The sequence below is a fragment of the Polypterus senegalus genome, chromosome 3 (genome assembly GCF_016835505.1).
Source record: "Polypterus senegalus isolate Bchr_013 chromosome 3, ASM1683550v1, whole genome shotgun sequence".
NCBI lineage: Eukaryota > Metazoa > Chordata > Cladistia > Polypteriformes > Polypteridae > Polypterus > Polypterus senegalus.
The window spans coordinates 281,810,400-281,882,488 of NC_053156.1; the positions used below are offsets into that span (position 1 = coordinate 281,810,400).

The window sequence follows — 72,089 nt, forward strand, 5'->3', positions numbered from 1 at the left end:
TGTGTGTGTTCACCCTGCCTTGGGCCTGGTGTTTGCTAAGAAAGGCTCCAGCTTCCCTACAGGATAAAGAGGGACAAGAAAATGGATGCTTGGATGGTTATCTCCATCTGAGGCAGTCATGGTTTCCTGTTTGTTATCCAAACATAGTGTTGGAGTTCTCCAGATCTTTGTATGGTGTTTAACTTCTGGATTCCCAAAGATGTGCACGTTCGGTTTAACTGGTGTTTCCTGCAGTCCGGACTGGAGCTACATTACGTCAAGATGGACCATAAATTCCTTTGATGGCACTGTAGAACTCACAGGTCTTGTTTTCATCCGTATCGTGTTGGATTTTAGTGGCCTTGTTAACCCACCAGTTGTTCTGGATCTCACGGAGCCTGCGCTTTTTGAAGTTTTATTAATTTTATTACAATCCATACAAAGCAATTAAGTTTTTACAAAAAGAAAAATTGAGTTAAGAACAGATCCATCCCCACCCCTGAGAGAGAGCAAGCCAAACGGCGTGAAATTTAAGGCTTGTAAACATACCTAAATTAATAAATTCTCTGTGCTTTATGAGCTTATTTTAAAATATTACTGATTAGATCCTGCCATGTTTTGAAAAAGGTCTGTACGGATCCTCTAACTGAGTATTTGATTTTTTCCAATTTCAAATAATATAACACGTCGGTTTCCCACTGACTTAAAAGAGGAGAGTTTGGGTTCTTCCAGTTTATCAGAATCAGTCTGCGTGCCAACAGTGTAGTGGATGCAATCACAATTTGTTTGTCCTTCTCCACCTTAAACCCTTCTGGAAGAACCCCAAACACTCTGGATCTCTTTTTTTAACCACTTCTGCAGGAGGGATGCTGATGATGGATTTGCAAGATAAGCTTGCAGTGTTAACGTCCTTGGCTTCCAGGAGGGGGAGAATCTTGTCTATGGCCACCTCAAACCAGTCTGGAGAATCCAAGGGCTGCAGGCTTGTGAGCAGCGAGGTCCACATCAGGATTGGTAGCCATGATGTCACCACCCGTGTTTGGGATGTGAATGTGTTCAAGCTGGGTGTGAAGATGGCTTGTCAATGCGTTTTTGGTGTCAATGGCTGTAAGGGATGCAACGCTGAGATGTGGCTTGGGGGACAGTCTTCTAGTAGGTAGCCTAAGTACAGTGCAGAGGATGGAGTGGACAAGTCCATGGTCTGTCCAAGCATTCTGGTCCTCGCATCGCTTGTGTGATCAAGACATCCTTGAGATCTCGCCGACAGACAATCATATAGTCTAGGAGGTGCCAGTTCTTTGATTGAGGATGCACCCATGTTGTCTTGTGTCTGTTGTGTTGGTAATAGATAGTTGGTGCTCCACACATAACGGTAAGAGTCGCAGCCTGTTGGAGTTCATGTTTCCAGTTCCACATTTTCCATTCACATTATTCCAAATGTTAGAGCTCCTTCCAACTTGTGGGTTGAAATCTCCAAGTAAGGTGGTCTTGTCTGAAGCAGGAACATTTGAGACTGTTTTATCAAGGGAAACATAAAAGTTGTCCTTTTCTTCCTCGGTTGAATCCAGACTAGGAGCATATGCACTAATTGTCATATGGGAACCTTTCACCGGTGGAACGCGCAGGGACATTAAGCGTGAGCTAGTGCCAACAGGGGACTCTGGGATTTTCGGGAGGAGTTCATTCTTGATAGCGAGGCTATCCACATCTCCGACTTTGGTCAGCTTTTCCAGAAGAAAGTATATCCGACTGTGGCTTCAGTGATGGATCCTTGAACAGCAAGATGAGTCTCACTGAGGGCACAGTTGTCCACCTTGTAGTGTTGGAACTCTGAGGCCGCGTTGGCTGCTCTGTGAGGTGGACGGTCAATAGCGGTCGAATCTGTGAGTGTGCAGACATCCCAAGAAGCTAGGATAAAAGATTTTATAGTTTTTTTGATCGCATGTGGAGGGCTAACTTGCCAGGTGCAGTTTCCTGGCCGAGTGCAGATGGGACAAACCTTTGTTTAGGGCACCTTCCATTGTGCCCTCGCCATCCGGGGTGGGCAGTGTTATCCTTGAAAAGGCTGCACAGTCACGTCGGCAGGACACAAACAAGGCACTTGTCCTGGGTGTGCCTCAGAATGGCCATCACATCAATACGCGCGGGTTCCATACTAAGAACATACAACATTACCCAGTGGTAGATCTCTTTGTCTGTTGCCCATTGCAATGAATAATGCAATTAAATAATACCTCACTGGGTCTGGAGTTGACAAGTCAGAACTTTTCTTTCGGTAACACTTTACATTAAGTGTCCATAATTACACTGTAACTACTATGTAATTATCTGTATAAGTACAGTGTAACTGTGAGTTATTACTCCGTACTTACTGTGTAATACAAAGTAACGCTATAGTTAATTACTCAGTTGTCATTGTTATTCCACAGTTAATATAATTACAATGTAACAATTTATCACTGATCCAAAAAACAAGTGTACTTACATAGTTACGTTGTATCTGTACTTTGAAAATGTAATAAAAACATCAGGGTATGTAACTACAATTATGTAACAGATGTTCCACGGTCTGGGCAATTTTAATGGAGAATCTCAGTGATAACTGTATAGGTTTTCAATGATATTTCAAGATCTGTTTTAAATGGTGAAAACAGATTTGCAAAATGGTTAACGCTTTTGTCTCACAGATCCATTATCCTGAGATGGGATTCTGTCTGGAGATATGTGTGTCAGATTTGTACGTTCTACCCAAGTCTCCCTAAGTCTTCTTCATGGGTTTTACTGCCACATCCCAGGGACATGTAGTTTGGGTTACGTGGCCATATGTGTGAGAGCGTGACTGCTGCTATGTTTGTCAGTGGGCCTTGTAATGGGATGGCTCCCCATCCTGGGCTGTTTCCTGCCTTGTGCCTGGTGATGCCTGGAATGGCTCTGCAGTCCTGTGTACCTTGATTGAATGATGTAAGTTTGGCAGTATTATGTTAGGGATGGGTATAATAATAGCCCCAAAAATTCAACAATGAATAGTGTAACACGACTACAAGAATGTGACAAATGTTTGTTTAAGCAACACATGTCAAGGAGGTGCCCCTCTAGATTTTGGGAAAACGCGTTAACCGTTTTGTAAAGATGTTTTCACCATTTAAAAAAGATCTTGAAATATCATTGAAAACCTATACAGTTATCACTGCGATTCTCCATTTAAATTGCCCAGACCGTGGAACATCTGTTACATAGTTGTAGTTACATGCCCTGATGTTTTTATTACATTTTCAAAGTACAGATACAATGTAACTATGTAAGTACACTTGTTTTTGGATCAGCGATAAGTTGTTACATTGATTATATTAATTATGAATTATATTAACTGTGGAATAACAATGACAACTGAGTAATTAACTATAGCGTTACTTTGTATTACACAGTAAGTACGGAGTAATAACTCATAGTTACACTGTACTTATACAGGTAATTACATAATAGTTACAGTGTAATTATGGACACTTAATGGAAAGTGTTACCTTTCCTTCTTTTGAATTATCTTCCTTTAAACATCCTGATTTCAGACCAAAGAGTGTGTGGTGTGTGTGTATTGGATTGTTTGCTTACTTACCTACATACGGTATTTATGTATGTATTCATTTATTTATTTAAAGAGCTTCTGTGGCAAGTCAAATTGCCCACTGGGGACAAATAAAGATCTGTCTGTCTGTCTGATAGTGCCTTTCACATGCCTGTCTATCTATCTGTTGTCACACACATGCACTTGGAAGGCAGTCAAAGGGTTCACATTGGGTTATTGACATGCTGGACCAAGGGTTGGCACTGACTACTAATGCCTCTTCTTCTCTCTCCACAGACTCCCTGAGGGAAAAAAAACACTAAAACACCTCAGTTCTGGCACCCAGAGATGACCTCATTCTACTTCCTGCCCTGCTCTCCCGCTATGAAGTCAGTTAAGTCAGTTAACACAATCAGTCAGGCCAGATATATGGTACTCATATCTAACTATCTATCAATTATAGTGTGCCTTTTACATATCTATCTATCTATCTATCTATCTATCTATCTATCTATCTATCTATCTATCTATCTATCTATCTGTCTATCTGTCATGTAGTGCCTTTCTTATCTATCTATCTATCTATTATATAGTGCCTTTCATATCTATCTATCTATCTATCTATCTATCTATCTATCTATCTATCTATCTATCTATCTATCATATACTGCCTTCCTTATCTATCTATCTATCTATCTATTTATCTATCTATCTATCTATCTATCTATCTATCTATCAATGCTTTTTCTATCTATCTATTATATAGTGCCTTTCACATTATCTATCTATCTATCTATCTATTATATAGTGCCTTTCATATCTATCTGTCATGTAGTGCCTTTCTTATCTATCTATCTATCTGTCTATTATATAGTGACTTTCATATCTATCTATCATATAGTGCATTTCATATCTATCTATCTATCTATCTATCTATCTATCTATCTATCTATCTATCTATCTATCTAACATGTTGTGTCTTTCACATATCTATCGTCTGTAAAAAGCCAAATTTTCCTCTGCAGACAAATAAAGTCCTGTCTCTCCAAATCTCCAGAGTCCTGGTTGCTGTCCTACATTAACCGCTGCCTCTCAACTGGCTCAGTGTGTGTGAGTGGGCACTGTGATGGTCCGCCGCCATCCTGTCCACGGTTGATTCTTACCTTACATTTTTTCAGAAGCGTTTGTGCATTTGTTACAAAATCACAAACTGGAATCTCTCATAGAAGTATTTGGGCCCCTATTTTGGCACTTTTCTAGAAGCTGCTTTCTAGCTTAAAGCCCCCTTGGCCGAGCCTCTGTAAGCTTTGCAAACCTGGATTTGAGCAGTTTATCAGATTCTTCCTGGCAGATCCTTTCAAGCTCAGTGATGAGAAGTGTCATAATGAGTAATTGGGTGTTGACCGATGGGTTAAAAATGGCAAACGTGTCCATTTAAAATGAGATCTATAACCAGCTATGCAGTAGATGCACAGGACATTGCTCTTGTCTTTTCGAAATGTATCCACAAACTTGGACAAAGGGATACACAGCATGCGGGTTTAACATCCTTGTGTCGATTTTCCAGTACCAGTACCTGACCTCACAAATGCCCTTTTGGCTGAATGGGCACAAAGTCCCGCAGAGCCATGCTGTCATCTGGTGGGACGTGGAGCAGAGGCTGGTAGAGTGGGGGCGGCTCCATACCAACTCCTGTGGTTTTGGAATGGGATGGCCAAGAAGCTCATCTACAGTAGGTGTGTTGATCAGGTGCCCACAAACGTTTGGCCATATTGGGTATCAGGGATGTGAGGCAAATCGCAAGTCTGTGGCTGAATAAACAGCCAAGAAGCCAAAATTGTGCTTTGATCCGTTTGAATTCGTTCATGATGATTTTGTCACTGTTAGTCAAGTGGTATACCACACATGACACCATCCATTTGTACAACAGGACAATGAAGACAAAGAGATTGTGCTTTTATCGACACACAGACTGCACTACACAACCAGATTTAATTGGAGTTTTATTGAAAAAAAAAATATATATATATATGAAACATAATCGGAAAACTACCTGTTCGAACATGAACACAATTTCTACTTATGAAGTAGTTCAAAAGTTAAGGAGAAATCCTCAAGATCTGAAACACATGCCAATGTCAATGTACAATAGTGGAGATAAGGATAACAAAAGTCTCGGTAATTACACATTTTTTTACATAAAAATCACACTTCGTCAATAAGCACTGATTGTCAATTCGACGCGTTTTACATTGCAAATCACTCCTGGTGAAATACTCAGTATTCATGGTCTGATTCGCAGGGGTGCCGGGCCCCTGACAGCTACTTTACAAAAGTTAAAATGCAGTGCGTCCCCTGCTGTTGGACTGCAATGCTTTCTGTCCATTTTCAAAATGTCCTCCTCCTCCTCCATACCCGAGACCCCAGTCGGGGTCGCCCGTGTCCTCCTTTGACCGCTACTCCACTCTACCTTCCTGGTCTTATACTATGGCAGTAAGAATGTCTTCTTCACGTTTTTATCCCCCATCCCCGAGTTCCCTTTAACATTTCATCGCCTTCTTAATGTCTCCCTGCAGGCGTTTCAGGACGAGTTCGTTGAACTGGTACGTCAGTTTTCTCTTCACCTTGCAGATCTCGCCCGTCCGCGAGTAGTTCCTCAAGGCTCGCGCCATCTTCTGGTAGGTCATAGTCTTGCGGTTTCCTTTCCTCCGTCCCCACATCTCCGCCAGCTTCTCCTTATTTTGGGAGGAGAACTGGAAGGTCCCGCTGGTAGACTGGACCCACCAGATGCAGTGCTGCATTTCGGGGCACTGGAGCATCTCATAAAGAAACTGGAAAAGTCGTTCTTTCTTTTTGCCTGTATGGGTAAAAACGAGAGGGGGGCATCATTAAAGAGCCTGGTGTAATGTGCACCGCACACAGAATGTGGCGGACAATTGGGTTTGGTCGTTCTTTATTTCGCCCTATATAATTTCTTGTATTGGGAATTTGTTCGTTTTTCGCATACCCCTTGGGTGGAGTGGTGGCTCTGAGGTTAGGGAATCTGCACTGGCAATCGAATCCCGTAAACGCCAAAAGTGACTCTACCTTGAGCAAGGTCCTTAACCTGCAATTGGGTATGACGTTACTCTGCATCCAGCCCTGCATGAAGGCCCTCCAACCTGCAGGGAAAACTTGGGGGTTAGTGGCAGAATTGGCACTCCAGCCACCATAAAAAAAAACCTCACACTGGTCCATTCCACCTGAACTGGCGTGGTGCTGAGGTGTCACCCGTCACATGGCTGCACTCGGTCTCGTAATCTAGGATCCTGAGGTGACTTGTCATGTGGCAATGCGCTGTATCAGCGTGTGCCCCTAACCTCTCTCTCAGGGTCAGAGTGCAGGGTCAGCCATTGTATAGCTTAAGGGTCCTGCTCCAAAGGGATTGATTCTCTTTTAGCAGCAACAGGGATTCAAACCGGCAACCTTCCGGATACCAGTGCAGATCCTTAGCCTTTGTTTCTAATTTTTGGAGAGACGCTGCTGTCCTGAACTGCAGACTCTTTATGGTCAATTTTCATTCTTTTGCTCAAACAAACCAGGATGAACTGAATTTCTAAGACATTAACTACAGGCAATGCAAACAGCCTTTCTTGATTTTAATTTACTTGATTAATTCCCAAGGTAACTGAAGAAAGAAATTGCCTTTTTGAATGACCTTTATGGAGAGGGGGATCAGAGCATTGGGTCTGCCATCGTACAGCGGCCCTGGAGTGATTTCCGGGTTAAGGGTATTGCCCAAGGATCCCTTTTTTCTGGTACCAGTAATTTCCAGCTGGTTTCTTTTTTAACGTCTTTATGACCTGTGAATGGGAAATAAGTACAGATGCCACTGAACTTGTGCTAGTTAGTTTATTACCAGGGAAAGGATGGACGCCATAGGACTAGGAATTTCAGAATTAGTTTACAGCTTGAGAAAGGAAGGAGTGCGGAGATACTTCAAAGATCACACACTCTGATCGGAGTCAATCATCATCAGGACAAGATAGGGCCACGTCACATACCCCGAGACCTCACATGTGTATTGTAACATAAATATGACTTGTCCGAGGGTCCAGAGAGGAAGCGAAGTCAGAGGTCGAGACACATGTGACCATTTTATCTGGACATTGAAGAATGTAACTTACAAATAAAACTGATTGCTAAATCAAAAGCTGCCCAGGACAAGTCCACCCTTCGACACCTTCTCATTTTCACGAAGCTCTTCTAAGACTTTATATCCAGGTTAGATGCCACATGGGCTGGATGGACATCCCGGCCAGGAGAGGAGATGGTTTCTTACCTGGACGGGAGGACAAAAAAGGGATGGGCGGACAGCTCACTAGGAAAGAGACGTCGCTGGAAGCTTTTAATTCCCCCAGCACGCGAGGATGTCAGTGCCACCTAGGAAACCAGCAAGGCAGGCCGGGAGATGTAGTGTGGCAGAGCAGACCTGCTGGAGTCACTGGGGGCCACGAGAGGGCACTGCAGGGAGATAAGCTCCCTGTTTTAATGGACTTCCGTGTGACCCAGAAGTGCTTCCATCAGGCAATAGCCCTGGCACTTTAAGTACTCCCGGGTCCTTAATAAAACTGACTGCACTCCCTTATCCAGGCGAGTCGGAGCTGGGAGGTAGTGGAGCAACACTTGAGTGGAGGAGGACAGTGCGGCGGTGAGAGAATTATAGTAGGAGAGAAAACCTGTGTGTTGTCCTTGTGTGACATTTTTGGAGGTATTTATAATAAAAAACTTCCATCGTTTGAACCCGGGACTGTGCCTGTGTGTTCGTGTTGGGGTTTGGGCTTGCTGGAGCTCGGGTATCCATCACACAAGACGTTGCTATCAATTTTATTTTTTATTATATATTTTTTTTTTATTTGCTATTGTTACATGTTAATAAATACCACGTTGCTTTTCTAATTTCTATACTTTGTCTACAGCAGGGATCTCAAACTCCAGTCCTGGAGGGCCACAGTTGCTGCAAGTTTTCATTCTAACCCTTTTCTTAATTAGTGACCTGTTTTTGCTGCTAACTAACGTCTTTTGAATTCATTTTAACTGACTTGCTCTCGAAGACTCAGACCCCTGAATCGTTTCTTGTTCCTTACTTAACTGCCCATCAATAACGAGATACAAAATGAACCAAAAGAGGACCAGCAAATTGAGTCCATCATAAAATATCTGAAAATAAAGAAAGATGAAGGTCTCAGGGGTGTTGATCTGCTCAGGTCCCCTAAACATTTTACCAGAGCTCTTAGAAAAGAGGTCCTGACATGGACTGGCGCCCTGCCCAGGGTTTGTTTCCTGCCTTACACCCTGTGTTGGCTGGGATTGGTACCAGCAGACCCCCGTGACCCTATAGTTAGGATATAGCGGGCTGGATAATGGATGGATGGATTTTTAGAAAAGAGAAAATGAACAATTTCAGAAATGTCTGCTATTGGGCAATAAGAGCAGCAACAAGCCATGGAATTAAAGAACAAGTTTAGTTAACGACAAGACTCAGAGCCTAATGCAGCAACTGGTTGGAGTTTGAGACCCTGACTTAGTTGGTCTTCTGTTGGCTCCCTCACTTCACATTTTATTTCTGTTTGGGTGCCATTTAAGGAAAGAAATGAAGAAAATCAGAGGAACAAATCTTAAAAAAAAAACAAGCCAATTAAAATGAAAGGAAAATTAGTTAATTAGCAGCAAAAACAGGTCACTAATTAAGAAAAGGGTTAGAGTGAAAACCTGCAGCCATTGCGGTCCTCCAGCACTGGAGTTTGAGACCACTGATCTAGAGTGACTGAAATAATGAATGGGCACTATTTGTGAGGAAGATCGCTGCTTTCTTACCCGCAGGGTTTATCAAGATTGTTGAGGTCGCTCCTCGATAATTAGCGGTAAATATAAGACAGAGGTTGGTTGGTAAGTAGTATGTAACCAAAAGAGTTCTGCTTTAATGTGTGTCACAAAGACACCAACCTGTTTGTTAGAGCTGGTGACAGTGGGTCCCTGTGTAGGGAATCCTATGTGGAATAGTGGCTGGCACCACTTGACACTTTGTCTGGCTTAGGATTTCTATATCTGTGTGTGTGTGTGTGTGGAGAGATTTCTATGTGGAATATTACAGAGTGCCACTACTCGAGTGTTTGTCTGGATAGGAACTCTACATGTTGTCATGGATGGCCGGGGGAGCGAGTGTGGACAGAGCATCACCTCACCCGGAACGCTAGATGGCAGTGATACCTCAGACTCCCGCAGTGCTTCATGGGAGATGGAGTTGGATAAAGCCCTATTGGGATCCGGGGGCACTGCAGCTGTTCCTGAGCCCGTGTGGGCAGTTCTTCTGCCACAACCCAGAAGTGCTGCCGGAAGTGGGGCAACGAGCACCTGCAGCACTTCCGGGTGCCTTATGTAAGCAGTCAGATTTGGGTGGAAGGTGGACGAAACTTACCAAGAAAGAGTGGAGGAGAAAAGAGAGAAAAAGAAGGAAAAGAGGAATATTGGGCTTGTGCATTGGGACTGTGTTGTGCCCGTGGGAAACGAGGTGAAGAAAAATAAAAGTACAGTACTCGTGTTTTATAAGTGTGCCTCCTGTGTCTGTCTCTGTGTCGGGTTGGGTGGCTGGCACGGCCCCCTATTGTTTCTGTCACAATGTATGTGTGTAAATTGAATCCTATGTGGAAAATTGTGGAATGGCTGGCCATTGGCACCACTCGATACTCTGTGTGGCACACAAAGCGATACCAGCCAGTCTTCAAGGGTGTGAGTAGATGAACCTGATAAACATACCAGGTAAGTCTCGCTGACTTCACAATAATACGCTTGCTCTTCTCCTTTTCCCTAACCTTAACCCCACCTGTTCTTACCATGCCACTTAACAAAGGCAAATAGCTCACTTTGACTGTGACTGCTCTTTTTACTAAAGAACAGCAGCAGCTCTGGACTGGACAACAGTCATGGACAGCTGCTCAAATGCGGCAATGAATTACACTTGATGATAATAATAGTAATAATAATTCTTTACATTTATATAGCACTTTTCTCACTACTCAGACAACTTTTTGTAGTAAGACGGGAGCCACTTCAATTCACATTTGGTGTGCAGCACCCACCTGGATGATGCGCCGGAAGACGTTTTTCATCAGTACACTCACCACACATTAGCTTGTTAAGTGGTGAAGAGATGAGAGAGAGATCATCAATTAGAGACAGGGGACAATTAGGGGGCCAGAATGACCAGGCTGCGATGGGCCAGGACATCAGGACACACCCTGCTCTTTACATAGGATGCCCAAGGATCTCGTATGATCACAGAGAGTCAGGGGCCTGAAGGATGGTGCCATTTTTACAGCACAGTGTCCCTGTCACTATGCTGGGGCATTGGGATCCAAAATTCAGACCACAGGGTAAGCGCCCCCTGATTTGGGAAATAGGAGAAGTGGCAGGCAGCAAAGTGGGCCAGAAGCCAACCAGTTTGAATATCGAGAAGTGGTGATCTTAATGGATATACCAACTATTGCACAGTCTCACTCATCTGCCATCTGAGAAAGGTACTATCACGAAGAATCCTGGGTAGGATGAAACATACGAGGGGGGGACCCAAAAATAACGAGAATTGTTTACTGGAGGGGCGTCAGTTCTGATGTTTGCCGTGAGATGTGTGTTCTAGACTGCCCTCTGCATCATTTGGCCAAGCGGCGTCCTTGGGGAAAGGAAGGTCTGTAAGGTCAGTGTCATTTTCTTTTCTTGAGCCTCTGTTACCGTCTTCGTGGATTTTGTGATGGCGGACTTGAAAGAATAACGTGTTTGCATCAAGTTCTGTTTCCGTTTTCGGGAAAACAGCAGAAAAAGGTGTCACAATGCTTCGAGGGGCTTTCAGAGAAGGTGTTTTGAGCCAGGCAAGGGTTTTTACCTTAAAGTGGTCAAGTGATTGTGTGATGCTGTGCGGAGAAAATGACCCGAATTGCGGTAATCCAGGCGAGTTGCTTCTACATCACGATGTAGCCCTGAATGTGCGTCAATTTCTCAAGAAATACAGGATGACAACAGTGTGCCCCCCCTACTCCCCGGACTTTGCACCTTGTGATTTTTTTCTTATTTCCAAGAATGAAGAGCGTTTTCAGGATGTAGAGGAGGTCAAGAAGCAAATGGCGGAGGCACTGAGGGCCATCACTTCTAAGAGTTTCAGAACAGTTGTGAACGACGGAAAAAGCGGTGGGACAAGTGAATTGTGTCTCAGGGAGGCTAGTTTGAGGGTGATTAAATGTTGGAAATGTTCAGAGAAATATACCATTTTTAAAAATAAAATTCTCGTATGGCAGAAAAGTGCAATAAAGACGAATGAGCAGGATTAAGGGGTGCACAGTGAGGAGCCACTTTAACCACCACCGATGTACAGCATCCACCACAATGATGTGACGGCAGCCATTTATGCGCCAGCCCACTCGCCACACATTAGCTGTTAGGGGGTGAAGGGGTGAGAGACACCATTAGCCAGGTAGAGACAGAGATGATTAGGGGGCCAGAATGGACAGGGCCATGGTGGCCATGGGGATACCCCCTACTCTTTCTGATAGACGCCCAGGGTACCCTTCTGACCACAGAGAGTCAGCACTTCGGTTTTCCGTCTCATCTGAATGATGGCACCATTTTTACTTCACAGTGACTGCACTGGAGCTTTAGGATCCATACTCTGACCACAGGGTATGCCCTCCCGCCACCCCCTTGACCTCACCAACACCTCTTCCAGCTTTTCCTAGGTGGTCTCCTGTCCGAGTACCAGCTGGGCCCAAACATGCTTAGCGTCAATTGGATAACCTGTTCTGAAGTGCAGATGGCATGGCTGCCGGCACACACATGTGTGGTGATGGTGCAATGCCATGTCGACAATATTGTCAACATGTCGTGATGCTCACTATTGTGTTGCGGTGCGTCACATTCACAGAATGATGCTCAGCAATGGGTGGCATGGTGGTGCAGCAGTGGGCCCAACGTCCTGTCTTTGAATTCCATGCCCACTCAATGTCTGTGTGGAGCTGACTTGTCCTCCCCCTGTGCGCATGGTGGGGTTTTCTCCTAACAAGAGCGCTTGGCAGGTTAATTTAGCGACTCACTTCCGGCCCTGGGCGAGGGTGGCCTATGCAGAGTAGGTTACTATTGTGCTGCTGGGATAGGCGATGGCTGCTGGATTACCCATATGTTCAGTTGCTAATCACACACTAATCACCGTTATCACCACTTAATGATCGTATCTCTTTTGCTCCCTCAGCAACCGCAGGCACAGTAGGCCGCTCAAGGCTGTCAGGAACTGCTGACATTTGTAGTACCCTGATGGCACGTCAATCCTGCCAGAACTGCTCATCTGTCAGAAATCTTTATCCCCCTGTCCCCTGCTCTATCCTAGAATACCATCTTTAGAAACTGCTCACTCTTCTCCAGACCCCTTAAGTGCCAACTTAACATTCTCAAACCTGTTTAATCCAATCCGATCCTGGCGGCACTGGGCAGGAGCCAGGAAACCAACTCTGGGCAGGAGGCCAGTCCATCACATGGGAGCCACCCAAAGGAAAATTCCTACAGACACAGGGAGTGCGTACAAGCTCCACATCAACAATGGCATGGGCATGGCATTTGAACCCAGGATACTGGACCAGTGAAGCAGCAGGGTCAGCATGTTCACTGTAAATGGATGTATCACCCATGACTTACGCCCTGAAAGTGCTGCACTATGGCTCTGGACACTGGCCGTTACTACTACTTCCATCCATCCATTTTCCAAACCAGTTCTATTGTGAGCAGGGACACAGCTGGAGCCATACCCAGCAGGCACCGGGCACAAAACAGGGACAATCCCTGGTCAGGGTGCCAGTCCATTGCAGGGTGTTACTACCACATCTTGTCTCTTAATCCCCATGACGTCTTTAATAGTTGTCTCCTCTCTCATACTGCATTAATGCAGGTCTATCCTGGCAGCACTGGGCATACCACCCGTTTCCTGGATGGCACACTCACACTGGACCTGTCCAGAGGCATCTATTAACCTGGGATGTGCGAGAAAACAGGAGGACCTAAAAAAAAAATCCCCTCGTGCACACACCGGGTAGAAATGCAGACGCCAGGGCTGAGAACTGAAGCCAAGTCCTCGAGACCCAAACCAGCACTCACCTACTGTATGTTCCTCCACGTTAATATAAATTATTTAACATTGTCATGTCTGTCTAATTAAATTAACGGTTCTGGATGCCTGTCCTGGCAGCACCGAGGAGCAAACTCTGCACAGAACGCCAGTCCATCAAACCACCGTCAGCATTTAAATTGAGTGAAACGTAGCCATCAGAGCAACTCCGGCTTTTACAAGTATAGAGAAATACGGGGGGCACACATTCTGGCGAGCATGCAGAGAATTTGGCCTATAAACAAAACTGGCATTCAGTGACGATATCAGCTAGAGGGCGAGAGGAGGTTCGATGATATACTTCTTCATTTCTGACATGGTTACAGTAGGAGATATGAAGGATCTGTTGGAGGCACCCTATTTGCTGAACACGTTCAGGGGTTTCACGACGGTTGCAGTCGCCTTCCACGTTTCACTGGCACAGAATTGAATTCTGAAGGCAAATTTTAGTTGGTAGGGCTGTTGGATTTCCAGATAGGCCCCAAACGGTGCATAACAGCCATCGCCTTCCCAATCTGATGCAGGGTGTCTTGGTCAGACACCACTGTCTGTCACCACAATCAGGGCCGTTCTTAGAAGTTTGGGAACCCTACGCGGTTCAGAAATGTGCAGTCTCCAGATGTGCAGGCCCCGGATGGTCTGGGGGGGAGAAGCCCCCCTTTAGCACAGGAAGGTGTTCTAATAAAACGTCCAGAAAAGGCCTTAGATGACCAGTAGGCCTACATGTACGCTTGTGTGTATGCAGAGTGGTAAATGGTGTTCCTGTAAACAGAAAATCAAAATAGCCTACCAGTACCAAGTATGTAAGCTTACAGGAACAGACGACCAAAGACCAAACCAAGTTTGGGAGGGATTAGCTAATACCGGGCCCTGGAGGAACGAGGATTAGGATGTAGGGCCTATATGATATATTAGCTTTATGTTTAACTAATAATCCAAATAATAATATAGGATATTTCTCAAAACGCACCATCTGCCACCGATCCACGTTGTGCAATGGTTTATCCAGACTGAGCAATCGCTATTTATACATTCCCAGTCCCATGGCCACGTCCCTAATTCCCTGCCTGCTGTCCCCTGCTCCTTCCCCTCCCAATTCGAACGATAAAATTTTGGATGAGGAGGGTATCGTGACGGGGCGGCCTTTCAGTTAGGAGACCTGGGTTCGCTTCCCGGGTTCTCCCTGCGTGGAGTTTGCATGTTCTCCCCGTGTCTGCGTGGGTTTCTTCCGGGCACTCCGGTTTCCTCCCACAATCCAAAGACATGCAGGTTAGGTGGATTGGCGATTCTAAATTGGCCCTAGTGTATGCTTGGTGTGTGGGTGTGTTTGTGTGTGTCCTGCGGTGGGTTGGCACCCTGCCCAGGATTGGTTCCTGCCTTGTGCCCTGTGTTGGCTGGGATTGGCTCCAGCAGACCCCCGTGACCCTGTATTCGGATTCAGCGGGTTAGAAAATGGATGGATGGATGGGTATCGTGACACACGACATGAGGGACTGGCACAGCCGGCTGCAGTGCCAGGGGCCCCAGGCCCACTGCCCGACAACACAAAAAAAAAATTGTAAGTCAGGGCCGGGTCTGGGCCCTACATGGATGCGTAGTTCACGTATACCTAATACTACCGGCGTATGTGAGGTGATGCACTTCCTCGAGACGCTGTTGACCAATGTAGATGTTGGAGTCCCCTACCCTTTTAGTAACCCTAATTCACAACACAACTTCATGATCCAATACTGCTGGATTGATGGCTGGTGCTAAATTACATCTAACAAAGGTATTACTGGGCAAACTGGTCACTGACTGCCAGTCTTAACAATCATGATTGGTAAAGGGTGAAGTGTAGACCAGCTTTGTATGGATCAGAAATCTGGGCAGTTAGAAAGGTGCATAGGCCTGATATTTGGGTGGTTACCTACCCAGGTAATGCTTGTGGCTGCTTGCCCAGCTGGCAGACATCTGCCACGTCCTGTCAGTTGTGAGAAGCAGATCATAGACATGTTATACAGTAATGGCCAAATAATACAAAGAGTGTAATTGGGGCACATTAGGTGTACTCGCTTTTGCTTCCTCTTGCAGGGCTTGAACCTTCTCACTACAGACGGGGTGTGGCAGATGTCTGGCTGACCAACCACAAGTGTTACCTGGTAGGTAACCAATCAAATATCAGATTGTCACCAGACCTGTGAATGTAATACTCTGATCTACACTCCGTCAAGTAAGCGAACCGTCCACCGTGGTGCGACGTCTGAGGCTCTGCTTCAGGTGATGACATCCAAGGTTCAATCCCCGCCAGGTACAAACCTGATGAGCCCCAATTAGGGTGAACCACGTGTCATGTCCTCTTGGAACTATTTGGCAGGAACTACTGCATATAACAAGTTAGAAAGGTGCATGAAAGGTAAATGCATGCTACAGAAATGAGAACGTTGAGATGGATGTGTGGAGTAACAAAGCTTGATAAGATCAGGAATGAGCGAATCGGAGGCCCAGTTAACCTCCTTAGTGTTAGACCCGAGCGTCACTCGGGCTGTACATGCAGTGCTAAGAGCGTTAGTCCTGAGTGTAACTCGGGCAACTGCATAGACACGGCTCACGTAAGCGTTAGAACTGAGGATTACTCGGGCTGCAGAAGTGCCAACAGCGTTAGTGCCGAGTGTTGCTCAGGACACAATGCAGGCCGAGTGTTACCCAGGTAATGGTGCAGACACGTCTTCTCCAGGCCTCATAATGGCGTCTCATAAGAAGTGTTCTTCAGCAGCCCAGGTGCTGCCCGCTCTTAACAGTGATGACGAAGTGAATCTCTCTTCACGCAGTGATTGTGATGAACCCGGAAGTGACGCTCGTGTCAGTCACACATGTGCAGTGTGTTGTTCAAAAGCTGATCAGTCTGGAAAGAAAATCCGCAAGGAATCAAATAGCTGTTGTCCCGACTGTGCCGCTGGATATCGTGTATTTCACCGTGCTTCACGATACACCACACAAACGACACACTGACAGATTACACACTATTATTATTATAATTATTATCTGTAGCATTATTATACTTTTCTACACTTATGTCTTTGCACTTTTAGTGTTTTGCACATTTTACAGTAGAAAGATCGAATATGTCATTTTTCAAGCCAAAAAAATTGCGTCGCTTTTTACGTGTTTTTTTTTGTAAGGAGGCTACAGGTGGGGAAATCTCAAAGAAAATACAAAATGGCAGGTTAAAGTGGTATGGGCCTGTCATGAGAAGAACGACAAACCACGTGGGGAGCAGAGCGATAGTTATGGAGGAGTCGGGAAGTCTGAGAATGGGACGGAGTGTGTGAAGGGGGATCAAAGGGTTACAAGGAGAGAAAGTGTACAAATGGGTGAGAATGGAGGAGGCTGGTCAAACACAGAGACCCCACGTGAAAGTGGGAAAAGAAGAAGAAGAAGAAGAAGAAGAAGAAGAAGGAGATGATTGAAATCCTGCCGGTGTCCACTTAGCCAGGCTCTTTAAAACCGCCGCAGAGGCAGCCATTATCCAGCTTACTTCAAAGCATCACCTACTGAACAGTTGCTTTCATTTCCAGTCATTTTTTTTTTGTTTTGTTTTTCATTCTGTTGATGCCAACGGTGAAAAAAAAACATACCTGCTGGTGCTGCCAGCTGAAGACCGCAGGGTTTTTTGGTTTTCCTCTCGAGGGTGGGAGACGGGGGGAAGTCGTTGGAAACTGAACTGGTAGACAAGGAGTCCGAATCGCTGTTCGGGCTGACCTGATATGGAGACTGGTAGTGGACCTGCAGAAGAGGAGAAACGTTAAAAGAACGCTCAGCTACCGAGGTCTGAGGTGGCATAAAAGTGTAGGAGTAACAGCAAGGAAGGAACGAGTGAAGTTTGCGTTTTTACATTTTGCTCAAAGGAGACAGAAGGACTTAAAGACAAAGTTAGCATAACCATCTCAAATCCTCTTAATCCAACACCAGAGCACTGGGCAGGAGTCCATCACAAGGCCCCGTCACACGGGTCCAGTTTAGAATCTCCAGTTATCGTAATGGGACTATGGGAAGAAAACTGGAGAAAAAAAATGAAAAATACAGACACAAGGAGAACATGCGGACTCCACACTGATCAGGGGGCTTCATCTATGTGGAGGTGCAGTGGGCCGTAGTGCCACCTTGGAGTTTAAGAAAGTGTTTGTGTGTTTCTACTGAGTACCTTCAGTTTGAAGTAAATGGCCGTCATTACCACCGGGACCCCCATTAGTCCAGAGCTCTCCTGAAGTTCTAGAGCCGCTCTTGACACCGGCCTCTCAGGTAAATGTCTGAGGTCCTCTGCTATCCAACTGTGGTGCATTTCTTGCCATTATAGGTATGTATTCCATATTTTACTTTGTTCAGGTATTAAGGTTGAAGCCGCATTGTAATCTTGTGCCTTGTAATATGCCGTGAGACTGTGCAAGGCGCTATATAATGTAAGGGATGGTGAAACTGGCCTTTAATTCAGCGCAGTCAAGATGTCCTTATTAAAAGGTGCTCTTTTTCTGAATGTGAATTTCTGGTCTGGCACCATATGAGTGTGGCTGTGTGCTCGGCCTGTGACAGACTGGCATCCCATCCAGGGTTGGTTCCTGCCTTGTGCACAGATGCTGCCAGGATACGCTTCTCCAGGTTCACCTAACATGTATGTCTTTAGAATGGAGATAAAAACTCCACGGGGTGGGATTGAAACCCAGGACCCTCAAGCTGTGAGGCAGCAGTATCATGGCACTGTGCCGACCAACATACATACGAGACCTAATACATCCAATTATGAGCCTATCGTGGCAATGCTGGGTACAAAGAGGGAAACAACCCAGTACGGGGCGCCAGTCTGTCTAGTGGTAAACTCCTGAACTTGTACTCAGTATTTAGAGACCATTAGAGGGCAACCGCTGCCACATGACGGCGCCCAATAGAACTGCCTCCTGAAGCGGCCCAAGTGTGGCACACGCGTGTCTCCTTATTCTGGTGGGCATTTCCTTCCTGCTGGACTTTCTGCTACTGCCTGTCTGCAAGCCTTCAGCTCCAGATGTGTGTTTGGGGGGCTTAGCAGAGGTTTTCATCTGCCATTTACTCTCCCTCAACTATATGAGCTCAAAAGAGAGTGCAGAATAAGAAATCCAAAGACGAACAAACAGAAAGAACCTCCTTCTTGTGTTTGCCAGCCTGCCCTGTTTTTATGAGGCCAGATTAAGGCCAGTGAACTTATCAGAAAAGACTAATATTGACAAAAGCTACTCACCCACTCCGAGCTGGAGCCCAGGTGCCAGTGTGCTGGAGTCTGCTCGCAGGTTTCGGAATTCATGTTTGAGCCTGGGTCATTAGGATACCATTCATAGGGAAAGCGGCCTGACCAGCTGTTTTCTGGAATCATAAAACACAAAACACGCCTTTGAAATCCCTTTTACCGCGGAGTGGCGGGCATCTCGGTGCAGGCTGTGACTGCTGGCTTTATGAAGGTGCTCAGAAACAAACACCTGCGTCTGTAGTGCTGGGTTTCTAAAATAGGATTCTGTATAATTGTAAAGTAGCTAGAAACTTATGGGGCGACCTCAATTGAATAAAGCAGGGGTCCCTAGCTCAACAAGTGTTTTCCATTATGACCACTACTTGGCAAAAAGGTGGACAACCAGGATCTGAGTTCGATACGCCTGCTTTAGGTGCCCTCATTCTACCAATTTGTGGTGGTCTTAAGAATGGACGCTTTAGATAGATAGATAGATAGATAGATAGATAGATAGATAGATAGATAGATACTTTATTAATCCCAAGGGGAAATTCACAAAATTATTATTATTATTTCAGTGGTCTCCAACTCCAGTCCTGGTGGGCTGCAGTGGCTGCAGGTTTTCATTCTAACCCTTTTCCTAGTCAGTTTTCCCTGCTGATTAACTCCTTTTCCCTTCATTTTAATAGCCCTGTTTTTAAGGATTCAGTCCTCTGATTTGATTCGTTTCTTCATTAAATGGCGGCCAAACAGGAATCAGATGTGAAACGAGTCAACAGATGAGCAGCTAAACTGGAACGTCAAACTCCAGCCAATTTCACTCCAAGCAGTTCCTTAATGAGAAGCCGATTCTTGCTGTTAATTAAAGTCGTTATTGAACATCAGGACTTGTCGCTGCTCTCGTTCCGCCACAGCAGACTGTTGACTTTCTGTTTTTTCTAAGACCGCCGTCAAGATGTTTTAGTGACCTGAGCAGACCAACATCAATCAATCAATCAACATTTATTTATATAGCACATTTTCATACACAAAAATGTAGCTCAAAGTGCTTTACAAAATGAAGAACAGAAAAATAGAAGACACAATAAAAAATAAACATAAGTCAACATTAATTAACATAGAATAAGTAAGGTCCGATGGCCAGGGTGGACAGAAAAAAAAAAAAAAACTCCAAGAGCTGGAGAAAAAAAAAAAATCTGTAGGGGTTCCAGACCACGAGACTGCTCAGTCCCCTCTGGGCAATCATGACCGAGACCTTCACCTTTCTTTATTTTTCAGGTTTGCTGATCTTGTTTTGGCTCATTTTGTGTCTCATTATTGTTTGGCTGCTCATTTAGGAAAAAGAAACAACTGAGGGGTCTGAGTCACGTCAATTAAAACGAAGGCAAAACAAGTTAATCAAAATGAAAAACAGCTCACTAATAAAGCAGATGGTTAGAATGAAAACCTGCAGCCACTGAAGCCCACCAGGGGCCTCATGTATAAACGGTGCGTACACACAGAAATGTTGCGTAAGGACTTTTCCACATTCAAATCGCGATGTATAAAACCTACACTTGGCGTAAAGCCACGCACTTTTCCACGGTACCTCATGCCTTGTCGTACGCAAGTTCTCCGCTCGGTTTTGCAAACTGGCGGCACCCAGCGTCAAAGCAATGGTACTGTTCTTGTGTGATTACTCATTATTTTCATGACGCGGCTTTATAAATACACAGAAACTAACCGCATATTGTTTATTAGTGTAATGCATCTGATTGTAATTAACTTGTAACAATATAATGGTCCAGGGAACAGCCATAGTATTCCAAATACCATAACTGCTTTAGTTTGTTACTCTCACTTCTTCTTCTTCTTCTTTCAGCTCCTCTTGTTAGGAGTTGCCACAGCGGATCATCTTTTTCCATATTACTCTCACTGCACGACTCGGAGTATTTATATCACTGTATCTGAGTGTGAATCACAGCAGCAGCTGATCGGAAAGAGAATTATCGGTATACAGCATTAAGCACACGCTGTCTCAGCCACTGCAAAATGTTTTAAAGCCTTTCCTGTACGGACCTCGAGGTTCAGAAACAGTTTAATCCCAAGAACTTTAAATGCACTCAATCAATTGCTCCTTGTAGAACGGTTTGTACTTATAAGTACAATCACCCCACTGTAAACTTGCACTACAGTTATAATATCTCACAACCTGAGCCACTTTATAAAGCGCGTATTTACATATGATGACGATATCATTTTAAGGTGAAATGCAGCAAAATATGTTTGTTAAATTATACACATAAAACTTTAACTTCATTTAAATAATCTATATTCTTCACTGGGAGTGTCGTGAAGGATAGAATAATTAAACATGTACTACGAAGATATTTCAATGTTCTTTAAACGTTTTGAAGAATCGGCGCTAAGCTTACAGATGGCTTAACTTCTATTACAGAGCTGATTGTATGGCGATCGGTTACTTGGGGAAAGAAAAGCACTGACTGCAGGACGGCTACGCCAATATATATTGAATATAAAACAGAAAGAGAAAATAACAACACAGCTAAAAACGCAGCGACAAATTTCGACAAAAGATAATGCTTGTCATGAGCACGAGGCTCATGAAACACATGTTTAATAACGTGCTTTAGCTCCTATCATCATGAAAATGACATCACGTATACATCTCAGTATTTTAGTTATTCAGAGAGCTGTAATATCACAAATGTAATGGACTCTGTGTCCAGTTGGAGGAAGAGAGCCAGTTTAAGAAGCAAGTAGTGATTCACACACATAGATCACACAGTAGAAGATCAAATACAAAACAAAGCATTTAACGTGCTACTTTAATTACGATGTAATTTTGAGAAACTGGTTAATTAAACGATTTTAAGATGAAGTTTATAATGTTCTACTAAATGATAAAATAAACTACGTGATTAAAGTGGAAATGTTGAGATTGAAGTTGACATTTCGTGATTTTTCCCCACCGTGTGCCTTTTTTCTCTGTACCCTAATAAACTTTCATATGACACTCAGACAGTGGGCTTACAACTCTTCTTTTCACGACAACTTTGATATGTGACTTCTTTTTTATTTCCGGCACTGTGCGATTTTGTGAATGTGAGCTTTCAAGTTTCTCCAACACGCTATGTCACTTGATCAACTTCCTTTTGTTGATTATTCCACGGTTTATTTGAACAAATAGTATGTTTTTCCTTTGCCTCCACTTGGTATTCGCTGAAATTCTTATATTTTCCCCGTGCTTTTCCCATTGTCTTTTCACAGAAGGCTGCGCTTAAGGGCGATTTATATTGATTTGCATATTCAAATAGGCGTAATTCTGGGAGGATTTGGGGCGTTACAAAATGCGCGTGTACGAGCGTTAGTTTTCACGCTGATCGGGATTTATGTAACGGAAGAACGTGGAAGTTGGAGTACGCACAGATTCCTGCATCTGGATTTTTCTGTGCGTAAGCACATTTCGGCTTGTGTGCTTACGCCATGTTATAGTGCGAGTTCTACGCACAGCGTTATACATGAGGCCCCTGGACTGGACTTGAACACCCCTGCCTTAATTGTTTCTTTTTCCTTAATTAGCAGCCAGACAATAATGAGATACAAAATGAGCCAAAACAGGACCAGCTCACCCGTGCCCATCATACAATATCTGAAAATAAAGAAAGCTGGCGGTCTCAGGAGTGTTGATCTGCTCAGGTCCCCTAAACATTTTAACAGTCCTCTTAGAAAAGAGAAAATCAACAATTTCAGAAATGTCTGCCATTGCACAATGAGAGCAGCGACAAGCCATGGAATTAAAGAACGGGTTGAGTTAACAACAAGAATCGGCGCCTAATGAAGCAACTGGTTGGAGTTTGAGGCCCTGACTTAGTTGGTCTTCTGTTGGCTCCCTCACTTCACATTTCATTTCTGTTTGGCTGCCATTCAAGGAAAGAAATGAAGAAATTCAGGGGAACAAATCTTAAAAAACAAGTCAATTGAAATGAAAGGAAAAGGAGTGAATTAGCAGCAAAAACAGGTTACTAATTAAGAAAAAGGTTAGAATGAAAACCTGAAGCCATTGTAGCCCTCTAGGACTGGAGTTGGAGACCACTGAAATAAAGCATCCATTCTTAAGACCACCAAAATTGGTAGAATGAGGGCACCTAAAGAAGGCGTATTGAACTCAGATCCTGGTGGTTCACCTTTTTGCCAGTTACTGGTGATAATGGAACATACTTGTCTTAATTATTACTGGCTCACTTTTTAGGGTTCAGGGCCCTTCACTGGGCAGCATGGTGGCACAATGGTTAGCACTGCAGCCTCAAAGCTCGTTATTTTAGTATGGAGTTTGCAAGTTCTCCATGTCTGTGGGGTTACCTCTCATACGCCAAAGATGTCAGCTGACTTGCATGAGTGAGATATGTGGAGTATGGCTGGCACAGTACTGGTGCCCCTCTCTTTGCTTGCACTTCATGCTGTGGTTCCGGTGCCCCTGTATTGCTCTTAAATAGGCTCAGTATTGGTTGAATGGCGAGTGCAGCAGTTGTACTGCTCACTTGTCTTGGGTTCAAATCCCAGGCTGGCCACTCTGTGTGGAGCATCAGTACTCTCCTCACCTCCATTAATGCTGCCAGTTACCAGTGATATACAAAGGGAGCCAACCATTCCACATATTTATTATGTAGTATTCTAATATTTGCAATAAAAGAGTATAGACTAAGAAATCCGGATCTCCTTTAGACCATAAACAATTTTGGATGATGTTCAGAGAGAGAAAACAATACCAAGAATATTCAGTCCAGACGAATGGTGGCAATGGGAAGGCATAGAATATGAGAAATGAGATTCTTCACTAAACAGCAATAATGAACAGGAGCAGCAAAAACGTACAGGCATTGCAGCCCTCCATGAACTGATCTAAAGGCGTGAGGTTCACGCATGCGTGCCACACAGGGTCACTTTCCAGGTTCGCCTAAAGTAAGTGGCACCACCCCGGGATGAATGGGGGCACTGCCGCTAACAGTCTGGTCACCTTCTCCTCTCACAGCCTCGAGAGACCGCCCCCTGAGGACACCGAAACCAAAGAAGCCCCGCCCCTTCCTGTCGACGTGATATAACAGGAGACCCCTCCTGGAGGATGGTGTCTCATTTTTTAGATGTTGAGCTAACCCGAGCCAGAACTTCATCCCTCCGATTGGACGGACTTACTATTGACAAGAAAACACACATCGAAGTGCTTGAGTTTCGCTCTTTTTACTGGCTTTTCTGTTGAAATTAAACAGAGGTTTTACCCAGTTGGCATCCCAAGCGGCCTGCTTTTGTCCTGTGCCATCATTTCCTCCCACTGCTCAATAGAAATGATAATCATATTTGGCTGATGTCTTTTGTAAAGACAACTTAAACTTCTGTTCCAGCTTATCGGCAGATTGAAGGACTCGTTTAAGGCCACGTCACATTAGACGATTTCATTTATTTACTGTAACCTTATCGAGTCAGCAGTCAGTGAAGGCCGCTCGTCTCGTCTGACATCCCTAGAGGCAGGTGTGACTCTCTCTTTAGTCGTAGGGGTGGGCTGACAACTAATGAAGGCACACCCAGAAGTACAATGTGTGGAAGGCAGCGACGAGCAACGAGGAACACACAAACAGAACCGGAGCGCGTCTGCTGATGTCTCGTGTTTTATGTACCACGATAGAATGGAAAAAAAGCTAACAAAAGGACAGAGATTGTGGCTGAACTTGCCATACCTGTTAACCCTTTGTACAACACCTGCTCCATCAGGCAGCACGTTGTTAGGCGGCCAGAAAAAAACGGGCGAGTATGAATGTGCTGGAAGGTTGATATATGACATGCCCACCTGTGTAGATTATCGTGATAATTAAAAATATTAAGGCGCTTTGCCCTCTGCTTGGTTCGCATCTCTGCCGCTCATGTATCTGGATTTCACTTTCACCAAACAACAAATCTTTTAATTCTCACGGATACGTCTCTTCATTGGGAAGAAACGCTACTTTTACCTGATGACAATACGAATTAGACGATCTACAAGTCTCCGACTTAATGTTTAAATCTGAACAATATGTCATATCACCTATGTCCGTATATTCGATCTCATTTCGCTGTTCCATTATTTCACCGAGTAATAATTTCTATTTGTTTGCGCTAATGCGATCTTTACTCTCATTATTTTGAGACTTTCAAATTTTTCTACTTCCATTATCTCTAACCTGCTCTGCCTGCATATCGCACCAACGTTCTACTTTGTCATCTACTCTTTGTCTTTTATTTCCGGCCCCGGGCCTGGTTAAATCATTTGGCACAAAGTATCGTCTCCCGGGACATGAAAGTAACTCTTTGAGAAAGTCTCATCCCTAACCTATTCAAGGTGCATTGCTTCAGCCACTGAAGACACAGGCTGACACGGGAATCCTTAGTCCCAATGAAGGCACTCGGAGTCTCAGGACAGGCAGCAGAATCAAGATTTATTACATGGTGGCACATACAGACTTGTTACAGGTGCAATGAGCGAGCAGCCATGGGCAGCTCTACATTTATTACAGATCTTATCCCACAAGCCATTACTCATCCTCATCTGACTCCTATCACCCCCCCCTGCTTTAGTTCTGCCCCTAATTAATTCCACCATTACCTCAAAACCCCTCTCTGTCCACCATGTCTGTCTGACCGGGCCTACCTGCACTCCCTACTAGCTCAGCGCTTGCTGCCATTTTGTACAGCCAAAGAGTTCACATTCCCTCTTTAAGCGAGGCGCCCATCCTTCTCCAGCTCTCCTGCACATCTGACCTTTGGCTTATGAACTGTTGATGGTTTCCAAGTCATACAGAATAATAAAAAATATGAAGGCATAAGTCTTTTTAATCCTAACTCTTACATCTTAATCACAGGTGTCCAACTCCAGTCCTGGAGGGCTGCAGTTGCTGCAGGTTTTTGTTCTGACCCTCATTTTCATTAGTGACCAGTTTTTGCCGATAATTTAACTTTTTTCCTTAATTTTATTTGACGTGACTCAGACCCCTTAGTTGTTTCTTGTTCCTTAATTAGCAGCCAAACAATAAGGAGACACAAAACAAGCCGCCACGTGACCAGCTCGCCTGTGCCCATCACACAATATCTGAAAATAAAGAAAGGTGAAGGTCTCAGTACGGTTGATCTCTCAGATGACCAAAAATGTTTAACGGTGTTCTTAGAAAAAACAGAAAAACCAACAGTTTTGGAAACGTCTGCTGTGGCCTGCAGCAACAGGCCATGGAATTAAAGAACGGGTTTAATTAACAGCAAGAATTGGATTCTCATTAAGAGATCGGTTGGAGTGAAATTGGTTGGAGTTTGAAATCCCAGTGTAGCTGGTCATCTGTCAGCTCGTTTCACATCTCATTTCTGTTTGGCTGTCATTTAATGAAGAAACACATCAATTCAGAAGACTGAATCCTTAAAAACAGGGACATTAAAATGAAGGGAAAAGAAGTGAATGAACAGTGAAAACCTGTCACTGATTAGGAAAAGGGTTAGAATGGAAACCTGCAGGCACTGCGGCCCTCCAGGCCTGGAGTTCGACACCCATCTTAATGCTCAGTAAAACACAGCATTTCCTTTTCTCGTGTGCTTATAATACTTTTGTAGTATGTAGAGATTACCAATTTCAAGAACACATTTTTTGATACCACCACCAATGTGACCGCAGCCATTTTTGCACCAGTGCACTCAGCACACATTAGCTAATAGGGGCTGACAAGACAGCCAGTAGAGACAGGGGATATAATCAACCATGAATAACCAGGGCAGGGTGAGCAATTTAGCCTGGACATCCAAACCTCCGCCTACTCTTTCAAAAGATGACCAGAGACCTTAAATAACCACAGAACGTGGCACCAGTCTTACAGCACAGTGTCCCCATCACTGTGTCCCATATTCAGAACTTCTGCTGGCCTCACCAACAACTTCCTCCAGCAGCAACCCAAGCTTTTTCCTGATCCAAATACTGGCTGGTCCTGAACCTGCTTAGCTTCAGCTGGATGATCTGTGGCGGTGTGGCTGCTGGTCAGACAACGAAATCAGCAACAGCAGTCGGCAAGGCCGACATACCCAACAACAAGAATTTGCACAATACGACATGGGCTTTAGACAGACTGCTAGTGCAGTTGTGGTGTTAAAAGTCAATAGGCTGGTCACTACACCACCACAGTGCCTGCCTGAGCAATGGAGATAATGGCCAAGAATCAAACCACATGCATGTTACTGAGCGATCAGTGCCTTGTGCTGATAAACTGTGGCAGTGGTCAATATCAAGGTGGTCAGAGTGTGGTGTAGCAGTTAAGGCTTTGGACTTCAAATCGTAAGGTTGTGGGTACTAACACCGTGAGACCCTGAGCAAGACACTTGACCTGCCTGCGTTCCAAATGGAAAAACAAAATTAATGGAGTCAATTGTATCATAAATGTTGTAAGTCACCTTGGATAAATGCAGCAGCCAAATAAGTGAATGTAATGTCACATGTCAGGATGTGTAGCAACAGTCAGTATACCGTCAATATTGGTGTATGGAGTCCAAACCCTTAAGCACTACACCACACTACATTCTATGGCAGGAAAAATGGAGCAATCTCTCTACATATAAAATCCAATGTCGGTCTGTCGTCTTTTCACGAGAGAACTACTTAACGGATTTAGATCTGTTCTTTTTTCTATAATTTGCTTGAACATTCCGGTTGATTCTGCGACTTCTCTCATTGCGCTAAGTATCATAGATATATATCTATTGGATATAGATCCAAGGCAGAGGCTGTGGGCCAAGGGGAAGGGAAAGCATTACGCCAGGAGTGGGGAGCCAGGTGGGGTCCTCCTCACTCCCACGCCAGAACTCCGTTCGAGTCGCTCCACCTCTGCGTTTTGGAGCGTACCTTGCCTCCGCTTAGCTAGTGATACCTGTGCGTTTACTGATTTTTAAAGTTTGTCCTGTTTCACTACTACGTGGGACGTCAGGAGTGAGGTGCCGGGTGGGACCATCCATACTTACGTGCCAGCCTCCGTTCTAATCGGCCTACCCCTGGCCATGTTTTGGAGTGTACCTTACCTGCTCTTAGCTACAGATACCTGTGCGTTTACTGATTTTTAAAGTTTGTCCTGTTTCACTACTACGTGGGGCGGCGGGCAGGGCCCTCCACACTCACGTGCCAGCCTCTGTTTGAGTTGCTCTACCTCTGGATGGGCTCTAATTTAAAAATTGGTTGAAGAGGAAACCTGCAGCCACTGCGGCCCTCCAGGACTGTGATTGAATTAATTAAATTTGTCGTTGATAAATGAAAGTGCTAACAAGCCACATAGTTAAACACCAAGTTTCATTATCATCAAGGAATGAGGTCTAATCAGGAAAACGGCTGGAATGAAAACCTGTAGTCACTGTGGCCCTCCAGGACTGTGACTGAGGACCCCGGCCATAGAGGAACCATTTCTGGTTCCCATGAAGGATACAGAAAGACTGATTTATTATTTTTTTTTTAGATCTGTAGGCTCCATACAGTTCATAACCATGAATAGAGGGTGACAGATTTGTGAAATACCGATGGTACGTGATTTTAAAAGGACTCTTGCTGCATACAATCACACTACTGGTGAAGTCCAGGCTTTCTGAATTTCTTAGTGTCCTGCTAGGCAGCCATTAAAGATTTCAGTTCCCCAAACCCACATATTAATAGGTTTTTCAAAGCACAAAGAACCAACTCATATGCAAAGAACTGCTCTTAGAATTAAATGGTGCTCTGGCAAGCAATCATTCAACAAAGAATCACACGATTCTGTAAAGAACCATTAAATGCAATGAAAGAACAGTTACTTTTAAAGGTGATACAGTCACACTAAAACTGTTTAAAAGGAAGGCCTTGTCCGATCTACGTCTAGGTTTGCGTCCCACCTTAATCTCCTCGGGTCCATAAAATTAAAAAAAAAAGCGAGCTAAGAAATTTAATTGGTAAAGATTACCACGACGGGACTTCAAAAAGACTACGAAAAAAGCGGAATCTCCGTAGGTACAACAAGGTACCCCGCGGTGGTCCTAATTCACTCGAACTGCCGCGAGTAGCACATTCTCTATTAACCTTTACTTGAGTGTTTGGCGACACTGAACTAAGTGCTATCTTTGCCATGTAATACTAAATCTGAACTGCACAAGTTGTGACCGCGTGGTTCATCATTCTCTTCGCACGATTGTCATTACATGTCATTACACACGGGAGTTCCCCGGACAGGCGCTTCTGCTAATCCGAAGGCACGCGGGGATGCTGGGAACCGCAGCCACTCACTCGCGCAAGCGCATTTCAGATCGTGCGGGAGTTGGAGTGAAGTTGCACGCGACCTTCAGCGTTACATCGGCAGCTTAATATATAAAATAAATAAAACAATAAAATGCAACAAGGAAAGTCCCCTCACCGATCAGTCGCACTCCTTCCTCATTCCTGTGTGGATCCCCAGGCTCTAGCTGGAAATCCGCCAGTTGCCAAGTGAAGTTCTTCTGCTCGTTCAGATACTCCTCAATTACATCCAGATCGAGAGGAGAAGGGCTCTGGGTAAGTTCGTACAGGGGATACTGAAAAAGAATGAGAACATTTTAAAATCAGCAGCTGGCTGACCTCTCAGAGAATCACATGTTTAATTGACACTTGAGGACCCACATTGGTACCTTTGTTTTTAAGAGCAGCCCCTCCGCATCACGCCTTCCAGGCAAAAATCAAACGTTCATACATCGTCGCAAAACTACAGGTAGCATCAATTTAGCCAGACCCCCAAAAAAAAAACCTGTTAAAGCAAACCCTTTAAAGTACCCCACCTGTGATGGGCTGTCCGTTGAAACACAGATGAGGTGATCATTCATTCAAACATACAGAGTTACTGACTCGGTGCGTTTGTAGGATTTCTAGAGATCAGGGTCGCAGTTCCCTCGGTGATTATCGCGCATTGTTACTCATTGATATAAATCTGAATAGCGGGGTTTTTCCTTGACTCATAAATATTTGTTAGATCGAAGATCACGGAGGAGGTCCCTCTAGGTGTTTCACGCGAGTCGTATGTCTCTGTCAAAAAAAAATCCAAATGATCAGATGCTACACGGTGGACAAGACGATCAGGGGCTTGTCTCAATTGATGGCGTGTATGTGGGACTGAAATATCAGGGGCTTCAGTTCGGTTTAGCTGACCCAACCCAACCTTGAGGTCACTAGACTGACCAGACCCACTATGTTAGGGGATCACGGTTCAAATCCCTGTAGCGAAGTACCTCAGGAAGCGTTGCAGTTAAGGACATAGCTTTTGGATAATTTAGTCTTTCGAGACCGGGGGCAGAGGCGATCACTAATTAATGGGAAAGGCTCTTTGTGGGACCCCGTGCAACTCATCCTCTGCAACCCTAACCCCAGATTTGCTCCCCTGCTTTCGACGGAATGTTTTCCTCTCACAGCTCAACGGGACTATTACTATAAGAGAAGCTGCGATCCTAAATCAACCCGGGAGTCCGCCGATGCACCAGAGTTCCGTTCTATTATACGAAAGAAAAGTGAACAATTCTGCACATCTGTGGGTACAAATCACTGGGTGCTTTGAGAAATGAAGATCTGAGCTCTCACCCCATGATAACGTGATGTGCTCCGTCTCACTGTAATGGAACGCGCTGTTTAGAAAGATGGATGGATGAATGTCCCATTGCCAGTAAGGTCTAGAATAGCGGATGTTGCACAGATGATATTTGTACACCTAACCGCTAACAAATATGTTTAATCTTAATAAATAATCTGATATAGATACGACTTTTCAAAAGATCAGCCTCTCCATGTTAAAATGTTTTTTGGTGAATGACAGGTGTCAGTTTGACATCCTGCTCGGCGGACTCACGTCGCGTCTTTATGTTCTCTCCGTATACGCGTGCGCGAAGAGATCTTCAGATTCGCGCCTTACGCTTGACGCACATTAGTGAATTTTGCAAATTATCTATATTTTTACTTGCCAAAATGCAGTACTTAGTCTCTTTCCACATTCTGCTTGAATACAGTTAACCAAGTTATCTGAGGAATTTGATGTATTTCAGTAGTGACGCCGTCTTTTCAGGCGCGAAGAAGTCAAAAGACTTCTGAGGTGTGCGCGTCTTTAATGGCCGTAGACCTCAACCAACCGGGCATCCCCTACGACACCCTACACTCATCAAAATAGCGGTTCTGTAATGGCAAGTTGCTGGATTGTCGTTGAACCAGTACTCGGCAGAGAACCTTTTCACTCTGGATGGGTTCGTTGCGTATGGATTTGGTTCTTTGGGCTTTGAGATGGTTCCTACTATGTGGACAAAGCAGAAATCTTTTAATGTATAGTAGGCTACCTAACAGGATACGGTCAGGTCAAGAATACCTGATCTGAGCCTGTGTTATCGTCATTTCAAAATCACGACGCCACTGGTAGGTGACAAATCTGCTATCATCTATTCGAGGCTCTTCATGGACCCTGTTATGGATCTGTGTTGTTATCTTGACTGCTGCAAGAATTATAATTAAAAAAATCCTGTTTTCAGCTAACAGGTCGACTTTATTCAGCCACACTCTTAACACCGCCGTCTTCCTTTATCATTCTTCGGGCTTTATGACCCAATGACTCCTGGGATTTGTAGTTCCCATTATCATCTTAACATGTAAATAAATCAGGCTTTGTGTTTAAGTATGTGCTGTGTTGATGTTGTGTTACTGATGTGTTATTAATCTCTAATGCATCGTCTGCTGTCCGGAGGTGGCCACCATAGCAGGACTGTCCTGTGTCCTGACAGCCAGAGGATAGACTGCAGTTTCAGGAATTAATGTCCAAGTGCGTTCACACTGCAAGTAGTACTTCTTAGCAGTCGGGCCATCTCTGTAAGCGTGTGAGGGCACCGGTCTATGGAGGGACACTCCGGAAAAAAAAATAAAGAAATAGATAAATAAAACGAGTAAATATTTTTTTTCTGGAGCATTTTTATGGATCGTTCATTTGGAGAGAGTACTTGCGATATGAAATTGGTTCTTTGGATTTTGATAAGGCCCCTAATATGCGGAGAAAACGTGAATTTTTAATGTCTAATAGGCTACCACGGTACTGACAGATCAAGAAAAATAGAACCGAGCTTGTGTTATTGTCTGCATGAAGAGACCTTTCTAAAAACAGGAACCTACAGGTATTTCAAAAATCCGTTATCGTACGTTCAGTGTTATTTATGGAGCCTGTTACGGGTCTAATGATTCATTCTTTCAGGAACCTTCCTGTGGATGGTTCCTTTGGGAAACAAGAATGGCTCTCCTATGGCACTGCTCTGAAGAATCACTTCCGTGTGTACGCTGTAACATACGGATACCCTAGAAGGTACCACCTGCTGAACTGAGGTGCCCACCATAGCCGGACAGTCCAGTGTTTCTGACAGCCTGAAGGCAAACGGTGCGGTCCTCATGTGCGCGTAAGTCGACGCTTCGGAGAACTCGTGAGGGCTCCGATCTATTGAAGAATACTTCGGACAAAATGAAATGAGAATTCAAGCAAAATGACACATTTTATTGGCTAACTAGAAAGAGTACAATATGCAAGCTTTGGAGGCAACTCAGGCCGCTTCTTCAGGGATGCCTCGAAAGCTTGCATATTCTAGTCAGCCAATAAAAGCTGTTCTCATTACATCCATAATGGCTAACACGGTGCAACACCCTAGTACTACGGACACACACAAAAAAAGTTAATAAATTAAGCAAATATGAATTTCTAGAACATATCTGGAACATGATTATCCTATGGCATTTCTGTGAAGAATCACTTTGGCACCTTTATTTTAAGAGTGTATGCTGCCCGGAGGTGGCCACCATAGCAGGACAGTCCCGTGTTTCCGACAGCCTGAGGACAGACTGCAGTTTTAGGAATCAATGTCCTCAAGTGCGTTCACACTGCCAGTAGTACTTGTTAGCAGTCTGGCCAGCTCTATAAGCGTGTGAGGGCACCGATCTCTGAAGGATTATTTCAGAGATAAATAAATACATAAATAAACAAACAAATACATTTCTTTTTGTAACATTTGGATAACAAGAATGGTTCTCCATTGACATTGCTCTGAAGAACCACTTAAGAGTGTATGCTTTCCATACTGATGATCCCTAAAAGAACCGCCTGCCTGGAAGTGGCCACCATAGCAGGACAGTCCCGTGTTTCCGACAGACTGCAGTTTTAGGAATCAAGTGGGGCGGCACGGTGGCGCAGTAAGGAGACCTGGGTTTGTGGAGTTTGCATGTTCTCCCCGTGTCTGCGTGGGTTTCCTCCGAGTACTCCAGCGTCCTCCCACAGTCCAAAGACATGTAGGTTAGGTGCATTGGCAATTCTAAATTGTCCCTAGTGTGTACTTGGTGTGTGTGTGTGTGTGCGCCCTGTGGTGGGCTGGCACCCTGCCCGGGGTTTCTTTCCTGCCTTGCGCCCTGTGTTGGCTGTGATTGGCTCCAGCAGACCCCCGTGACCCTGTAGCCAGCATATAGCAGCCTGGATAATGGATGGATGGCTGTCCTCAAGTGCGTTCACACTGTACGCAGTCTGACCAGCTCAGTAAACGTCAGAGAGCATCCATCTATGGAAGATCATCCCGGACAAAATTAAACAAATAAATAAAGTGTGACATTGCAAATGGACTGCTAATTAATAAAACTGAACATTCCGAATTGGCTAATTTAGCCAAAGAGGAGGACTTACCCTCAAGTGCCCCTTTTAGCCTGCATGGTCAATAAATAACGAGCCTTGTTCGCGATTTGTTTCGTGGGTCTCGCCCTGGTCACTGACGTTTTTTTTATTTTCTAGATATATTTGTATATTCCAATGGAACCTCATCTCGGCAGCGCTACATAAGCAAAATTCTTTCTAGAACCTACGCGTGGATGGTTCTTTTCCGAACCTAAATTGTGAAACTCACTGAGAAGCCACTTTGGCACCTTTCTTTACTTTTAAGAGCAGACTCTCGGCAGCAGGCCATTCAGTAGCGGAAAGGCAAGTCCGGGATGAAGGATGATAGGCTTGGCAAAGATGGTGTTGGGAATATACAGAACGAAGTCGTAGTCAACAAATGGGTGTGACTGGCAAGTCCAGTGCCGCTGCCAGGTTATTTTGCGCCCCAGACTAATCTTATCAGTGCGCCACCCGACTGTTTGGTAGCTAACCCGTGCGGCTGGGTGTCCCACCCCCCTTTATGATGGTCGCCTAGGTGAATGCCTAATTCGCCTTAATGGTGCTGGCAACAGTGGTACCAGCAAAGCCTCCATGAAAGTAATAATCCGCAATCAAAAAGTGGCTAATTAATTAGTATAAAATATAGAAGTCTTACCATTGAAACGGGCTCTAGAGACGTCAACATTATGGATTACTCTGAAAATGAAAAAAAAAAATCGCTCATGAATAATAGGTAAACACTGCTATAGTTATTATTTTGTTCTTATCCTTATAACAATCCTGCTATTCGATTCTTTAACTCAAAGCTTAAGAAAGCCAAGAGCTACACATCCACACACCCTCCAATGCACATAACACGAAGAGCCGCGTATAACGGATGAAGAAGCTTCACCTGCTCGAAGTCGCGCGTCACACAAAGTCACCGAAGGGCACGCGCGCAGCCAGTGAATTCCGCCACTCACCTGCACTCGCGCTCCTCCTTTTTTATAGACGATCCTAGCGCCCTCCTACAAAATTCCCTGGTGGGACTGCCAAATGTGTATCCAATACCTGAAATCGTTCTTATCACTTTATGCAAAGACAATCAAACTGACAAAACAACATAATTAAATAACAAACCACAGAACCGTAGTGTTATCTGTCAATTCGAAAACAGTTCCTGGTGAAGTAAAACATTTGGAAGTCAGAATTATTCAATTTTCACGGAGACTCCCAATTGGAATAATTTATTATGCCGTTTTGGTGATACGTCTTATCATATGTAAACATGTCGGCTTTGTTGAGCTGGGGCTTATTGCGGCGTTTAAAGATTCTCAGGTTTAAAATCACGGACTGATAATTTTATTTACTGGATGGAGTGGAGCGCCAGAACGAGCCTTTAGGTCGCAATAAAACTTGAAGAGTGAGGGGCAGCGTGAACGCGATCGGCACTGAAAGTACGGCAGCTGAAGGTCCTCAATATTTACATTTCCAGACAATTTAAAATAAAAAAGTGCTAAATGTTATATTTCCCTGCTTACTGGCACAGACGTGGGCCGCTAATCCGCGTGTGAATTCCCGACTGGCTCAGCACCTGCACTAATGGTGGCCGCCCGTGGGACTCAGCGCTCGACTCTCAGGACTTCTGTGTGCTTGACTTGTCATTAAAGGGGGTTCTTCAGAGCGATGCCACAGTAGGGGAACCATTTAAAATACCCATACACATGAACGTTCTAGAAAATAAATATTAATTTATTTAGAACATAAAAAACATGAATAAATAATAAGAGATGTATGAAGTGGGCTCATCATTTGAAAAGGACTCTCGCTGCTTGCCGTAACGCGCAGTCCACATGTTCTTGGTCTGCTGTGTCCTGCAAGTTAGCTTACTCCACATTCAGGATTTCTGTTTTTGTCCACTTATTAGCAACCTTTTCAAATCCCACAGCACCGACTTCGTATGTAAAGAGCGCTACCCTGATGAAATCCATCCATCCATTATCCAACCCGGGGTCACGGGGGTCTGCCGGAGCCAATCCCAGCCAACACAGAGCGCCAGGCAGGATGCCAGCCCACCGCAGACCCTGATGAAATGGTAAATCAAATGTGGCGTGTTTATAGCTGTGCCCTCCATTAGGCTGTGGTCCTCTCCAGAGCTGGATGGGGCGATCTGAAAAAGGCAGGATTTATAATTTCACATTTTCAAAACACTCGTCAGCCCCAGGAATAAAACCCAGACAGGACGCTGATCTACCAAGGTGCACAAATGTTAAAAATAACGGTGTCAGACTCAGTGCTTCAAGTGGAACCAAATCACTGGTGGTACTCTGTTTATGGTGACACATTTGCATTTAGGGGGGAACTTTCACAATCAAACTTTGAGTACCATGATATAATAACACCCACTTAATAGGTTTATGGTTCCCCCTCATAAATGAAAAGGTGCCAGTATGCTAGGAATAGTAGGTCTCCTTTGATGCTTTGAACAATGAAGGTACAGTGTGCTGATATTCAAGGGTACACTAAGAAAAAGTGCCAGTACGCTTGATGAGTCTCCCCTTGGGCCACGAGCACCATAGTGTAGTGGTATTCAATGGCAAAATAAGAAAAGGTGGCAGTATTCGAGTTAGGTCTCCAGTGATGGTTTGAATGATGCAGGTACAGAGTGCGAATATTCAACGTTACACCAAGAAAAGGTGCCAATACTCTAGATAGGTCTCCCCTTAGACTATGAGCATCACAGGTATAATGTGCTGGTATTCAATGGTAAGCTAAGAAAAGGTGTCGGTACTCTAAGTAGGTCTCCTGCGAAGGTTCAAGCACCGCAGGTATAGTGTACCAGTATTTAATGGTACACCAGTATTCTAGGTAGGTTTCCCCTGTAGCTTTGAGCACTGCAGGTATAGTGTACTGGAATCCAATGGTATGCTAAGAAAAGAAGCTGGTACCCAAAATAGAAATTGGAAGTGGTTAGTACTGGTCTACTTCAAGCACTTGCTAGACCGACTCTGCAGAGTGATGCAATGTTAATTAATATGCTAAGGAAAGGTGCCGCTACTCTGGTCTCCCATGAAGCTTCAAGCACCACGGGTATAATGAACCGGTATTCCACAGTACGCTAAGAAAGGGTGTCAATACTTGAAGTAGGTCTCCCATGAAGCTTCAAGAACCACATGTACAGTGTGCCAGCATTTAACGATATGCTAAGAAAAGGTGCCAGTACATGAGGTAGATCTCTTGTGAACCTATGAGCACTACAGGTATAGTGTACTGGTATTCAATGGTAAGCTAAGACAAGGTACCGGTACTCAAGTTAGGTCTCCCATGAAGCTTCAAGTACCACAGGTAGAGTGTACCAGTATTTAACAGTACACTAAGAAAAGATGCCAGTATTGTAGGTAGGTTTCACCTGTAGCTTTGAATACTGCAGGTTTAGTGTACTGGTATTCAATGGTACTCTAAGACAAGGTGCTGGTACCCTAAGTAGAAATTGGAAGTGAAGAGTACCGGCCCACTTCAAGCACTTGCTAGACTGACTCTACAGAGTGTTGCAATAGGGGTAACATTTTTGGTTCCCAAAAGATCTATCGACATTCCAAAGAAGAATCTTTATTTATTTAGATCTGCAGGTTCCCTAAATGACCATCGTCAAGCACCAGTGCTTAGGGAACATCTTGAAGGCTTTGGAATGGGTAAGTCGTGCCACCCTGCACAGAGAGGGGGAACTCTTACTAATACCATTCCCTTTTTTATCCACAGTTCAGATGTTCGCCACTGGCACCCCTTCTAGGTGGCAGTATAAAACCATTTAAGCGACTGAAAGCTGGCATTCATTTGAGGACCATCCATTAAGGTGGAGGGATTGATCCTTTGCCTCTTATGCAATGTGTTGTAATCTTCTGCCATACATTGTTCAAAGACATGTGGGTCTGATGCATCTCTTCAGTTAGAAAAGGGGTTAATATTTATGTGAACTCCTTGGTTGGCCATTTGTGACAGGTGGCTGTCCCTCCCAAAATCAATGAAAGGACTTCAATGTTATCTCAAACTAGATGTCCCCTGCTGCTCTGCCCACGTATTAGTAAAACAGGACAGTGAAGAGGACCCTGCCTGGCTCCCCACTCCTGATGTCACGCTTCCCCCTCCTCTCGGCCCACAGCTTCTATCTCGGATTAGCACAAACATATCACTCCTGCAAGGGAACTATGATTCTTAGCGCGATGAGAGAAGTCACAAAACCAACTGGAATGTTCAAGCAAATTCTAGAAAAAAACCCAATCTAAATCCGTTAAGTAGTTCTCTCGTTTGCTAGCTAAGCGGAGGTAAGGTACCACTCCTGATGTCATGCTTCCCCCTCCTCTCGGCCCACAGCTTCTATCTTGGATTAGCACAAATAAATCACCACCGCAAGCGAACTTTGATACTTATTGCAATGAGAGAAGTCGCAAAATCAACCGGAATGTTAAAGAAAATTCTGGAAAGAAAACTCAATCTAAATCCGTTAAGTAGTTCTCTCGTGAAAAGCAGATAGACATACAGACAGACAGACAGACGTTGGATTTTATATATACAGTATATAGAGATGTGGGCAATGGGGCGAGTACCTGTGACAGCCAGAGTGCTCTCTCGGTTATCAACGCTTCTGCTGCCGTACATCCCACTTATGCCCCTGCAAAGTCAGACCTCTGGGTTGCTACTTGTAGTTGGAGTTGTTGGATCTGTTCCTCCATGTTACAGATGACTGCTCCCAGATTTGGTTGGACTTGCTGTTGCTCGATTTTTGAGTCCCGCCGACTACGTCACTGTAATCTGTACAGACAAAGCAAGAAACATAAAAAGTTTGGGGTACCAGCCAGTAACACTCTTGAATGAAGATGATGAGGAAAAGTGGCAAAGGAAAGTGCACTTGTGGGTACAAACAATCGGCCTCAGCCAAGACAAAAAGAAAAGGTGAGGGATCGATCCTTCCTCCTTAATGAATGGTGGCTTTCAGTGGCTTTGAAGGTGTTGCGATGGAAGTAGAAGGTGGGTCAGTGGTCCTCCGGCTGGCGAATGTCTGAAAGGAGACTGTAATAGTGAACGTGCCTCCTCTCTACTTAGGGTGGTATTGCTTACATTTTAGAAGACTTCAATATAATCCCTAACTGCACATGCTTGGCACCATGAATAGATGATAACAGGTCTATGAAACAGCAATGTCTTCATGATTTTAAAGGACTCTCATTGTGCACAATCCCACAGGCTCAGTTTAGGTTCTGATCTGTCAGTTTCCGGGTAGGTTGCCTACTATACAGGGTAAGAGAAGGACAAGACAACAATAAAGAGTTGGGGTACCTGCTTACTGACCTCGTATAATTGAAGGATTGTACAAAAACAAAAACATACAAAAGTTGCAGAAACATCTTTAAAGGTGCAGATTCAAAACAGAACTAACACAGATAGCAGATTTGAGTGGATCTGGCAGGAAGAGGCGGGTCCGGGTGGCCAGACACCAGACGTGATGTCAGAGGTGTTACAGCTGTCAATCACCCGGTCTGCAGAAAGAGGAAGAGACAAGGCTTTAGGACATGGCGCCAACCCCTGGAGCGGCACTAGAATTACAAGCATTGGAGCTCTTCACTTATAGGCACACATGTGACAACATTAAGGATTTTGGTTTTGCCCGTATTCAAATCCCGTAAACACCAGAATTGACACTACTCCTCTGGACCCTTGAGTAAGGACCTTAAACTGCAATTGCTCCATCCTGGGTAATCTGAATCCAGCCCTGCAAGTAGGTCCTCCAATTTAGAGGGAAAACTTAAGGGTTGGTGGCAGGATTGGCACTCCAGTCATCTTAGAAAACACTTCACACTGTTCCACTGTGGTGCTGAGGTGTCACCTGCTGCACTCAGGTCCCAATCCAGGGGGTTCATTGTGTGGTTGGTGCAGCAACGAGCTATTAGCTCAAACTCCCAAACCTCTCTCTCTCCACACATTAGGAACCTTTTCAAAGTTCAAGTAATAATAATTTCATATGCAACGGCCTTTACAGAATAAAATGGTGTAGTTCTTCAAGGTACCGCACAATCCAATAAAGTGCCATTTTAGAACTGTTACTGTTAACAATTACAACTGTTACTGTTACAACTTAGTGCAGATGTTACATTTTTAGGATGAAGGTGAGGAGCACCTGGAGAAAACCCCACCAAGAAACAGGACAGACTTGCACGCTCCTCACAGAGAATGATTGGAAATCGGAGGTGCGAGGCTGCAGCTCTAACTGCTGTGCCACCACTCCTCCTCTGCAAGGATGTGTTATTACTGATCTACAGGAATGTTGCATATCTCACATATACTGAACCTCAGCCTGGGGTCACAGATCTCTCTAGGTCTTAAAAGATAAGGTCAGTATTTTTCAAGCTGAAGTTATTTCTTCACAAACATGGCATGTATGCATTCACTATGTGAAATTGTGTTCTAAAGTTAAGCATTTTCAGTAAATTTATATATATATATTGTCACACACATGTGAATAGGAGGCAGCTGAAGGGCTTGGAGATGAATGATAATACATCTGCCCAGGGGGTGGCGGGGCGCACTAACGCTCTTTTTAAGTTCCCTGCAGACCTTTCCCGGGAAATCCTACCAGGAGCCACCGCCTTGACTCAGGACATCCCACTTCCGGTCCCGGCCCCAAGGACGACATCACTTCTGGTCCTGGCCCCGAGGACGACATCACTTCTGGTCCCGGCCCTGAGGACGACATCACTTCCCCTGGAATTCAGTTCTGTTTTGGACTCTGTCTTGTAAACTTGACTCAAACTCACAATATTTACTTTTTGCAGCCAGGATACTGAATACGGGTGGCTGCCCCAAATCTTGCCATGTCCCTTGTCTCTTCTTATTATATACATATATATATATATATATATATATATATATATATATATATATATATATATATATATATATATATATATATATATATATATAAACTGCTCAAAAAAATTGAAGGAACACTTTGAAAACACATCAGACCTCAATGGGAAAAAGAAATCCTCCTGGATATCTATACTGATTTAGACTGGGTAATGTGTTAGGAACGAAAGGATGCCACATCGTTTGATGGAAATGAAAATGATCAACCTACAGAGCCCTGAATTCAAAGACGCCCCAAAAATCAGAGTGAAAAAATTATGTGGCAGGCTAGTCCATTTTGCCAAAATTTAATTGCAGCAACTCAAAATTGTACGCAGCACTTTGTATGGCCCCTGTGTTCTTGTATACATGCCTGACAACATCGGTGCATGAGATGACAGATGGTGTTGTGGGGGATCTCCTCCCAGATCTGGACCAGGGCATCACTGAGCTCCTAGACAGTCTGAGGTGCAACCTGGTGGCATTGGATGGACCAAAACATAATGTCCCGGAGGTGTTCTATTGGATTTAGGTCAGGAAAGTGTGGTGGCCAGTCAATGGTATCAATTCCTTCATCCTCCAGGAACTGCCTGCATACTCTCACCACATGAGGCCAGGAATTGTCGTGCACCAGGAGCCACTGTACCAGCATAGGGTCTGACAATGGGTCCAAGGATTTCATCCTGATACCTAATGGCAGCCAAGGTGCCTTTGTCAAGCCTGTAGCGGTCTGTGTGACCCTACATGGATATGCCTCCCCAGACAATCATTAACCCACCACCAAACTGCTCATGCTGAATGATGTTACAGGCAGCATAATGTTCTCCATGGCTTCTCCAGACCCTTTCACTTCTGTCACGTGCTCAGGGTGAACCTGCTCTCATCTGTAAAAAGCACAGGTCACCAGTGGTGCATCTGCCAATTCTGGTATTCTATGGCGAATGCCAATCGAGCTGCATGCTGCTGGGCAGTGAGCTCAGGGCCCATTAGAGGACATGGGGCCCTTGGGTCACCCTCATGAAGTCTTTCTGGTTGTTTGGTCAGAGACATTCACACCAGTGGCCTGTTGGAGGTCATTTTGTAGGGCTCTGGCAGTGCTCATCCTGTTCATCCTTGCCCAAAGGAGCAGATACTGGTCCTGCTGATGGGTTATGGACCTTCTATGGCCCTCTCCAGCTCTCCTAGAGTAACTGCTTGTCTCCTAGAATCTCCTCCATGCCCTTGAGACTGTGCAGGGAGACACAGCAAACCTTCTGGCAATGACACGTATTGATGTGCCATCCTGGAGAAGTTGGACTACCTGTGCAGCCTCTGTAGGGTCCAGGTATCGCCTTATGCTACCAGTAGTGACACTGACTGTAGCCAAATGCAAAACTAGTGAAGAAACAGTCAGAAAAGATGAGGAGGGAAAAATGTCAGAGGCCTCCGCCTCCACCTGTTAAACCATTCCTGTTTTGGGGGTCATCTCATTGTTGCCCCTCTAGTGCATCTGTTGTTAATTTCATTAACACCACAGCAGCTGAAACTGATTAACAACCCCCTCTGCTACTTAACTGACCAGATTAATATCCCATAAGTTTCATTGACTTTATGCTATACTCTGATTAAAAAGTGTTCCTTTAATTCTTTTGAGCAGTATATATATATATATATATATATATATATATATATATATATATATATATATATATACTGTATATATATACACTCACCTAAAGGATTATTAGGAACACCTGTTCAATTTCTCATTAATGCAATTATCTAATCAACCAATCACATGGCAGTTGCTTCAATGCATTTAGGGGTGTGGTCCTGGTCAAGACAATCTCCTGAACTCCAAACTGAATGTCAGAATGGGAAAGAAAGGCGATTTAAGCAATTTTGAGCGTGGCATGGTTGTTGGTGCCAGACGGGCCGGTCTGAGTATTTCACAATCTGCTCAGTTACTGGGATTTTCACGCACAACCATTTCTAGGGTTTACAAAGAATGGTGTGAAAAGGGAAAAACATCCAGTATGCGGCAGTCCTGTGGGCGAAAATGCCTTGTTGATGCTAGAGGTCAGAGGAGAATGGGCCGACTGATTCAAGCTGATAGAAGAGCAACTTTGACTGAAATAACTGCTCGTTACAACCGAGGTATGCAGCAAAGCATTTGTGAAGCCACAACACGCACAACCTTGAGGTGGATGGGCTACAACAGCAGAAGACCCCACCGGGTACCACTCATCTCCACTACAAATAGAAAAAGAGGCTACAATTTGCACGAGCTCACCAAAATTGGACAGTTGAAGACTGGAAAAATGTTGCCTGGTCTGATGAGTCTCGATTTCTGTTGAGACATTCAAATGGTAGAGTCAGAATTTGGCGTAAACAGAATGAGAACATGGATCCATCATGCCTTGTTACCACTGTCCAGACTGGTGGTGGTGGTGTAATGGTGTGGGGGATGTTTTCTTGGCACACTTTAGGCCCCTTAGTGCCAATTGGGCATCGTTTAAATGCCACGGGCTACCTGACCATGTCCATCCCTTCATGACAACCATGTACCCATCCTCTGATGGCTACTTCCAGCAGGATAATGCACCATGTCACAAAGCTCGAATCATTTCAAATTGGTTTCTTGAACATGACAATGAGTTCACTGTACTAAAATGGCCCCACAGTCACCAGATCTCAACCCAATAGAGCATCTTTGGGATGTGGTGGAACGAGAGCTTTGTGCCCTGGATGTGCATCCCACAAATCTCCATCAACTGCAAGATGCTATCCTATCAATATGGGCCAACATTTCTAAAGAATGCTTTCAGCACCTTGTTGAATCAATGCCACGTAGAATTAAGGCAGTTCTGAAGGCGAAAGGGGGTCAAACACCGTATTAGTATGGCGTTCCTAATAATCCTTTAGGTGAGTGTATATATATATATATATATATATTATAAAAGGAAATCCTGGGATGAGAGAGAGGTCCCGCAAGATGAAACTTTTTGCCAAGAGATTTTGACAAGTCCCGCCCTCCTCTCAAACATTTACACCCACGTCCACAGTCCACCCACTTCTCATTCGTGTGAATGCTATTGTCAGACGCAGTTCCTGTGCTCTCAGCTCCAAGTGGGGAGACAAAGAGTAGCAGTCAAAGTAGAACATCGTCAAGAGGTTCAAAAACGTTGACGCGATACACAGGCAGAGCAGGTTAGAGATTATGAAAGTACTAAAATTTGAAAGTCTCAAAAAACTGATAGTAAAGATCGCATTAGCGCTAACAAACAGAAATTATTACTTGGTGAAATAATGGAACAGCAAAAAGAGATATATGGACAGAGGTGATATGACAGAAGCATGATGATATTGTTTGACTTTAAACTTTAAGTCTTGTTGATCATCTAATTTGTGTTGCCATCAGGGAAGAGTGATGTTTCTTCACAATGAAGTGGCGTAGCAGCGAGAATTAAAAGATTTGTTATTTGGTGAAAGTGAAATCCACATACAGTATGTGAGTGGCAGAGACGAGAAGTGGCTGGGGGTTGGCGAGCGAAGGGAGCTAGAGGAGAGTGTTGACCATACTGGTGCTTTACAACAGAGGCTGTATTTTCTTTCAATTTACAGTAAATGCTTAACTTTATAGCACAACTTTGCATGGCTAATGCTTATATTGACCTTCAACCTGAAAAATACCAAATTAATAATGACAGATTATCTTTTTGATCCGTCTCTTCATCTTCACTAATCGCAGCTTTTTCTTTCTCCCCAATTGCCTTTCTTCTGCTCTGGCGTTGCTCCGTCCTGCTCCCCCTGTATGTGTTACCTTCTTTTTCCTTTTTATCCGTACACCTAACAATAGCCAAAATGTTGTGTCTTTAGCCTTATTTTATTTTATTTTGAATTTAGTGGCGCTTGTGGTCATGCAACGTATTCACGTCACAGTCAATCTCAATATCCACTTTGCACAGAAATCTTTGTTATTTTGTGACGGGGTTAAATGTTCACTTCTCCCTTTATCATTTTCAAAATGTAGATAAATGGCTGAGGGAAAACTGCTGTGCTACAAGAGTCCATAGAACATTCATTCAGCTTGTTAAAATAAAGTATACTTCCTTGTGTAATCACTTTTCCTGCTTCTAATAAAAACAAACAAATACAAAATTAGCCTGTGTATATCACAGATAAAGGAGCCACAACTTCCTCATCACGCGTTTCCCATCTTTTGGACTTAACTTGGAAGGTAAAATTAGCAGGACAGTCTGCATGAACTTTATAGTGCAGGGTAATAAGAACACAGCTGCCATAGAGAGACAGGTAGTGTGAAAGGCACTATATGATAGATAGATAGATAGATAGATAGATAGATAGATAGATAGATAGATAGATAGATAGATATGAAAGGTACTATATAATAGATAGATAGATAGATAATGTGAAAGGCACTATATAATAGATAGATAGATAGATAGATAAATAATATGAAAGGCACTATATAACAGATAGATAGACAGATAGATAGATAGATAGATAGATAGATAGATAGATAGATAGATAGATAGATAGATAGATAATATGAAAGGCACTATATAACAGATAGATAGATAGATAGATAGATAGATAGATAGATAGATAGATAGATAGATAATATGAAAGGGACTATATAACAGATAGATAGATAGATAGATAGATAGATAGATAGATAGATAGATAATATGAAAGGCACTATATAACAGATAGATAGATAGATGTGAAAGACACTATATAATAGATAGATAGATAGATGTGAAAGGCACTATATAAACGATAGATAGATAGATAGATAGATAGATAGATAGATAGATAGATAGATAGATAATATGAAAGGCACTATATAACAGATAGATAGATAGATGTGAAAGGCACTATATAATAGATAGATAGATAGATAGATGTGAAAGGCACTATATAAACGATAGATAGATAGATAGATAGATAGATAGATAGATAGATAGATAGATAGATAGATAGATAGATCCAACCAGCTTCTGTTTTTAATTGGACTTCTGAGCTAATTAAGTGATGTGTTATTGCCCAGATTCTGTGTTTTGGGAACTATCAAGAAATTAGAAAACTAGGTTTGGTTAGAAAAAAAGCTATATATTAAAATGTACTATGAAGTTATATGGGAATAATATATATTTTTTTCTTTTTAACAAAATTTTCATCTTGATTTTCATTGTTTTTCCAGGCTTTCTAATTGTTTAATTAATCCATTGTTATCAGTATGCTGCTGCTGGAGTATGTGAATTTCCCCTTGGGATTAATAAAGTATCTTATCTATCTATCTATCTATCTATCTATCTATCTATCTATCTATCTATCTATCTATCTATCTATCTATCTATCATTAAGTGAACTGCATGTTCAACTGAGTTGAGGTTATTTGATTGACTCGACCATTAAAAAATATTCCACTTCTTTGATTTGAAAAGCACTTGGTTTGCTGTCACAGTGTGTTTTGGCTCATGTATTGTGACGCTTTGTCCTATCAGTTTTGCAGCATTTGTATGAATCTGAGCGGACAGTATAGTCGTGTACACTTCAGAATTCATCCTGCTTCTTCTGTCAGCACTCATCTCATCAACAAACATCAGTGACGACTTCCATTGGCAGTCACACACACCCATGTCATAGCACGGTCTCCACCATGTGTCACAGATGATGTGGTATTCATCGGATCCCAAGCTGTTCCTTTCCTTCTCCATATTCTTCTATGTCCATCATTCCAGTATATATTGATCTTAATTTCATTTCCCAAAAAAGAAAACTGTTCCCAAACTGGATTGGCTTTTAAAAATATTATCTGGCAAAGTCCAATGTTTTCTTCCTATGCTTGAGGCCTAACAGTGGTTTGAAGTTTGTGGAAGTTTGAGGTCTTCTCTTGATTGTAGACTTTGACAATGACAGGCCTACCTCACGGAGAGTGTTCTTGGTTTGGCTAAATGTTGTGAAGATGTTCTACTTCGCCAAGGACAGAATTCTGCAATCATCCAGCACAGTTGTCTTCCATGGTCGTCCAGGCCTTCTGGTGTCACTGAGCTCACCAGTGTGTTCCTTCTTTTTAAGAATGCACCAGATGGTAGATTTGACCACTTCTCATGTTTCTCTTATCTCTCTAAAGGGTTTGTTCTGTTTTCTCATCCTAATGATGGTCTGTTTTTACTTGTATGGACACCTCTTTGGACCTCACAATAAGAGTTCACAGTAACAAGTTCCAAATGTAAATTCCACACTTGGAGTCAACTCCAGACCTTCTGCCTGCTTAATAGTTAATAAAATAATGAGGGACCTGCTCACACCCGGCTATGGAACAGCTCGTCAGTCAACTGTCCAAATGGGGAGACCATGTATAAAAATGGCTCGTGCGATATTCCTGTTAAACCCTTTGAATTAAAGCTGAAGGCCTACACTTCATTCAGGTAAAGATTTCTTCCTTTCAAATCCATTGCGGTGGCATAATGAGCCAAAATTATAAAAATGGTGTCACTGTCCAAATACTTACGGAGCTGACTGTAAGTCTGTGACGTCTAACACCAGTTGGCTGCGTCAGTGATGATTTAGGGTGTCGTATTAAAAGGTTGTAATGTATTTATATGTTGAAATATTTTGTGTTTAATATTTGTAAATAACTTAGACTGCTTTTCAATGATCTGTGTTCACTTTGTCTGATGGTCAGTATCAGGAAAGCCAAATTCAATCCTCTGTGATTCAGTCAGTCATTCTCTAACCCACTATATCCTAACACAGGGTCACGGGGGTCTGCTGGAGCCAATCGCAGCCAGCACAGGGCGCAAGGCAGGAACAAACCCCGGGCAGGGTGCCAGCCCACCACAGTCTGTGATTCAGTGTTGTAAAATAATAAAATGTGAAAACAGGGGGCTGAATACTCGCTGTATATGGATAGGTCATGGTGGGCATGATTGTCTGTGTGTTTTGATGGTGCTGCACCACTGTGGCTCTTCTGATGAGACATTCAGACACTTCATCGTATGCACACCCGACAAGAAACCGGAACGTGCGCTCGATTTTCAAGACCCTTTAAATTTTAAAGTGTACAGTTTGACTTCTGCAGTACATTTCTGAGCGCTTCTAGTTTCATTTTAGAGTGTTTCATTCTTCATTTCCATTTTACTCTCATATCGCCAACTTGAATCTGTGGGGGTGTTTGTTGTCGTTAGTCCCATAAGGTACGGGTTTTGCACTGACGCTGTGGCAACGCTATAATTATACGTATGCTGAGCTTCTAGGAATTCAGAGGCCCACCATTTACTGATTCAGAGGAATTTCCATGCCTCCTTTCATCATTTCATTCGTAGCTTTCCTTTTTACAAACCTGTTACTCCAGCTGGATTGGTCGGATTTCTTTTCCCAGAACGCCGTTCACTTGTTTGTTTTGCTCTTGATTCAAATGGGTCTTCCCCTCAACATTTCTACACTTACTGAACTTTACCTGCATAGTTCATGAAAAGGTGTATTCAATAATATTGGAAATAAGAGGAAATAAAATAAACAAAGAACAAAACGTAGTAGGAATATAAGCATTGAAGGGAGTGCTCTGCTGACTTTGCTTTGTTCAGGAGAAGGCGGGTTAGAAAATGACTGAGTGACACTTTGTGAAGAATGACATGGATGGACTGCCAATCCTGGTTGGGATTAACCCCATACCCCGTCTTAGCCAGGAGGCTGGTATGGTGTGCCAACATGGATAGACTGGCATTCCAGTTGGGTTGCACAGAAGATCTTTACCTGGGCCAGGAGGCCAATGTAATGGAAGGACTGAAGGAGACCCCCAATCGAGACTGTTTGTCCCCCAGACAGCCATACCATCTGTGCTTCAGAACAGGTCATCCACCTGAAGATAGGCATGTTTGGGCCCGGCCAGTACTTGGATAGTGTGACGATGCGGGTTCTGGCTCCACGCTCCCATCACTATTCGGAAGCCCTTGAACCCAACACCGTCGATAATGTTACCGAGTGAGCTAGTCAGGGGAGGCAATAAACAAATGAGCAAGGGGATGGTATGAAAAAGTGCAAAAGTGCTTTTATTAAAATAGTCAACAAATCAGTGTTCAAATAAATAAAGTGCAGTGCTTTCATAATTCCGTAAATAAATAATCCCATTAAAGAAATGTGGAGGTTAAAACCAATAAACAGAAAAATCTTCTTAAAACACCGAGGTTAAAACGATCAGGAAGCAGTCTTTAAAAACACAACAATGACAAGCCTGGTGCATCTTTTCTGTTAGCGTCTCACCTGCTTCTCCCAGTTAGGCTCTGTGCAGCTGCCCTCTTCAACACATCCACGAGACTGGAGACCTCCCGATCCCTGGCTTCGGTCGGGCACTCATCCCAGCCTCGGAGACTTGGCTTCCCTGACAACCAGGACGCCCATGCCGGGGAGTTTACCGCCCAAGCCTCCCGACTCCCTCAGCCTTCTCGGCCTTACGCGGCCAGCCATCCTTCTCTGGTTACTCCCGCTACCTGGTCGCTCAGCGGGAGCAACAACAACTCCAACCCCTGGGTGTAGGCCTAACTCCCAGGCCCTCGCAGCTGCCCACGGGCACTTTTTCGCTTGCTCTCCACACACACGCACCGAGTGTCTCCTCTCTCTCTTTCTTGTACCGACCTGCTTCCACTCTCCCTGTAACCTCCACTCTCTCTTTCCTCTCTGTTCCTTCTTTGTTTCTGATCTTTCTCCATCCGACTCGCGCTTCTTTTTTATAATGCGAGGGGCCATAGCAGCTGTAGCAGATTAGCCGCGGGAGCAATCACGGATGTGGGCTGTTCCTCACCTGTGCACTCGGTGAGAAACACCCACACCACAGATCGCCCTGTGACTTGCTATGGCCCAATGCCCCCCTCGCTAAGCCGCCACGAGAGTGGTGATTTATTTAAAATGGCCTTTGCTAAACGAGCTGTGGACCCGTTATACTACAGATAGGTGACCATCTAGCAAAAAAGCTTGGGTTGCTTCTGGAAGAGGTGTTGGGGAAGCCAGCAGGGGGCGCACACCCTGTGCTCTGAATGTGGCTCCCAAAGTCCCAGTGCAGTGATGGGGACACGGTGCTGTTAAAATGGTGTCTTCTTTTGGATGAGACATAAAACTGAGGTCCTGACTCTCTGTGGTCATTAAAGATCCCTGGGTGTCTTTCATAAAGAGTAGAAGGTATCCCGATGTCCTTGCTAAATTGCCCATCACTCTCAGGTTCATTCTGGCCCCCTACTTATCCCCTGTTTCTAACTGTCTCTCTCTCCCTCAGCCCTTCACCACCCAAAAGCTAATGCGTGGTGAGTGTACTGGCGCAAAAATGGCTTCTGTCGCATCAACCAGGTGGGGGCTACACATTGGTGGTGGTTGAAGTGGCTCCACACGGTCTATGAAAAGCAAGAAAAGTAGCGATATGAATGCAAAGAATTATTTATGCTCCCCTGACACACTAGGTGGCAGGGTTCCTGGACTTGTGCAATCATGCACATGGCTGCTGGGCTTACTGGGAACCATAGTCCCATTAGACAGCCCTATTGGGTTCAATGGATGCCACCAAGGAGAACTGCAGGGAAGGGTTATCTCCACATTGGGAGGCTTCCACCTGACCCAGAGGAGCTTCCTTCAGATGATGTTCTGGAACCAGAAGTATTCCTGGGTCCAGGATCAATAAGGTCACCTCACCTCACTTGAGGGGCTGGAGTCAGGAGGTAGGGGACAAGACTGGAACTGCACTTGAGATTACTTCTGCATTGGAAGAAGAACCTGAGGAGGCTACTTCTTATAATAAAAGTATACTTCATTTGAACCCTCGACTGTGTCTGTGCACTTGTGTCTGGAGCTCTGAGGTACTGTGACAGTGCAGGTCCTGCTTCATCATACTCTCTTGAACCCGAAACCGTCGATAATGTAACTGAATGAGCTGGCAAAGTAGGACAAATCACACTTGGAGCAAGGAGATGGTGTAAAAGTGCTTTTATTAACAATAAACAAATCAAGACCGTGTCCAAATAAATAGTGCCGTGCTGCAAAGGTAATCCATTAATAAATAATCCTTCAAAAACAATGAAAAATCCAAATGTTTAAAACCAGACTAAAAACGAGAATAAAAAAAAAAACCAACAACAGTCGTTGGGACAAATGAGCCCAGTACAGGTCCTTCCATGTCTCCCCAGCTCACCCAGTAAGCAACTGGCGGGGACTTCAGCAGCCGCAGTTCTCTCACTCCCGACCCCTGTCGGCGTCTGCCAGACTGCTCAAGGTCAGTTGTCGCCTTGTCATCCTTCATGCCCACGAAGTCATCTCTCGGATCTCTGGAGAGGACGCCACCTCGATCACACCCACAATCAGTGGGTACATTCAGTCCCTGGAGCATCGATGCACTGTGGTGACCCCTGACCATGCTGCCTTCTGTCTCTCTCTCTCTGTCCCCCAATGTCACACTCTCGTTCTGCAAGCCTTTTTCTTTCTTTCTTTCTTTCTTTCTTTCTTTCTTTCTTTCTTTCTTTCTTTCTTTCTTTAACCAGTATTATCTTGTTCATTAATGTTTTTGCATTTTATATAAATTCTATTGAATGTCTACCTTGTGTTTTGTATTGAGCCAAAGGGGACAGGCCCTCTCTCATACAGCAGCAGTTATGACGACAGCTCTCAGCCTTTATTAAGACCCTTTTGTTTTTAATTTTTCCTTTCCCTCTTTCTGTGCTGACCCATACTTATACGGCTCTGTGGGCGCAAAGTCTCAATCACGCACTGCACAAAGCCGATGAAGCAATTGAGAAAGATCACACCCTCACATGCAAGTGCGACTCACCCCAGACTGCAACAGCCAAATGGATTATTAATTAAAAACTGGCCGTTCTTTCGGAGCCACAGACCTGCTGTATCACACGTACCCCCATAGGTCACAACTTGTATAAACAATTGTGCTTAATATTAAGGCAGATCATTTTTAGAAGATAAGATGTGAACAATTGAGGCACGCACAGACAAACACTGCAATGTCCAGATGAGGAGGGTCACACGATATTCCAAATGGCTGGTCGCTCAGACTCTGAAATGCTTCTCAGGACATGACTTGGTTAATAAATGAAGCAAAATAGGACAGTAAACTAAGAAATCAAGTGAAAGAACAACCAAAGGTGAACATGAAAATAAAATGGCATGGTAAGAAATCTATTGAAACCACTACTTAACAAACCTCTAAGGTTGGTTTGTGTGTCCAGACCCTCCGAGAAATCTGATTGGTCAGTTTGGCTTTGGTGTGATTGGTCAGTTTGGCTTTGGTGGTGCAATCGAAAGAGGAAGTGCGAGTGTCAGACTCACCAGGAGGAGTAAAGGCACATGCTGAGAGAGTCGCCTTCAAATGTACAAAACCGGACAGGAGGTGAGAAAAGCGCCTTGAAAATAATGACAGACTCTGAGAAGCAGGGTTTATGGAGAGGGAGCGCCGGTCAAGAGAGGTTTACACACATGAGGAAAGGCATTGAAGGGCCACATAGGGCAGGAAATAGCAAATGTTTTATAAAGGTATTCTATCACCTGTCTTCAACAGGTAACATGGCTAGTAATACATAAAATGGGAGGAAGTTGCTGAGATTATTCAGTAATGGACTGGCGTCCCATCCATACCTCGTTCTTGTCAAGTGTCTAGTCTGGCCTGGATTGCCTCAGGTGTGAAAAGAGCAGCTTTAGAAAATGGATTGGAAGATAACAATTGATTGTTTTTTAGCCACATTAAGATGTTCAAAATGATAAGCACGTCAGCCCCCAGGATCGCTGATGGTCCCATTTGGCTTGATTAGTAAAGCCCTACAAGAAACACTATTTGGACTGGCTGCTATATTTTTCATGGAAAGAAGAACAATGTTTACTCTGTAGAGGTGGAACATGAAAAGAATTTTAAAAAACATGCAATAAAAAAGAAAAAAAATATAAAAAGTACCTATTAAAAAATGAAATATGCAAATTTTGGCGAGAATCACTTCCAGTAAGGAACTGAAAGTAAGGCCCGGGGCAGTGGGGCGAGGCCGTGTGCTGGATGTCAGTTAGCAGCATTAAAGGAGCACTCCACCCCAAAATGAAACTGATTTATCTGGTGTTATTTGTTGTGATGAATCAGAAAAGATTTTCATTTCATGTGCTTAAGGAAAACAGAGGTAATAAAGTTAAACACGATAGACTTCAATCGGAATCAATGCTGAGCAAACAGCAAACAATATTAAAGCACCTGAAGTTACTCGTGTATCGTAATCCATAGGTCAGATATGCTCACAACATCTCAAAGACACGTATTTTTACTAAAATGTTGTTAAACAAAACTCTATTCCAGAAAATATTTTTTGTGAAATGCATGGGAGTGCATTAAAAAAAAATGTTCTTTTGAATTAAATACCTGCAAACCCCCTACATTAATTGGTCAGGAGTCCTCCCCAGTAACAGCTCATTCATTGACTGCCATGTGTCATGTTTCAACCACGGTGTGTTTCCTGGCTTATGTTTATTAGCCTTTCCTGTGTTTTTTTTTTTTTGTTCATTTAAAGGGTTATTTTTCATGCTTTTATTATATCTATCTATTGCTCTGTTTAGTTACTGTCTGCGTATTCTTTGTTTGCCTCTGGTGCTTTGTGGGAGGAATCCACAGAGGCGGAGTCATCCTGATTTCAGAGATGAAGGACCGCCCACAGCCTGTAAATTGTGAAAATCCTTCAGGGGCTTTGATTGTCATTGTCATGTTTGAGTCAGAGCTCCTCCCCAGGTTTAAGTTTAATTTCTTTTTTTTATTCATTTATTGTTCATTTTTCATTCATTAATTGCTATTGTTTATGTTAATATTGTTTTTTGTTTTTAAGATTTTTTAATTATTTATTCTTGGTCTATTCTGTTTTGTCTCTTTTTTAGTTTCAATGTGGATAATCTTGTTTTCTTATGTTTCTTGTATTTTGTGGGTGGACCCCCCCAGGAGGCGTGGCCAACATTACCTCACTGTTATGGAACAGGCCCCGCCTTTGAAGGTAGACTGGGAACGCAAGTTCCTTTGCTGTTCATTTGAATGCACGTTGGTGGATGAGTGTTTGACATTGCAAGTATTGTCCTTATTTTGATGTTTTAAAATTTGCCTGGATTTTTGTATTGTGACTTGGTTTCTGTAGATTGTTTTTTGGGCAAACCCTTATTTTTGCCAATAAATGCTTTGATATAAATATTCTTTTAATTGCCATTTCTTACACAAGCCAGGGGTTGATGGTAATCCCATCCCTTGTAGAACATTTTGAAAATTATCTTGGGACTTTGTTATTGTTTTAGCACTTTGGAAGTCAAAACCTCATGTAGGCCGAAGCCAGGCATCAGAGTAGAGAGTCGGGCTGCCTGGGAGGGAGACTTTTCTGAGAAGGCTAATAAGCAGTCTGTCCTACATTTTGATTCTGTTTTGCTGGTCATGTGAAAAAGTAAGTCGATCATCTGGAAAATGGAGTTTTTCAGCATATATGAACAAGTAAACATTAGATCTTTATAGATTAAGGTGATATACTCAAAATAATGACAAATAACATTGACATGATGTGCTCATTCTCTTAAGCTAAATTACCAAAAATGCCAACCAACATGTGTTTGGGGCATTGCAGGCATACAAGTAGATATGTGGGTTATGCAACAAATGTAAATTTTTTTATGGACGTTTTGATATTGTTTGCTGTTTGTTCAGTGTTGGTCGCCACTGAAGCTGATTATGTCAGGTCCTTTGTTATTTCTATTTTCTAAAAAACATGACATTAACAAATTTTCTCAGTCAAATAAAAAAGAACAGTCATCTTGGGGTGCCGTATCCTTTAAACCTAAAGCTCTCTAAGGGTAGGCGGATGCAGGATTTAATTATTCTTCCTTACATTTCTATTATAGTTATTTGAAATGAATGAGTTGGGCTAAGTGAGTCTGAAAATGTTATGTTACATTATAGGAAACATTTTGTCATTTCCAGCTCAGCCGTACTCACCTCTGGTTGACTTTGTTGCAGATCCCATTTGTGCTCCTTTTATATACGTCAGACATCAGTTATGACATGTTCTAAATTATAAAAGTATTTATTTTGCTGAAGGATGGCAAAGGGATCCATTAACTCACACCAATGACATCCAGGCATTTGAAAGAGCCACACTGGCAAAAGAGAGCAGGGGCAGCATGGGTGGTACATCTCAGGGGTGGGCTATGCACTGATGCAGGCATTAACCAAGGACCCAGCAGTCATTAACGTACTGAAATTAAATTTTTTTTTAACATTTTTATTTTGTTAAATGTTTTTAGTTTGTATTAGGTGTCTGTTTAAAATGCAAAAAGCACCCATTGTTACCATTAGGCCTTTCTGTCTGGCTGTGCACATGAAACAACTGGGCTCCCAGAGCGCTGATTTGTTGAAATTTGGCCCACGTATTCCTCAGGGAAGTTTGTTGGCAATGTTCAACATTCATTCAGCTATCCTGAGTAGAATTTTTAAGCAATCCCATTTAAAAAGCTTTGGCTGAAGTCACATATCCTACAGAGAAACATTCTGGGTGACCTCAATTACCGATTGACTTACTGATTCAAATCTTCAAGAATTTTTTCTTTTCAGAATTTTAGAAAAGAGCACACCCTACAAAAGTTTGAAATTACAAAATCATTTAAAATGCATATTTTCATAATAATCTCTTTCAAAACAGAGAAACATTCTCCGAACCTCAGACGCAATATCACCCAACGCAATTCTGGATTTAAAAGAATTGATTTTTATTTTCAATGGCTTTTTTTTCAGGCGCTCACAGCCACAAATACCTCAGTATCGTTAAATAAATGTTCTCCTCTCCTTCCACTCTCCTTTTCAAGTCAGACCTTGGAATACTTCCATTGCGTGTTGGGAGTACTGGAAACCAGTGTTGTCCTCCCCTGGCGGTGCCCTCTGGCTGCACCGAATGACCCCGACAGGCCGCACTTCTGCACTCTTCTGGGTATCCTAATTGGGATCAGCCTAAAGGAACGCTGCCACCTTCTGAGTGGGGGTATGAACTGCTCCTTCACTCAGTCCATCCATTAGTCCTCGACTTCAACCATGATGAAGATTACAAGGTGTACCAGCTGGGTTGTGCCCCCACACTTGCAGCCCTACCATTATGGCCTACCGGCTGGTCAAGAATTCACTCTCCATCTTCATCTCTGTCTATCCTCCATGGCACTTACTATATATATATATATATATATATATATATATATATATATATATATATATATATATATATATATATATAAAAAACAATATCCTTAACATAATAATAATAATAATAATAATAATAATAATAATAATAATAATAATCTCTCTATTATAAAAAAAAATCTTTGGAAGGAGACAAGACGTGATTGTCTCAGAGACACTTTCACGTCCAGCATGACGAGTCTTCATGCCAAGCGATGTAACCACACCCGAGGCCCGAAGCCCCATGAGACAAAAGCTTATGCAAAGAGATTTGGAAAAGTGCTGCGTGGTTATGTCAGACACATTTCTTGTAGAGAGAAAGAAATGATATTCACTCACGGGCAGTTATATGTTGCGTTGTCACGATGTAATTCCAAACACAGAATCAAAATTCAAAGCAATATTAACAAAAAGCTAAAAGCGAAAAGAGATTGAATATTTGGACATAGGTGATATGACAGAAGTGCGCAGCGCGAGATGCAGATCACGTGGCCTGGCAACAGCAGCAAGCCAGCAGCTGATCGAGTAAAGAGGAGGTAAAAAAAAGAAACAGTATTTGTTTCCCTTTGTACCACCGTTTAAGAGGGGGTGTCGGAGGAGCGACCACATTTCCTTAGGGTGCGTTCAGCCCCGCTCTTCACAATGCGAGTGGCAGAGATGAAAAGAGAGTGGTGTGTAGTGCAGTTGGGAAGGGGGGGAGGATGGGGTGGGCAAGTGAAGCAAGCAGGGGGAAAAGCCCCCTAGTAATAATAATAACAGTACTATCTATTACAGTGAAACGTCTGTTTACTAAAATGGGCTTAATGGTATATAGGTAAGTCCATCTCTTTCAGTCGTGTCATTCATTTATGCACCTCTGTTCACTGGCTGTGCTTATCTCCTTCCTTCTTTGTGCTTCTTGTTGTTTTTCTTTGTTGGACAATCCAGCTCTACTGTGGACACCGGATGACATGAAGTCCAGACACATCGATATACGACTATGCTAGTACCTTTGTGCTCCAACAGGACAAACCTACGCAACACAAACTAACTAAATATACTCTTACACCGAAATAAACATTACACCTTTCACAGATACTCAGAAAACACCACATAATTAAAGCCATCAATACGTATGCAGTATTCTCTCAGAGTTTTATGTTGGCCACAAACCAACCTACAAGAGCTTCAGAGGAAAACACAAACACAAACACTACTCATGAAACACCAGCAACGTCACCACAAAGCAGCCAATGTACGACACTCTCTTGCACATGCTGAGGAAGTGAGGGAAGTCTCATAGATATAAGTTAATCACACAGAACACAGATTAATAACTTGAAAAACTTCTTCCACTGGAAACAACAAACATCAACACCACACAGCCTACACACCACTTAACCGACGTACCACAGAGGACAGAATAACCGCACAACTTCAAACACAAGCATGGACCCAGAAACATGGCCTGGCAAACATCTGCATGAACCTGATCAGCCCTGCTTCAAACAGCTGGCTACGCCATGGAGATATGTTTGATGAGACAGAAGAGTTTATACTAGCCATTCAACATCAAGTTATGAACAAGAAAAACTACAGAAACTGCTGTTCTTAAGGATGTAAATATTACAGACAGCAGCACATGCAGACACTTTCCACAAGGAACAATCCAACACATCACATCAGGCTGTAAAGGACTGACGCAGACAGACGACAAACATCAGATATCGAGAACTGCCACTTTAACGCAAACAGACCTGATTATAAGCACACCGGCCCCACCACAGTACCAGAACACGTCACACATAACCGATACTGGGACAAAACTATTCCACCATAACAGACCAGACATAACACTGGTAGCCAACCAAAATATGATTGACAAAATCAGACACAATACAGAAGTTCACAGAACTGATAGAAGAAGTCACTCATTGTGCCCATCGCTGTATCCAGCACTGGTGTCAATGCACATTTACTGCACAAGAGCCTGAAGACATTACATATAAACTTATAAACATATGTAAAATTACAGAAATCAGACATTTTAAATACATGTCACCATAATGCAAACACAATCAACTAAATTATATACACACAGCAGATAAGACTGCCCTATGTCTTGGCCTGATACAGGCAGAAGCAATGGGACTATCCTGAAGAAGAAGAAGAAGAAGAAGAAGAAGAAGAAGAAGAAGAAGAAGAAGAAGAAGAAGAAGAAGAAGAAGAAGAAGAAGAAGAAAGGTATCACTTTAGCTTAGGGGTGGCATGATGGTGCAGTGGTAGCACTGCTGCCTAACAGTAAGGACACCAGCGTTCACGTTTTAAGGTACTCCTTGTGTGGAGTTTGCAGGTCCTCTCCTCATCTGAATGGGTTTCCTCCTGGTGTTCCAGTTTCCTCCTAAAGACATGTGAAAGTTGATATGATGACACTAAATTGGCCCCAGTGTGTGTGAGTGTGTGTTCAGCCTGTGATAGACTGGATCCCTGTCCAGGGTTTGTTCGTACTTTGTGCCCTATGCCACCTGGGATAGGCTCCAGCACCCCCTGTTTAGGAATAAGCAGGTTAGAAATTTACTGACTGACTTTAGTTGAGATGCTGAAACATGCATAATTGTAACAACACTTTAACAGAGGCTTCTTTGGGTCTTCATAACACTTAAACCTCAGTAGATGGGTCATTCATGTCTGTGCTTTGTGGGGTATTGACATGCTGGTAAAATGACTTGTTAATGTGAAGGACTCACGGGTCTTATACTAAAGATGAAACATCAAGAGAAATGCGTCTCAGTTAAGCCACCTCAGACCCCTCAAAGTGGCGTTTTGTTAGTAAGTCACTTTGCAGAAATGAATAAACGCTTTACTGCTGCTTTGTAAGTGTTATCAAGGCTCAAAGAAGTGTCTGTTAAGGTCTTGTTACAGAAGAGTAAATAAGTAATAGATGCATTTTACAGGAGATAAACAAAGGTGTTATAATAATAATAATAATAATAATAATAAGAAGAAGAAGAAGAAGAAGAAGAAGAAGAAGAAGAAGAAGAAGCAGTATTTTGAACACATTTAAATAGAAAAAGGTGCTGGAGAGAATGCAACAAGTTTTCTTGTGTTAATGAAATTATTTGTGATGTTTTTTATCAAGAATTTACAGCTAGGAAGCACTAAGGCTTAAAATAAAATATGTGTACAGTATCTATATATAACAGATACAGACCACAACGTGCTAAGATGCTGTTATGGTCGCTATAGGTGTGGGCTAAAGCCTACGATGTGTGAAGCCTGAGGTGGGCTCATGTGACATTTCAGAGTTACTCACACTCTGCAGATATCCAACATGACGCGTTGCACTCCTCGCTGCTACACCTTCATACTGTATATATATATTTTTTGCTCACCGTCATTTCCTTGAAAAGATAAAAAAAGAAAATGAATGCAAACATGGGTAATTTCCAGATTCCATGGGTTGATGGACGGCTTGCACGTTGCAGATTGCAGACTTCTGTCTTGTCTGATGTAAAGCTATTCAATAAATGCAGGCTCCTTGGAGGATGATGGCACCTTAAAGTGACAGCGAGCTCACGGGCCTGCTTGGTTGAGTTGTGACACCTTTTGCTTTCACCTCATTAAGCTCAGAGCTCTTCCACACTTTTGCTCATACGGAATTTCACATATTCAGCCTGTTTCTGTTTCTTTATACTTAGCAGTGGAAGTTTACACATTATGTAATTTGTACTTCTTTTTATTCAGTTAGAGCAAAACATGAGGAAATAATAAACTACACTGTGGTTAATTTGTGCCAAATGTCACACCAAGAAGATGATGCCTGTCACAGCCCTGAATGTGGGGGTACACTGGCAGGAAACGGAAGCCATTCTTTTAATATTCAAGTTCAGGTTTAGGTTTAGAATTAATTTATGATGCACAAAGTGCAGGTAGTTGCAGCTGTCTAGTGACCATCCTTAGCGGTAATCAGCACATCTTCCATCTCCACTCCTCGCCTGGCTGGCTTCATCCTCTTCCTCCTGACTCTGGCTCCCTGGGGCTATTCCTTATTTTCAGAATCCCGGGAGTACTTCCGGTGTTGCAGAATTGTTCCCCGCGAGTACTTCCTGGTAAGGCCAGTGGCCCTGTACAAAAGGGATCAGCAGTTCCAGCAGCACCCCCAGGTGGCACCTCCAGAACTCAAGACTGAGCCAACAAACACCAATTCTCAGCCCTATGGGAATCTGAGGCGCTGTTGCAACCCAGGAGGCCTACCAGATAGCAGCTTGGGGGAGACAGCACCCTTCAGAAGCCATCTCCTCCTGTCCTTCCATTAAGGAGGTGTCCAAACTGGGTAATGACCCAGGTTGTCCCTCACAAATGCAAAATACATATGACGTAGATGATGCGGCTGGTAACCCATAATTTTTCCATTTAGTGGAGGTGTCATTCCTACCCCCGGCCACAGTGTGCATACTCTGGACATTATTATCATACAACTAACACCTGGGGGGACTTCCCCATGGTGCCTGGCGCACACTTTCATAAATGGCTCCCCTCAGATTTCGGCACCCTAGACCTACATCACCTAATGGATCGGCCAGCTCTAAGTGAGCGAATATGTCCTCAGTATTTACGTTATGCTAAAAACATCAACATGGCTGTACCATCTGCACATTGCAATGATTCGGTATTCCTCTGACACTAAAGTTCATCAGCAAAGCTCTAGACAAGCTCTTCATCACGCTCTGAAGAAGCCAAGGATGCAGATTTTAACTCTCTGTCAGGTATGTCTTTCAAAAATGTAATGTTTAAGAAATTGTAACTACAATTAGTCACAGACACTCCTCAACAAACAGCTAACAATCAACGCCATTTTTGCATAACTTGAGTTGGAATCTGCCCATTTATGCTCCATTTTTAATTATATGATATTGTAAGCTGCAGGTTAAAGCATAGAAAAGCTTATATGTACGCCAAAAATGCACGTGAAAGCGTTCTATTGACGCCTTTAGTTTTGAATATGACTCACTGTTGTAAAAATATACTGCCCCAAAAAAATGAAAGGAGCACTTTGTAATCAGATTATAGCATCAAGTCAGTGAAACTTCTGGGCGATCGATCTGATCAGATAAGTAGCAGAGGGGCTTGTTAATCAGTTTAATGAAATTAACAACAGGTGCACTAGAGGGGCAACAATGAGACAACCCCCCAAAACTGGAATGAATGGTTTAACAGGTGGAGGCCACTGACATTTTTCCCTCCTCATCTGTTTTGTCACTAGTTTTGCATTTGGCTACGGTCCGTGCCACTACTGGTAGCATGAGGCCATACCAGGACCCTACAGAGGTAGCAACAGGCAGTCCAACGTCTCCAGAATGGCATTGCCAGAAGGTTTGCTGCATCTCCCAGGACAGTCTCAAGGGCATGGAGGAGATTCCAGGAGACATGCATTTACTCTAGGAGAGCTGGACAGGGCCCCTCGTAGAAGGTCCTTTAACCTGTCAGCAGGACCCACCAGTGTCTGCTCTTTTGGGCAAGGAGGAACAGGATGAGCACTGCCAGACACTTCATCTTCATGCTGTGCTCACTGCCCGGCACCATGGAGCTTGATTGACATTTGCCATAGAATACCAGAATTGGCAGGTCCACCACTGGCACCCTGTCCTTTTCACAGATGAGAGCAGGTTCACCCTGAGCACATGTGACAGATGTGAAAGGGTCTGGAGAAGCCGTGGAGAATGTTCATTGTTCATCATTCAGCATGACCAGTTTGGTGGTGGGTCAGTGATCGTCTGGGGATGCATATTCATGGAGGGACGCACAGACCTCTACATGCTAGACAACGGCACCTTGACTGCCATTAGGTATCGGGATGAAATCCTTGAACCCATTGTCAGACCATATACTGGTGCAGTGGGTCCTGGGTTCCTCCTGGTGCATGACAATGCCCGACTTCGTGTGGCAAGAGTAAGCAGGCAGTTCCTGCAGGATGAAGGAATTGACACCATTGACTGGCCCCCACGCTCGCCTGACCTCAATGCATTAGTACACCTCTGGGACATTATGTTTGGGTCCATCTGATGCCGCCAGGTTGCACCACAGACTTTCCAGGAGCTCAGTGATGCCCTGGTCCAGATCTGGGAGGGGATCCCCCAGGACACCAACTGTCATTTCATTAGTTGCATGCACCCCACTGTCGACATTTTCAGGCATGCCTACAAGCACAAGGGGGCCATACAAACTACTGAGTACAATTTGGAGTTGCTACAGTGAAATTTCGGCCAAATGGACTCGCCTGCCTGCCGCATCATTTTTTTCCCTGTAGGTTGATTATTTTCATTTCCATCAAACAATATGGCATCCTTTTGTTCCTAACACATTACCCAGTCCATATCAGTACAGATATACATGATATAGCACGATTTTTTTCCCATTGAGATCCGATGTGTTTTCAAAGTTGTTGTGATGTAAGATTTTGCATATAACTTGATAAATGTTTTGTATGTCATTATTTATAACTTAGACAAAGCAATGTAATTTAGTGTTACTTTGATGAGTGGCATTCGTGTTTGCCCCCTCCTTTACGACTAAGTCTCTTTGTAATTTTACGACAGGATTTGGGGAATGTGTCTTAAACCAGTTTGGCAAGTGTTTCTTTGCTAAAGTCTTTCTACCTCCGCAAGTAGGCTAAGGTGTTAAGATGTTCTATTTCCCCCATTGGTCTGAGGTATGGCTGTTTGGAATTGGCTTGTCTCAGAGGCCTTTAAGTAATATGATGTCCTATTGGCTGTAGGGGTTGGACAGAAAACCCATAAATTTGCTTGCTTTATCTCACTCTCTCTCTCTTACTAACATCTGAAAGAAGCATCTCTTGCTAACCTGTGATGATGAAGACAACACAATGAAGAGCACAGCTTCAGCCATTTTGAACAGACAAGTGGCTGAAAGCTGAGAACCAATGATGTCTTAACTGGAGACATTTTAAGTAACTACAAGTCTGTGTGCCACCTGAGCTACACATCACCATTTAATCAGGTTGTATGGTTGCCAATATTCAAATGTACTTTGCATTTTGTTATTATTTATGAATATTATCAGTAATACATTATTTTATGTGTAACTTAACTCCTGCTTGTCTTTTTACTACATCTAATTGCCTGAGGTTATAGATATAGAAGGGAAGGTGGGGATAAGTTATATACAATAATACCTTATAAACAGTGGTAAGTCTGTGAGATTAGGCATTCTAAGGCTACATGTTAATAATACAATAGGAGAAAGTAGAGCAATATATATACATTATTACTCTACCAAGATAAAACAAAAGTGTTCCTTTGATTTTTTTTGAGAAGTTTATTTAACTGACAAAAATGTGAAAACTGACTCAGTGATGAAGCAACTAAACATATAAATGACTCCCTCTTTCAAATTAGTTAACTAAATCCCTAAATGCACCTGAATGTTATGGCTGTTAAGTGACACATACATCTCCGAAGATCATTTTAAGACCACGAAAAGACCAGGGGCCTCATGTATAACGCCGTGCGTAGAACTCGCACTATAACATGGCGTAAGCACAAAAGCCGAAATGTGCTTACGCACAGAAAAATCCAGATGCAGGAATCTGTGCGTACTCCAACTTCCACGTTCTTCCGCTACATAAATCCCGATCAGCGTGAAAACTAACGCTCGTGCACGCGCATTATGTAACGCCCCAACTCATCCCAGAATTACGCCTATTTGAATATGCAAATCAATATAAATTGCCCTTAAGCGGAGCCTTCTGTGAAAAGACAATGGGAAAAGCACGGGGGAAAATATAACGAATTTCAGCGAATACCAAGTGGAGGCAAAGGAAAACATACTATTTGTTCAAATAAACCGTGGAATAATCAACAAAATGAAGTTGATCGAGTGGCATACCGTGTTGGAGAAACATGAAAGCTCACATCCACAAATCGCACAGTGCCGGAAATAAAAAAGAAGTCACATATCAAAGTCACCGTGGAAAGCCAAATTGTAGCCCACCATCTGAGTGTCATATGAAAGCTTATTAGGGTACAGAGAAAAAAGGCACACGGTGGGGAAAAAGCACAAAATGTCCACTTCAATCTCGACATTTCCAATTTAATCACGTAGTTTATTTTGTCATTAAAGTAGAACATCATAAAATTCATCTTAAAATCGTTTAATTAACCAGTTTCTAAAATCACATCGTAATTAAAGTAGCACGTTAAATGCAATGTTTTGTATTTGATCTTCTATGTGCCTATGTGTGTGAATCACTACTTGCTTCTTAAACCGGCTCTCTTCCTCCAACTGGACACAGAGTCCATTACATTCGTGATATTACAGCTCTCTGAATAACTAAAATACTGAGATGTATACGTGATGTCATTTTCATGATGATAGGAGTTAAAGCACGTTATTAAACATGTGTTTCACTTCGATGAAATAATTTATTGCAGCAGTACTCAAGGGGCGGCTCTAAGCTTGTGGTGGCACTGGGCAGAGGAAGAATCGGTGGCTCCTTCGCCCGCCAATGTCAGTAAGGTAGCTTATGCACGGTGGATGGCCACGTCCGTTGCAGACACTGCATAGCCGCCTCGTGCTCATGACACAAGCATTTAACTTTTGCCGAAATTTGTCCCTTCGTTTTTAGCTGTGTTGTTATTTTCTCTTTCTGTTTTATATTTAATATATCATTGGCGTAGCCACTGCAGTCAGTGCTTTTCTTTGCCCAAGTAACCGATCGCCATACAATCAGCTCTGTAATAGACGTTAAGCCATCTGTAAGCTTAGCACCGATTCTTCAAAACGTTTAAAGAACATTGAAATATCTTCGTAGTACATGTTTAATTATTCTATCCTTCACGACACTCCCAGTGAAGAATATAGATTATTTAAATGAAGTTAAAGTTTTATCTGTATAATTTAACAAACATATTTTGCTGCATTTCACCTTAAAAATGATATTGTCATCATATGTAAATACGCGCTTTATAAAGTGGCTCAGGTTGTGCGATATTATAACTGTAGTGCAAGTTTACAGTGGGTGATTGTACTTATAAGTACAAACAGTTCTACAAGGAGCAATTGATTGAGTGCATTTAAAGTTCTTGGGATGAAACTGTTTTGAACCGCGAGGTCCGTACAGGAAAGGCTTTGAAACGTTTTGCCGTGGCAGAGACAGCGTGTGCTTAATGCCGTATACCGATAATTCTCTTTCTGATCAGCTGCTGCTGTGATTCACACTCAGATACAGTGATATAAATACTCTGAGTGGTGCAGTGAGAGAAATATGGAAAAAGATGATCCGCTGTGGCAACTCCTAACGGGAGGAGCTGAAAGAAGAAGAAGGAGAAGTGAGAGTAACAGCGCTAAAGCAATTATGGTATTTGGAATACTATGGCTGTTCCCTGACCATTATATTGTTACAAGTTAATTACAATCAGATGCATTACACTAATAAACAATATGCGGTTAGTTTCGGTGTATTTATAAATACATTTCAGTCAGGAAAATAAGGAGTAACCACACAGGAACAGTAGCACTGCTTTGACGCTGGATGTCGCCAGTCTGCAAAACCGAGCGGAGAACTTGCGTACGACAAGGCATGAGGTACCGTAGAAAAGTGCGTGGCTTTACGCCAAGTGTAGGTTTTATACATCGCAATTTGAACCTGGAAAAGTTCTTATGCAACATTTCTGTGCTTACGCACCGTTTATACATGAGGCCCCAGGGGCATCATGTATAACGCCATGCGTAGAACTCGCACTATAACATGGTGTAAGCACAAAAGCCGAAATGTGCTTACGCACAGAAAAATCCAAATGCAGGAATCTGTGCGTACTCCAACTTCCACGTTCTTCCGCTATATAAATCCCGATCAGCGTGAAAAGTAACGCTCGTGCACACGCAATATGTAACGGCACAACTCCTCCCAGAATTACGCCTCTTTGAATATGCAAATCAATATAAATCGGCCTTAAGCTCAGCCTTCTGCGAAAAGACAATGGGAAAAGCACGGGGGAAAATATAACGATTTCAGCGAATACCAAGTGGAGGCAAAGGAAAAATATACTATTTGTTTAATTAAACCGTGGTATAATCAACAAAAGGAAGTTGATTGAGTGACATAGTGTGTTGGAGAAACTTGAAAGCTCAGATATCAGTCGCCGTGAAAAGGCGAATCGTAGCCCACTGTCTGAGTGTCATATGAAAGCTTTTTAGGGTACAGAGAAAAAAGGCACAGTGGGGAAAAAGCACGAAATGTCAACTTCAATCTCGAAATTTCCACTTTAATCACGTAGTTTATTTTGTCATTAAAGTAGAACATCATAAACGTCATCTTAAAATCATTTACTTAACCAGTTTCTCAAATCACATCGTAATTAAAGTAGCACGTTAAATGCTTTGTTTTGTATTTGATCTTCTATGTGCTCTATGTGTGTGAATCACTACTTGCTTCTTAAACCGGCTCTCTTCCTCCAACTGGACACAGAGTCCATTACATTTGTGATATTACAGCTCTCTGAATAACTAAAATACTGAGATGTATACGTGATGTCATTAAGAGTTAAAGCACGTTATTAAACATGGGTTTTACAGCGCAGCGATTGTGCACGACCATCGATGAAATTATTTATTGCAGCAGTATCAGGGGCGGCTCTAGGTTTGTGGTGGCACTGGGCAGAAAAAGAATCGGTGGCTCCTTCGCCCGCCAATGTCAGTGAGGTAGCTTATGCACGGTGGATGGCCACGTCCGTTGCAGACACTAGCCGCCTCGTGCTCATGACACAAGCATTTAACTTTTGTCGAAATTTGCCGCTGCATTTTTAGCTGTGTCGTTATTTTCTTTCTGTTTTATATTCAATATGTATTGGCGTGGCCGCCATGCAGTTCTTGCTTTTCTTTCTCCAAGTAACCGATTGTCACACAATCAGCTCTGTAATAGATGTTAAGCCATCTGTAAACTTAGAGCACTGATTCTTTAAAAAGTTTAAGGAACATTGAAATATCTTCGTAGTACATTTTAATTATTCTATCCTTCACGCCAGTCCCAGTGAAGAATATAGATTATTTAAATGAAGTTAAAGTTTTACCTGTATAATATAATAAACATATTTTGCTGCATTTCATCTTAAAAGTGATATTGTCATCATATGTAAATACGCGCTTTATAAAGTGGCTCAGGTTGTGCAATATTATAACTGTAGTACAAGTTTACAGTGGGGTGACTGTACTTATAAGTACAAACCGTTCTACAAGGAGCAATTGATTGAGTGAATTTAAAGTTCTTGGGATTAAACTGTTTCTGAACCGCGAGGTCTGTACAGGAAAGGCTGTAAAACGTTTTGCAGTGGCTGAGACAGCGTGTCCTTAATGCCGTATACCGATAATTCACTTTCTGATCAGCTGCTGCTGTGATTCACACTCAGATACAGTGATATAAATACTCCGAGTGCTGCAGTGAGAGAAATATGGAAAAAGATGATCCGCTGTGGCAACTCCTAACGGGAGGAGCTGAAAGAAGAAGAAGGAGAAGTGAGAGTAACAACGCTAAAGCAGTTATGGCATTTGGAATACTATGGCTGTTCCCTCTACCATTATATTGTTACAAGTTAATTACAATCAGATGCGTTACACTAATAAACAATATGCGGTTAGTTTCAGTGTGTTTATAAAGCCGCGTCAGGAAAATAAGGAGTAACCACACAGGAACAGTAGCACTGCTTTGACGCTGGGTGCCGCCAGTCTGCAAAACCGAGCGGAGAACTTGCGTACGACAAGACATGAGGTACCGTGGAAAAGTGCGTGGCTTTACGCCAAGTGTAGGTTTTATACATCGCGATTTGAACGTGGAAAAGTTCTTACACAACATTTCTGTGTGTACGCACCGTTTATACATGAGGCCCCAGGAAATGGTATTAAAGTCACAGACATAAATGAGTTAAAACTAAGAGATCAAAAAATAACCAGGCAACCAGGAGTAAAAGGGCGCGACGGTAATCAGAAGAAGCGGGCACACCCACCAATAGGGGGAAAAAAAGCTGACTACGAAACAAGACGCTGAGGGATAGCGCAGACTGACCCCTGGTGTGAATTTATAATGTAACGATCGTGACGTCATAAACGCAATGATTAGGTCATGTTACACAAGTCAAGGGTGTGGCAACAGCAAAATGAAACAAAAACGGTACTGAAATAGAACCTTTTATAAATTAAAGTTGGCATAAACAGTAAAATTTATATGCCAAAAAACTGTAAAACTTGGAAAAATACAAATATAAAAATATGTCTATTATTGCAACATCATTTTCTAACTTTAGAAAGCCTCATGGTTTCAAGTGGGGGTCTACAGGCAGTGGTCCAAATGTAAAAATTTAAATTGTCAAACTTACCATATAAGTCCACTTTGAAGGATGAATGGTTTCAATTTCAGAAAACATGAGGTCCATATTTCTGCAATATGGAAGTGGCAGCACACGAAAATTGGAATGAACACATCTTGTCCCAGTTTTGGCTGATCTGTATTTTTCTTTAGTTAGAGATTTGTTCTTTATGTACGGTGCCACAGTGTTTTAAGAAAACCAAAATTGCTGAAATCTGCTGTTTCCTGCCCTGAGTGACTATCGGCCCATCTTATTAACCTCTGTGGTGATGAAGTGTATGGAGGAAGTGGTCATGATCTACATTAGCCTCTGCATCCCTGCTACCCTGGATCCGCTGTGTAACAGATCTGTTGATGATCTCGTTTCTCTCTGGACTCTAGGACATCTGGAAAGAAAAAAACACCTTTGTGAGGATGCAGTTGAGCTCTGCCTACAGCTCTATTGTACATTCCACCCTAATGATAAAGTTCAGAGTCCTTGGTCTGAGCAGCTCCATCTCTGGCTGGGTGTGTGACTTCCTGAACAATTGAACCCAAACAGTGAGGGCTGGCAAAAATGACTTGTTTATGTTGTTCAAGAACATCACCTACTTCTGCAAGGCTTTACATTCTGTTCACCTGTAGCAAAGCATGAGGGCAACACCATAATCAGGTGATTGGTCTTATCAGTTATAATAATGTGGCTGCCCACAGGAGGAAGAAAAAAGGCCTCACAACCTCCCCCCGAATGTCGAGAAAACAAAGGAAGAGATTGTTGACTTCAGAAAGAACAAAGTCAGCTACACTCCACTCCACATCAACTGCTCCCCTGTCCAGACAGTTAAGGTGGTCGTTCAACACCACCTGTGTACTCATAAAGGTCCAGCAAAGACTTTTGTTTCTGAGGAAGCTACAGAACTAAAACACTAGTGAAATTTTAATGCTTCACAATTGAAAATATCCTGACCATGTGCATCATGGTGTGGTTTGGTAACCTGAATTACCAGGATTCCTCCAAAGGACTGTCCATATAGCTTCTAAAATCACTGGGGAGTACCTTCCACAGCTTAATACCATCTACTCCAGCAGACGTCTGAAGAGAACTGAATTCGCCAGCTCTGATGACAGCCATCCAGCACTTCTCCTGTTTACACTTCTGTCTTTTTTTTGGAAGCACACGTCACTCGCTCCACCGATTCAGGAAAACCATCTCTCCTAGGCCACAAGGTCAGTGAACTCCCAGTAACCTGATCCCACCTGCCCTTCACTGTACCCACCTGCTGGTTTATGTCTAAATGTACTGTGTATTTTATTTTAACTCTAATCTTATATACTATATTTATTTGTAATGCTTTTTTTATTTATCTATATATTTATCTTCTGGTACTCTTCTTTATTTACTGTATTAATTAATAGATAACTACAGCTGTGGCCCAAAAATTTCACTGAACCCTCTCAGCCTATGTAACAATAAAGATCTCGAATTCCCTAATCTAATCTCTAATTTCTAATCTATTTCTGTTTACTTGTCTGTTCACATTGATTGCCATTGGTGGAAATTCAATGAAACCTCACCAAGGTCTGAAGTAGCTGTAGGTACTGTAGCAGAGTGTTAGAAAAGGTCCAGAGAAGAGTGACTAGGCTGATTCCAGGGATACAGTGGGTGAATTATGAGGAAAGATTAAAAGAGCTGAGCCTTTACAGTTTAAGCAAAAGAAGATTAAGAGGAGACACAACTGAAGTGTTAGAATTATGAAGCGAATGAGTACAGTGGATCAAGACGTGACTTTAAAATGAGTTCATCAAAAACACGTGGACACAGTTGGAAACTTGTCACTGCTTTGTCTGTCTTCTCCCCCAGACATCCTCAAACACTATTCAATCTCTTTTGCTGTTCCGTTATTTCACCGAGTAATATTTTCTGTTTGTTTGCAGTAAAGCAATCTTTACTCTATGGCTATGCGCCATTGTGAAGAAAGGGGCTAAACCCCCCTGTGTGTTCTCTCCTCCAAAACCCCTCTTAAATGGTGATACAATGGGAATAAAATAACAGTTGTTTTGTGTAACCTCCTCTTTGCTCAGTCAGCTACTGGCTTGTTGCTGCTCCCATGCCGCGTGATATGCGGCGCTTCAAACATTTAAAAGGCCTTGTCTCTCTTGTCCCCCAGACATCCTCAAACACTATACGATCTCTTTTCACTGTTCTGTTATTTCACCGAGTAACATTTTCCGTTTGTTTGCTCTAATGCGATCTTAACTCTCATTTTTTTGAGACTTTTGAATTTTCCTACTTCCATTATCTCTAACCTGCTCTGCATGTGTATCATGGGACTTGCTTCCAAAGGTTGTAAGTATGACATGACTTGCCCGTGTTGCGGGATGTGAAAGTGTCTCTCTGTCTCTCTCCAAAGTTTTTTTTTTTATAATAGAGAGATGTCTTATTTATGTTCATATAAACAGTCAACTTTCATGGAACTTAATGAAGTAAATTTTACCATAACAGAGTGATATTGACTGATGTTGCTCACATTCACTAAGTTCACTTCTACACTCTCAACACCTGCCTGTATTAGATCTCGCTTTTGAGAAAACCCTAGAAGACCACGTAGTCACCACACAGATGCCCATCCAGCCAGGACTCAAACCTGCCAGACTAGTAACTGATAACCTTCACAAGTAGTGAATATGAAGAAATCTTTACCCAGCATGCCAGTCACAATGCAACGATTGAAAATATAAAAAGGAAATCAAGTAGCCGGCATGAAACACTTTCGATTAATTGTCTCCATTGTTTTTAAGTTAACCTGACTTCCCCATTTAACCTGTGAGACCCTTTATATCCTAAGTTGTCACTCTTGTTTCATAGCAAATGGAAACCCTGGGGATTTCCAACAATGTTATTAATTCTCTTTTATACCCAGAGCAAGGTAAATAACCCTAGAATGTGGTGTGTGGTTTTCAAAACTTTGAAAGTGTGCCATTGTGGTAGGCTAGTGCTGCCCATGAGACAAACCAGAATTTAAGAAAGTTACAAGTTGTGCCCTCTACTAGTCCAATCTCTGAAGTGTAAATTACAGGGTGGGCCTTTCAATTCCCTTGAGTCACTTCTGCTATGTTTGCTCCACAGCTAAAAGAACTCAATTCCAATTTGTGCCTCATATCCAATATGACTGCCTGACTGTTCAGATTCATTTTGCAAATGGCCCAAATTTGATGTAACTGTGCCCAAATATCCATTATAAATGTGCCATTGATACACATAAATGAATAAAAAACACATTCATCAGACAGACGAGGCTGCCATGTTCACCGACACCATGCTGACACTGCACTGCTTAACATTCTTTTTCAGTGCAGGACATCTGTAAATTTGTCAGCTTATAACAGCAAGGAAGACAAATAGAAAATGAAAGATTGCAGACACAGACACAGAGAGTAGTTATCACTGCCGTGTCTACATGAGGAAACCTGTGGACATGAGAGCGGAGACAGGACTGCTTGTCAGGATGTAGGGGTTTAATACAAACAGTATGTTGTACTCTAGCACCACCAAAATGGCATGTTGACACCAAAGGAAGTAAGTAGAGTCCCAGAATCACTCAAAATGCCCTCTAGAGGTCAAAGAAACCATCAACCCTTGACCAGAGGACTCAAAGAATCTTTATTGATAAAATATTTATTAATCAAAAATGGTCTTCTTAACAAAAAGCTGCAAGGAGTACAAAGTCACAAAAACAAGGACCTTAAGGTTGACAACTTGTAGGTAAACCACAAAAAGAAAAACACAATTCAGTAGATAAGTCAAAATGTGAGCAATATGGCCAAAAAAATAAAACACCAAGGATAATAATCACAGAAGAACTCACCATTGCATTCAATGAACCACAAAGGACTCCTTGTTTTGTCAGCCTTTATAGTGCTGAGGGTAGTCCCTTCATGGAGATGGGCAGATAGACCCACGTCTTGGAGAACCATTCATTAGACCAGGGATTTCAAACCCCTG

The 72,089-nt window shown here is 43.0% G+C and overlaps 1 protein-coding gene across 2 annotated transcripts; it reads right to left on the reverse strand.

The window, feature by feature from the left end:
• Positions 1–5,544: 5,544 nt before the first annotated feature.
• On the reverse strand, positions 5,545–34,602 carry LOC120526242 (transcription factor Spi-C). Of its 2 annotated transcripts, XM_039749313.1 has the most exons (6): positions 34,540–34,602; positions 34,303–34,343; positions 29,382–29,538; positions 18,970–19,091; positions 17,339–17,486; positions 5,545–6,398 (listed from the first exon to the last, which is right to left on the reverse strand). In XM_039749313.1, exons 2-6 carry the CDS (start codon positions 34,330–34,332, stop codon positions 6,082–6,084), a joined length of 774 nt encoding a protein of 257 aa, XP_039605247.1. In that variant the 5' UTR covers positions 34,333–34,343; positions 34,540–34,602; the 3' UTR covers positions 5,545–6,081. The 2 variants fall into 2 exon arrangements, with proteins under 2 accessions (XP_039605247.1, XP_039605246.1); XM_039749312.1 differs by lacking the exons at positions 34,303–34,343; positions 34,540–34,602 and adding an exon at positions 29,779–30,029.
• Between the last annotated feature and the right edge of the window lie 37,487 nt (positions 34,603–72,089).

What these genes read in the sequence shown, in the direction of transcription:
- LOC120526242 (XM_039749312.1), bottom strand. Translation starts at nt 29,823, where the DNA reads ATGAATGATCACCTCATCTGTGTTTCAACGGACAGCCCATCACAG. An exon ending in GGAAGGAGTGCGACTGATCG is followed by an intron (nt 19,092 to 29,381) that starts GTGAGGGGACTT and finishes TTATGATTCCAG; the next exon opens with AAAACAGCTGGTCAGGCCGC. An exon ending in TGGGCTCCAGCTCGGAGTGG is followed by an intron (nt 17,487 to 18,969) that starts GTGAGTAGCTTT and finishes CCTCTTCTGCAG; the next exon opens with GTCCACTACCAGTCTCCATA.